Genomic DNA, 72,089 nt, shown 5'->3' on the forward strand with positions numbered 1-72,089 from the left:
GATTAATGAAGAGGGTCAATTGGTTGTTTACAGACACGCTAGAGTGGTCTTTGGAGTTACCTGTAGCCCATTTATGCTAAGTGCAGTAATAGAACTTCATTTAGAAAAAACATTAGACTTGATAGATTCTGGATTGTTAAATTACTCAAGAAAAGTAGTAGAGACACTGTCGAGAAGTTTCTATGTAGATAACTGTATGGCAAGTTTTGATGACTTTTCAGATTTGAATCAATTTGTAGATCAAGCGACTTCTGTAATGAAAGATGCTAGATTCTGTCTTCGGAGTTGGGAGTACACAGAAATTCAGAGTTTCAAAAATGATTCTACCTTGATACCTATCTTAGGTTTAAATTGGAACAAAAATACTGACATGATTGAGTTGAATTATGAAAACTTTGAGTTTAAAGAGCCTGAAATAGTCACAAAGAGATCTATTTTGTCTTTTGCTCACAAGTTGTTTGACCCCATAGGTATAACTTGTCCTGCTACACTCTTGCCTAAGATATTGTTGCAGAAAACGTGGGAAAGTAAAATTGGATGGGATGACAAGGTTTCAGAAGAAATAAAACTTTTGTTTTTAGATTGGGCAAAGCAACTTGAGATTTTTTCAAATTTGAAAATTCCAAGATATTTTGGAAATGAAATCGGAGGGAATATTTCTTGGACAGTTCACTGTTTTTGTGATGCAAGCCAGGACGCTTATGCGGCCGCGGTTTTCCTGAGGGGTGAATCTAATGGACTTGTCACAGTTCAATTAGTTCAAGCGAAGAGTAGAGTTGCACCTGTCAAGAAGATGACCATTCCTCGGCTGGAGTTACTGGCGGCTACCATTGGCGCTCGTCTAACTGACAACGTCTTAAAGAGTTTGGGATTTGAAAATGTCAAAACATTTTATTGGACCGACTCAACCACCGTTTTGTCATGGATTCGTCGAGAAGATTACTGGGGAGTGTTTGTTTGGAACCGAGTAAAAGAAATAAGATCCCTTAGTAACATTGAATCTTGGAATCATGTTCCAGGCCATTTGAATCCGGCTGATTTGCCGTCACGTGGATGTTCTCCTAAGCAGCTAGTGGAGTTGAAATGGTGGGAGGGACCACAATGGCTAAGAAACTCATCAAACTTGTGGCCTAACCAAAACTTCAGTGATGATTGTGATGAGAAAGAAGTAAATTCTGAACTTAGAAAGATTAAATCAACTACAAAGATTATGATGAATTCAAAACCTGAACCAGATTGTTGGTATTACAGATATTTCTCCAGATTTGATAAAATCGTCAGATTGGTAGGCTGGATTTTGAGATTTTGTTCTAACACAAATATGTCTAAACAAAAGATATCAGGAGGATTGTCGGTTGATGAATTGATTAAGGCTCAAAATAAAGTGTTTAAACTTATTCAGAAAGACGCTTTCCATAGTATCAAGGATGAAAAGTTGAGTTCATTGTGTCCGTTTGAAGACATTGATGGCTTATTAAGGTTAAAAACAAAAATCACAGAGAGACCTGATAGTAGAAATTTTAATCTTCCAATCGTATTGCCGAGTAACCATCCTGTTGTTCACAGATACATACAATACAAACATGAAGAAAATTCACACGTTGGAGTCCAAGGATTGTTATCTATTCTCAGAGAAGAAGTTTGGATTATTAGTGGAAGAAGAACTGTAAAATCAGTTATTGACAAATGCGTCAAATGCAAGCGATATTGTGTTAAAAGTTTGGATACTGATCCAGTACCACTTCCTTCGCAACGGGTTCGAGATGCTTCTGTTTTTGAAGTCTGTGGAGTTGACTTAGCTGGACCTGTTTTCCTTCGAGATGGACAAAAAGCTTGGATTACATTATATACATGTGCAGTATACCGTGCCGTGCATTTGGAGTTAGTTACTTCATTATCGACTGAGTCATTCTTGCAAAGTTTGAGAAGATTCATTTCCAGACGGGGTCGACCAACAGTCTTGTTTGCAGACAACGGCACTAACTTCCGAGGGGCTTACAGTGCGTTGAAGCAAATCGATTGGAATAAGATTGTTGAGTACAGCACAATCAAACGTATAAAATGGAAATTCAACCCACCTGCTTCACCATGGTGGGGAGGCTGGTGGGAAAGACTCATAAGACTATTGAAACAGCTTCTTCGCAGAGTCTTAGGAAGAGCTAGTTTGACTTATGAAGAATTTTTGACTGTTTTGTGCAGTTGTGAATCTGTCATAAATAGTAGACCCTTGACTTACATTTCAGAAGACAGCCATGACATGGAAGTTTTGACGCCAGCTATGTTTTTGAATGGTACGAAGGAGTATGGAGTTATTGATTTGGACCAGATCAACTACACAAATTTGTCTCGACGTTGGAACTTTAAATTAAAATTAAAAGAAGATCTTGAAAAAAGATTTAGAAGCGAATATTTAAGTCAATTGGTGATGCATTCGAAGAAGAAGAAATCTCGTCAAGTGCAAGTTGGAGAAATTGTTTTACTTGGAAGCGACAATACCAAACGGATGGACTGGCCTTTGGCGAAGATTGAGAAGATACTTCCTGGAAAAGATGGCAACATACGTCTTGTGGAAATGAAAACATCAAAAGGAACAGTGCTGAGACCCATACAACATGTGTTTCCACTTGAATTGGTCCAGCAGAAAGACAATCAAGATGGTAATGAAACATTCGAAGTGGAAGATGAACAAGTAGCTGAAGGTGTTGATAGTGAACATGATCAACCAGTTTACACACAAAGAGGAAGAAAAATTATACCCCCACAAAGATACCTGAATTAATAATTAATATTTTGACTTTGCAAGTCAAAAGGTGGGAGAATGTTGGATATAGTATTCAAACATTTCATTTAAATAATCTATGGTTTATATTATATTTTGTCTTTTTCCAGCTGCTATGAAAATGAACTTTAATAATTTTGAGACATATGATTTTTGAATGAATTGTTATGTTGTGATTACAGGAATATAGTTTGGTAGCATTTTACTATGATTGAGTAACTTTTCTTTTGTGAATAATTACATTATTTTCTGCCCAGTATCTAGTCTATTTCTCTTTCCATTTTTGACTTTTAACAAATGGAGTGTGGGAACCGGGGGAGGACTAGATAACAGCTGTAAAATATGATACTTGGAGATAAGATCAGGCCATACTAAGTCGTACTTATTAATTAACTTATACCTGGTTATTCAAAAATACGTACCCAATTTATACATGTATACAATATATGTGGATATCAGGGTGAATTTCGCATTGTGTCCATTTATAATTCTTTTTAGACAATTGGTCCATTAAAAAAGTTAATAGGTTTACCAACAGGGTGCAGCACTATTATTTTTTACTTTCTCCCCCTAAACATAGTATATAAAGAAAGTACTGTTTAAATTTATGACAACAGCTAGTTTTTACCAAGCAGAAACAAAAAGCAGTGATACATGGAATGGATGGATTTTTTTAGTTATGTTTATGTAGCCAGTTAATACTAATAGTAAATTAATAAAATTCTATCTACATACAGCAACTCTAGGGATAATAATAATTGTTCTATTTAGCGTTGTAAAGCTGCTTGCCATTTTTTCAAGGAACCAAAATTGTCTCGTTGTCTTTGCGAGGCACGGGTATAGCGGCTAGTTTCTTATATACATACAATTATTTACTTGAAATAGCGTATAAAATACTGATTCAATTCTACTGGATAGCATGTTTTCTTAACTTTTATAAAGAGTTGAATAAAAAAAGTTAAACCATTTTAAAATCTTTTAATGTCTACCTTATTATTTTATATTTATTTTTTGTTATTATATTTTATTTGAATCAATAATTTGTGCATATTGTAATTGTATATTTAAAATATCATGTTCATTATAGATAATTTCTACACAGTTAGCTCTATTATCTGAATTTTAAAGTCTTAAAAGGGACAACCATATTAAAAAATATATACTGTAAACAAATATTAAGTGTTAATGTTTATATTTTCTTCGCATCTAGGACGACGTAAAAAAGTTTACTAACGTATTAGAGCGAAAAAACAGAGTCCTTTCAAGAGGAGGGTGGCCACAATTATGTAAATTTGACCCAAGCATGTTAAATTAGTTTAGGTTGAGTTAAATTAGGGTTGGTAAATTTGCATCACATTCATTTTCTTAGGAAAATCTAATATTGGTGACCCTCTTCTTGCAAATACCTTAGGAATTACACAATAAAGAAAGTCAAATTAAAAACTAAACTATATAAAACTAAAACAGGTAAAACAAGAACTGACCAACAAAGCAAAGCTATGCGACCACAAGAATGCCGAGAACTTCAAGTTTCCTCAGACATTGCAAAGCTCATCTCAAATCTCGAGCATTGTTCACATAAATTGGGAGTTCAAACCAAGAGTGGACTACTTGTTAGCTACAAGTTACACGTTAAGATGCTGAACTAAGTACGAAATAGTTTCATTGTCGGTTAGTGGTCAGACGGTTTATGTAGTAGCACTATTCCTAATGAAAACCCTTAAGTTAGTTGTATCATGATTTAGTTTTTAAAACCCCTGGAGTAAGGACCATGTTTTTGTGAAATACTTTAAATTAGTGTAATATTGATTACATGTCATAAATTGATGAAATAACCTTTGTGTGAGTTGGAATACAAAACTAATTCTAAGGTGCAATTTCGTACGTTGTATGTTTGGATTACTATGAGAAAATAGATATTTCAGTAGTATGATGATTGAAGACGAGAAAATTGAATTAATGGGACAACAAGTTTTGGAGAAAAGGGGTGTAAAAGTTTTATTTACAAGAACTAATTTAAAGCTCGTGTAAATTATATGCTACCTACGTCTTTCTTGAAAGCTTACTCCAAGAAGTTTATTGCAAGACGGGAACTATTCAATAAGCTTATTACTTAGTTGCTTACTTATAACACATTGTATGTATTTTGAATACTACAACGATGTAATTGAGTTAATAAGTGTGTTTCCAAGAATTTCTTTGGTCTAGGTTTACGTTTTGATTTGGATTTTATATACCTATTTGTATAATGAAACCAATTAGATTTATTTATTCATTTCGTTTTGAATTTTTAAGTTATGATAAAGAAATATTTAGCTTTAAACAGTCAATCATTGTTGTATTAAATGTTCAAAAATAGATATTTTAACCAATTGATTTACTTTTGTATAAAATGAAAGAACATATATCTTATTGCAATATTACAGGCTATTTAATGGAAAAATTTGCCCATTTACCTTATTTCTTTTCATAAAAACAGATAATGTATAAAATCTAATTGCTATATATTATTTATTTCAAGTTAATAATGAAAGGTGTTTATAAGACGTTGTTTTGTAAGTACGTTTAAAATGTTATGCCAATAATAACATCTTTAGCCTTTTAACTACCCTTGCTAGATCATTGCTTTTTTCGGTCGGTTTTCTACAAAACTCTTAATCAAGCAAGTGTTTCATTTAATGTATAATGCTATAGACAATGGAAGTCCTATATTATTTTAGTTTGGTTGACTTGCTACCGAACACCATGGTCTAAAGCTTTCTGAGACTTTACTGAAATGATTACCTTTATTGTTTTGTATTGACCATATTCTTAGCTGTTTTTTGTTTTTATTGTATATTTTACACTATACGAAAAAGGTCCAGCAATGTAAATAGATCAATAACATTATACACGTCAAATTCTATATTTATTTATTTTTGATCAGTGAAATACATAAAATACTCGTATACTAGAGCAATTTTAAATTGACTAACGTTGCTCTTATGAACAAAGAACAATTTTATCATATATATTTGGTATTCGTGTCATATTTTTTGTTGACGGCACTGCTTCAGCTAAATATTTGATGAATCTGATAATGGCAATGTAATGATGAAATATGGCTGTAGCACAATTTAATACTGTTTGAGCTGTTGTAAAGCCGAACTTTTGTAAACAGTGTTTAAGTTACCGTCCACAAAAAAATTTAATTTTATGTGTGTTTATACAAGTTGGCTTTGTTAACGTGTTTGCAAGGGATTGAATCACACTCTGGTCTTACACTTTTTAACGTCGGACGACCTTTTGTTAGAAAGTTTCATTAAATTTATAACCCAATGACGGATGGCATTTGGTTCCGGGAACGATCTCGCTTTTAGACGAACCAGCGACCTTCAGATTAAAAGGCGAGATATTAACTGTTACTGAACAAACGTGATTTTAGGTCAAAACTGTTTGAACTTGAATGATTTAGTTTTTCCTGATCGCCCTAGTTTGTCCTAAACTATGTGTTTGAACTAGTTTGTCCTAAACTATGTGTTTGAACTAGTTGGTCCTAAACTATGTGTTTGAACTAGTTTGTCCTAAACTATGTGTTTGAACTAGTTTGTCCTATAATCGTGTTTGTCCGGTAACATAATCTGGCCACCCAGACAACTTACAGTTTGATCTTGTTTACCGCACTAATATCATTTAGTAATTTGGCTAAGGGATTGAGTAGTTAGTGTAAGAGGTTGATCATCAATTTAGCTTTAGCAATTAGAGTTAGGCCTCTCGATAACTCTCTAATGTCAATTATCCTTGTTGGATATACCAGAACAATCGGGTTAAGTTATCGGAAATATTTACTTAACAAAATCTTAAAGACTCATTTATTCTCGATGAGTGGTAACATGTTTTGCAATGTATGTAACTAAGAATTAGTGTTCGATACACGGTTAGAAATGCGGAGGACTACTGTCTTATGACAAGGAGTTTTAAAACATAACAATCCAAGTGAAATACTGCAGTTATCAAAACTAAATAGTACGCACAAATACTGTCGATGTATAAATACACACAGATTTTTAGACGTTTTTGGTCTCTAAACCCTATCCACTGTTTTGAAGGTTACAAATATTGAGGGAAATCGTTTGTTTGTAATCGTAGTTAGCCTAGTAGAACCTTATTCTAATTATTTAGATTTATATGCTAGGGAAAATAAGAGGGCTGACACTTAAATTAAAATGAAATAATGTAAACCAAAATGCATCTCTATTTATTTCCTGTATTGAAAAACAGGAAAAAAATTACAAATTTTGGGTTTCTACCGGTACTTAAAAACCTAATTAAAGTAAAGTAAAATCTATTGATTTCATTGTAACTGAAAAAAAAACACTGTCTTTATAAATTTAAGTTGTAATTTATTACTTCTAAAATGGAAGTTTATTGAATGATATAACGCAGGTAAAATACTCATTGTTTATAATATCTGACGGAAATTTAACCCTACATTCACTTATAAACTCATTCATCACCCGTGCATTTCACATTACTTGATGCGTTTCGCTTTATTTATTATCTTATTTTAGATTTTTTTTATTCAACTACAATTTTGTTGCTACAAACTAAAAACCTCTTCAAGTATCTCATGTATGGCCAAATGTATAGTCAACATTCATACTTTCATATTTTTGTGGCAGGTAGTAAAAGAAATATCTCATAAGTGTGTATATACCAGCCAAAGGTCTTAGTATAACAATAATAAAAAAATTGAATGAATACTGAGTATTCATGAATATTAATATTAATGAATAACGAGTACTTAAATTGATTTGCTACTTGAGAGAAATAATTATTATTTCCACTGACTCATCGGTATTCATTTCAATTGAATTGTATTTGCATTCTTCGTTTGAATTTTTGTGAGGTTTGCATTGTGTAATCCACAAAGAATTATTTTTAATTCAATAAAGTTTATATACCAATAGTCAATTAAAAAAATATATGATTTAGTTTGACTTAGCATTTCAAATAATTTATTTTAACTATTGTTAAAGGTCAATAGTTTTAAGTCGTTTCGGGACAATTTAAATGTGACTAGCAGGGTTATGACAAGTTGGTAGGAGGAAAGGATTATGATGGGATCTCAGAAATTAATTGGATCGTCCTGAGTATAATGTACTACAGCGCATCTCTGTCCAACGGGGCACGTACCGACTGAGAATAGCATCAATTACTAACAGTACTGTAATTAACTGAAATTAATTTGATCAATTAAAAATATTTACATCGTTTGAATAAGAATAATATATTTACTTAGGTGTAGTACAATCTTTAACTTATTATCAAAATAATAGGAATATTCCTACAAAAAAAGATGTTCATTTACCTATCATAGCACTTTGGTTGTTTGGATTTTTCTAAATGGTGAGTGGTAAATTTTGTGCTTAAGTGTTGCCGAGCAATAGTTGGTTTTTTTCGCAAAATGCATATAGCATAGTATAAAATATTATCAAATTAATATTATCAAATATTAATAATAAAATATTATCAAATTTAGATAAACATACAACGATAAATAAGCAAGCTAATCAGGTTACTAATCCTTCATAAGAAAAATGTTGACATTAAACAATGAAAGTTTTTTATAAATTTTCTCCGTCTCCATAAAGCGTATAAGAACGCTTCAATATATTAAAAAAAGTTGTACGGGGTTTTAAATAAAATTTGGGAGATTTTTTTGAAGATCAAGCATAAAAATCTATGTTTAACAAACAAATTTCCTATAAAAATCGTTACCATAGTTCAGTTATGCTGGATCAAGAACACATTCGCATGTAGGTTTACACATTTGTGGAAAATGTTATTTAATTCGGACGACTTTTACTAACTATAACCTTAAGTCTCACGGTAATATCGTAACCTGGAGCTGATTAACTTTTTAGTTTTGGGGCTCCTGTAGGCATCGGGGTTAACGGGGGGCTTAATGGATGAAAATTGGGCTTTACCTTAAAGCTATAGAAATTCGCAATTTATTTCCAAACCATACTGCTGAGCAAACAAATGATTATTTAGTACATTGACGCGTTGTTTTAAAGGATGGTTACGGTTAAAGTAAAAAAAAAATACTTTAAATAAAAAATTCCCTTATTATTCTTCCAAGGAAACTGTTTCAGTTTGATAGTGTACTAAGATATTTTGTTCGATGTTGGAAACGTTTTAATTTCTTTAACAAACTATCAACATTCCACACAAAAACACTGTATATTATCTTTCTTTGGCAGCGAGCCTAACTACTCAGTAACATAATGTTATTTAAATAAGGAATAATTTACATTTTAAAGGAGATATTCTTACATATTTGAATACAATCCGGAGTGCAAAAACTTTCAAAAGGAAACGATGAATCTTGTTAGAAGTTATCCGCATCTCCAAAGTTTGTTCTCTTGCGGTTGTATACGAATAAATTGTACATCAGTTAAACTTCCATAACATTATATTATTGTTTTTAAATAAATGTACGTTATTATAAATATATCCAGTGCGCCACGGTTTACTTAATTACATAAAATAAAATTATGTAATGAATAATCATTGATATAGTAGTGGATTTGAACCTTTAAAGAAAGAAATATTAGTTTATAACTAGCAAGTTTTTTACAGAAATTATTTTTTTTTAAACCAAAACTTGTAATTAATCTATATAAGCTATAAATAAACACTATCTTTAAATTAATAAATAAAAAACAATATAAAAATTAACTGATTTATACAGGGTGGTTTAAAAGTAACTTGAACCCTCCTTGCCTTTTAACTATTTGAAGTATATGATTTGGTTTGTGGCAAACATTTTATTTATGGTGGGCTACAATAATTATGGTCCATTTTAAGCATTTACCCTGAGATATAGTGGGTATAGCTAAAGAATTTCAAATGGGAAGTAAACTCGACTTTCATATTATTTTACAGGGTTTGATTAAATCAAACAATTGGCATAAACAAATTGACCACTAATAGAAAAATAGCATCCTAAAAATGATTCACTCTAAACCTACCTAACCTAAAACGATTACTGATAACAGTGATTATATAATAGGGAACAAACAACAACAATACTGTTTAACACCGTATTGATAGGAGTAATTTTTAGTTGCCATTTTGGTTTTAGTGGTCAAATTGTCATTTCCTCTATGTGAATTGTTTAGTTTTATGAAGGCCTGTAAAATGATACAAAAGTCATCCAAGAATCTACTGGATTCTCCAGGCTAAACTCCCATGAGACTTAAGTTCAGAAAAAAAGAAAAAGAAACACTGTATTATCTTTTATACTATCTTATATTACTTATATTATCTTGTATTACTTTTATTCTTTTTATGCTAATGCAGTTAATTGTCAACTTTATCTCGATAAGATGATATTTGATATAATTAACTGGTTTTAGGCCCAACAAGACAATTATTATTGCATGTTGTTCTCAAGCAACATATTTATGTAAGCAATAAAAGTTATTAAGCATCTATTTTGTTTCTCATCAGTGTCTTTTATGCTTAGAAAAACAATTAAAACATTTTATTTGCATGTTCATGGATTTCATTATTGATAGTTACTTAAGGTACTTAAGGTAATTCACTCAAAAAACCTTGGAATATTTTGAAACAAGTATAGTTTCTAAAACATTTGAAAACAATGCTATTTTTAACCCAGATTATGTTATTCTGAAAGACATTCGGTTATTTTTATTTTTCAATGGATATTGTAAAAGGAATTTGAATCTAGTTTGCTAATAAATAGGTTAAACCTTTTCACGTCATCAATCTTAGTCTTTTCTTCAGGATTCTAGTTTCGAGGTTTGCTGTCCCATTGTAAAATCATGTAATTATTAATTTTTGTTTAAACACAAGTCGTCACAGTTCCACACATACATGAAGTTTCACACGACACATTTACACAAGAGATTTAATATCTTGGCCGGTCAATATACTTAACAAATTCTTGCGATTGAGGTGTTATTCTCAAGCACAAACTAAAATGGTTGTTTAACTAATGCAGTAATTTATATTAGGGCTTCATTCCCTTATCGTTTGATTTATTTCAATAGTTCGCTTTCATAGATCCAGTAAAGTTGACAAATCTTATAACTACTTGATAAAAGTTTGCTCAGACTACTAAGCCGAAGTACAGTATTTGAATTCATTCAAGAATTAATTTAGAATTAATTGAAAGTTAATTAAATAAATTATAATCCATCAATTACCAGATGCAGTAAAATTGCTTAGGAACAGTAATATGTTACTACAGTTTTTAAATCAAGCTTATGACAATTCAACACCATGACCAATTTAATGTATAAAAATGCATGGACCATAAAAACTAATTTTGCTATAATTATATAATAAGACGATGAATATGATCTCACTACACTTCACGAAGATTCATTTTCTCATTCCTCGAAAAAAATGTTCGCATGAGTGTAAATAAGAAACCAACATAGCAAAATAGTATACTCTTTTGAATTAATGCGTTAAAGCAATCCCTGACTATCTTCATCTAAAAAAAAAACATTTAACTTATATGCATTAGCTTTTAGTTTTTGTAACTTTTTGCTGAATTATTTGCTTTAAATTGACTTGGTTGTCCAAAGCAGTAGTAACAAAACAATATACTTCATATTGTGTTTGTAATTAAACATAGGACAAAAACACGTTGCAGAGAAAAAACAAAATTAATAATAAACAGTTTTTATTTTATTTTTGAACTCTTAATCTTCCACAATTCAAACTCCATGTTGACTCAAGAATGTCAAATGCAAAACAAATTTACCTTCTGAAGTGTGAGGAAATCACATGTTAGCAGTTTTGCACTCGACATACACACAATCATACGGTTTTACAACAACCTTCACTATATTTTTAAATAAAGAATTATAGAAATATTTTGGTTTAATGCGTTTTAAGGTTTTAAGCAATAGTTCTGTATTTGGATCTGTTACAAAGACTATAAATCAATTAATTTAAATACATTATATAATTTATTTATGTATGCTTATTAATCAGTATAGGATCAATGACGTTATTAGGTAGTGAATAGTTCAACGCACATTTCAGGAATATGTAAATATTATTTTAATCGATTGAGGAAGTCAGACCTCCTTCCAAAATAGAAAATTAGTGTTTTATAATTATTAGTTACTTTTTTAAAATTCAACTATACCATATTTACCTTCAAAAACAGTGTTGTGCGATTGTGCCATACAGGAAGTTAAAAGTATTAGAAATAGCATTACTTCAAGAAAACTTAGAAACAAAATTTCAGGTACAATTGCTCAAAGTTTTTTTTTTTTATAAGAGTACTAGCTGTAACCCGCGGGCTTTGCCCCGTTTAACTTCTTAATTTTCAAGATTATCTCGTTCGCATGGCTCAATCACGTCCTGGTTGAAGTTTGTTCGCTACGCTCACTCACCTTTAGGTTGGAGCTCGTTCGCTGCGCTCACTTGCCTTCAGGTTAGCTCGTTCGCTACGCTAACTCGCCTCCAGGTTGAAGTTCGTTCGCTACGCTCACTCACCTTTTGGTTGCAAATTAGCTGTTGTCATAAATGTAAAAGAAATAATAGTGCTGCACCCTGTTGGTAATCCTTGTAACTTTAATGCTATTGAACATCATAGAACAGAACCAACTTTTTAAATCGAAACAGCTGTTAAGATTCAATAATTCCATTTCTCATAAGGTTAACATGGGAAACTCCAGAGCCACTGGGGCGGAGCCCGAAAGGATTTTTGAAATAAGAATATGCCTATATGTTAATCGGGAATGTGAGCTATCATCATGCCAAATTTCAGCCAAATCCGACCAGTATTTTTCGAGTTTACTTTTCCCATACACACATACACACATACAGCAACCACCTCTTTTTTATAATAGTATAGATAAGAGCATTTTATACGTAATCAAATAATTCCATATCGATTCCCTTAACTACAAATTGTATTTTCAAATTATATATATTTTTTTTAGTTAAAATGTCCGGAATTTTTACTAACCGGTATAACTTCTAACGTACAAAAATTGAAAAACTTAATAATAAAAAAAAAACTGCATTCTTTGCTGTCATGTAATACAATTATATATTTCAATAATCAGTTAGATTATCAAACTATGTTATTAATTTTATATTTTTGAGACACTACATCGAATTGTAATTTTACGTGGTAAAAAAATTTGAAATGCTAAGTTAAACGAAATCATATCGGTCAAATTGGGAAATCAGTTTTACTTACTTAGTTGATAATCATTGGTGTAAGGGATAATATACAACGCTAACGTCACTAAAAATGCCAAAGAAGAATGAAAAAAAAAATCCAATTGAAATGAGTACCAATGAGTTGGTGGAAAGTCCAATGAGTTGAAGGAACTAATTATAATTTAAAGTAAAAAAAATTGAAAAAAGAATGCATAATGCCAAACGCATGAAGTAATGTCAAATACGAGGGTGAAGAATGAGGTTATAAGTGAATGTAGGGTTGAGTTACCTTCAGAAATAATGAGGTTTTTACCCGCATTATTTCATTGAATAAACTTCCTTTTGAAAGTAATGAATTAAATTTTTTTAACAGACAGGGTTTTCAATAGATTTTACTTTAGTTAAATTAGCTTTTAATTCCACAATAGAAGCGCGGAATTCAGTATATTTTCCTCCTGTTATTTCAATTCAAGAAAGAAATCGATATGTATTTTGGTTATCATAAATTTATTTTATTCTAAGACATAAACCTATTATTTATCTTAACGATAAAATCTATGTCATCGAAATATAATGTTTCATTTGGCTAAATACTATTGAAAAAACGATTTCCTTTAAAATCATTAACATTCACAGCAGGGATGAGAGCTTAACGTCCAACAATATACTTGTATTTTATGTATCGATAGTATTCAGTCGTAGGCTACCATTAATTTTAATTACTGTAATGTTTAACTGGGATTTACATCTTTTAGAATTCCTTGCCATAATATTTCCATAATATTTCCTTGCCATAGAATTTCATAGCCATGTGTGGTCCTTTTCAAATCTTCTAACCAAGTATGAAAAATAGTTTTATATAAACTTTTAGCAAATAAATGCCAGAAAAATAATCATGTACATTTTATCTTCATCAAAATCAAAATATTTTAACTTGGGGTAAAAAAATAAAGATACACTTACGCGTTTAAAAATCATTAATTCAATTAATTCCACAGGCGATTTTACCAGGCCTCAAAATGAAATAAATATAGTTAAGGTATTTTAATACATATCAAATATCATAAAAGTTTTAAATTTTTGTTCTAAAATGTGTAGAATAATTTTTTATACCAGCTTGACTAAGCAGTAAAATCTAATCTGTTCGTGTTTCCTTGTTTAAATGAGCCTGAACAGACTTAAGAGGTAGACTTTCTTACAAAGAGTGGCAAAAGTTTTACACAATGCCAAGAGAGTTGTTGCCTTCTTTAATGGTTGTGATTTTACCTGGTGAATAGCAGACGCTGCGAATAACAAAGTGCAAATCTTCTGTGAGTTTACTTCTTGAGAAACCTTTTTATAAATTATTATATACAAACAAAGTTTTGTCAATAGATTATGTCGTGTAAGACTAGCATAATTTATTAAAATGTTGCATTAGTTTTTATGTCTTCAAAAACCCACATTAGGTTATTACCTAATTTATATCATTCAGTAATACCCAGTAGAATTGTATAAGATCTCTTTTAGATTGAGAATTATACATAATTTTATTTTTGTGTTTAGTATTGATGAGTGAAGAATTATTGGAAATAAATAAATTAGCTGTACATACCACTGCATTTTAAATTTGGTTTGGAATACAAAATATTTTTATGTATGGCTGGTTATTATTTGGGCAAATTGGGTTATTTTACTAATATTTATTGGGAGCTAATTTGAGTACATTATCTATTGTTGAGTCGTGATAGTTATTTTACTCTGTCTTAGTAATGAATTTGTTATAATAACACACGTATTAATTTATATAATATTAGGTCTTACCTTAGAAATCCTAATGTTGTTGATGAACGATATCGATTTCGAACCCAAAGGTTCATCATCATTCGGGATCTAGGTCGAGTATTTACTGAAGATGAAACTTCGGGGCTGAAACCAATATCGTTGAATTGATAACATTAGGATTGCTAAGGTAAGACATAATATTATATCAGTTGTATGTAAGCAATCCATGGACCAAAATTATTAAAATTTATTAACATAGATGGTTTAATATAATTATAAGTTTATGTATGGTTCATGTCTCAAGTGTTAAAGATAATTTTCTAAAATTCTTATGTATGTGAACTTACACAAGATAGTACATAGGTACACATAAGTAACACATAAGTAATACATTTAACTATTCACAGAACTGTTACCCTGGCGAAGTTCCTCTCCAGTTACAAGTTCTTGATGTTTCAAATATTCCCAAGATACTGGTGAGGCAACTTTCATACAAAACTCTATTTGACTTCTGTTTTATGTTATAACTGAGGATACAACGATTCGAATATTGTGTTCGTCTTGTTTTAAATGGAATAATTTTTCAATCAGATACAGTAACATTTAGTGAGATTAATTTATAAACGCGCTATATGTAATGCATTTTATTATGTAAAACTAGCCTGTACACGAAGTCTACTGAAATTTTAAGGATAGTATTCAAAATAATAAGATTATCGGCTTAACCGTAAGGATTATATTCATATCATATCAGAATCTTTTTACTAGAATCAATTCACTATTAGTTACAATGTGTTTTGCACATATAAAAAAATAAAAAATATCAAAATAAGTTGTTTACAATCAATTTAAGCTTTATGAATGATTTTGGAAAATGGTTAAAATATGTAATTTGTGTAAAAAAGTGAGTTAAGGAACGTAACATGTCTTGAATAAGAACTTCTCATAAACAAAAGTTTTTTTTTAACCTCAAGTATTTTGAAAAACATACTGAATTGTAATTGGACGAAATTATATTTTATTCAGCAAATTTTGAAACTTAATTAACAAATATTACCATACTACCATTTGAAATGGAGACGTCAACTATGTGCGTATTCGAATCCAAATATGACTGAAGGATCCGTGCGGATTGGAGTGTGTTACCTTGTGTAGCTTTATAAACATGTATAGATAAAAACATGTGAAATACGAAGTACCATTATCATATAAACTAAAAGAACAATTATAGATTAACTATAAACAACAGTCTGTATAACACTTTTTAGTGAATAGTCAGTAGATAAGTTGTTAGCTGTTACCACTGACATTGCTGTATTAACAGCTAACTATAGTAGAAGTTAGAATGAAGGAAGATGTATAACAGTCCAACTATTAGTTATGAATTCAACAACACTACAAAGCTAAAAACAGGTTAAACATGTACTGACCTACAACTGACGGACACAAAAACTGACCTACTAAGCAAGAGTAGTGTCCCCAAGTATGCCGAGAAACTTCAAGTTTCGCCAGCCTTTGCAACAATCACCTTTAGTCTCTTGTTCACTTAAGTTCGTTGGTCAAACCAAAAGTGCTTGAAATTCTATTTTACAGTTTCTAATTAGATGAAGAACAAGATTCAATCAGTTTGGTTGTAGAGGGAGGAATGTTTTATAAAGTAAAATCAACTGGTTAATATTATAATTTCAGATATCTTCTGGAAACATGTTACCAGTGTTATCACATTTAACTTATATGAGTGGTCACGTTGAATCCATGTTAGGTTTATGAACACTGTTAGGTATGTAACTGAATCAATGCTATCTTTCGTGTACTGTATTTTGAAAATCAAATATAGGAGTTGGTTACTCAGAAAATAAAAGCAATAAAAATTCTGAGGATTAATTACTTTTTGGGGTGATTTATAACTTTCTTATACACCTTTTAGAAACTTAAATATGATAACCATCTGATTTGTTAACGATATTAATTACTTAGAAAGAAGAATATGCTATTCTTAATCTATTTTAGGAATGCCTACGTAATTCAATAACATAATATACATGCACATTTAAGTCTATAGACGAGAGTTTTATAATGTTACCTTTCAAAATTGTTTACAGATATTTTTGTACCAATAATACTATATACATAATGAAATTGTTTTCTTTATAACTCTTTGAACCATATTAACATGGGCAATTTGTGCATTCTGTCTATGTTTATTACCAGGAGTAAGAGAATGTTATTAACAATGCAAACAAACTCTTGGTTCCGTTATTTGTTTTGACTATAAAATGTATGTATATGTAAAGAGTCGTTAGCACACTCAGGAAAAAGTGCCCAATGTAAACATGTACTTTGATAGTGGGAAGGTTTAAATTTTTATTTTATTACTACTGTTTGTATGCATAGTATAATTTATGATAATGTCTACTAAATTTATTCTGATTAGTATATAAATTGTTCAACAAAAAAATACAAACACCAATAAAAAATAAATGTATATTTTATATATTCGTATATTATATATTTATATATTGACTTAAGGCTAAAATTAATCGGAAGAAGACCAAAATACCGCATGATTAATAGAACAATTAATCTTAAGATTCAATTAATAAAACTAATCCATATTTAAACTATAATTCAGTTTATTACTAAGTTGATTATTAATACAAATTTCTTTGACCGTTAAAAACATAATAAATACCCTGAGCTCATTATATTCTGAATGATATTTTGCATGATTGAATACATGACAATCCATATCAAGTGTTAAATTATGAAAACAAACCTTATTTTAATCTTAATTAAGTTCATTACTACGAGTTGATTTTAATTAAAATTGCATTTAGTGTTAACACAGTAAATCCTTGACTCGTATTAATTACCTAATATTTTAGCTATATTTAAACATAAACCACGTAAAATTAAAATGAAATCCAAAGCATTTCATACTTTTATTGATTTATAATTTGAAATAGCAAATTTTTTCAGCATGATAAAAACGTTAAGAAACTTAATTTTAAGACTTTTTGATTCAGGCTTCTCCCTCTACGAAATCAATATTGTACTTGCCCATATTATAATTATGTATATGTATATTTCATGTAGCATTGTTGCAAATGTTAGTCAAGTAATGATAATCAGAGATTATGTCATCAATCCTGAACTAAAGCGAACTAAAACTAGTTTGACGAGACAAAGTTCATCATGGCGAATGATATTGCATTGCTTGTATCACATCTTTCATGCTATACCAAACAACAAGACCGTAATTATAGTTATTTATTTTGTGAGATTCTGTAAAAAGGGCGTCGTATAATGATAGAATTACATTTTATCAACTTTTACGACATTGAACCGATGAATAATTTTTCTAAGTTATTAGTAGTTAAAGTTTCATGTTGGTAAATTATTTAGTTTTTACTAATATCTGGTTGTGTAAAGGAATAAATTGACAATTTTACTATAATACCAAAGATCCTTAATTAATGTTTCTACTAGGCCTACTTTAAACAAACATAGTGCTCGTGAATGTTATTTCTCGAATAAGGATATATGAGATATGATTCTTTGCCTTGCAATGCCATTGTGAATGATAATAGAAAATGTAACAGTATGCTTCTTGCTGCTATCTATTACTAATCTATATAAAGATATTTAATTTATTTTAACCAATCTAGAACACAAATTCTATTACCACTTTAATAAAAACAATTATATATCTTAAAACAACAATTTGAGCAGAACAGTAGCGGTCCACAAAGAAATGTATTGCAAAGCTATTCACGTTGGTTTACTTAATAAAATAAAACATTGTGCATAAGGTGAACTCTGGCTTTGAGAACTTAACTGAAAGATAAACTTCATATCCTCATAGAAATTACAGTTCTTAAAACTAAGCAATCCTTCTAATCCTTTTCGTCATCTTTTTAATGCTTTTAAAATCAATTTGAGCCTTTCCATTTTAATTGGATTTCATGAAATTGTAAAAGTAAATTAATTATTCGATAACAAATTTGTCCTTTATTTTAGCTGCAAAGAGATAGGAAATGTAGAATGTATAACTCATTTAAAGAAAATTCTTGTAAGGGAAAAATAGGATTAATATTAATGAATGTCGTTCGTAACATGTAATTTATATGGCTTGAAAATCAATCGAATCGAAATTGTGGGTAATCTTAGAGAAGGAGTTTATTGGCTTTCAATCACCTCGACCCTTAATGCTTCTTATCTCTCCCTCAGGGAGTAACTCGCTGTAAGCATTTTCTAGATTGTGATTGATCTTTTCAATTTAATTATTAAACCAAATTTTTTTGGGACGTTAGATTTGCAAGAGGTTAAATATACAGCTAACATAAGTTTGATAAAAATTATTATAGAAACATTGTGAATTTAAAACTATACTAAAGCGATTGATTCTTATTCTATTTTTATTAAAATAATGTTTACAATAATGAGCAAATAAACTGTTAGGCCTATATCTAATTGACTTATGATTTAATAATATAAGCTTTAATTCAACTATATGAAACTCGTAAAAGTTAAGAATGGAAGTGTTGTGTTTTTTTTTTACAATTTTTGTTTTATTTAATAAATCATTTTATCCATAAATGTTCTCCTGGGATTATTTATCATAAATGCATTAGAATCTTACACTTGTATTGTGTTGGTAAATTATAATATTTTTTTTCTAAATTTTGTCGAGCAAGGCTTCCTAATTATAAAATTAATTTACTTAATTAAATAAATGAAAATAAAAACTTAAAATGCATACGATTGTACGGTTTAAATGTCCTTATTATCACTATTACCTTTATACGGTATAAAAACAAGTCAGGAGTTAGCCTTTGAGAAAAAAAATGGGGTTTATGTGCCTTAGGATATTGCAGGTTTTTATTTCTTTGTAAAACAACCCATATAATTACAAACTGTAAAAAAAACAGGTCAACAAACCTTTTTGTAGCTTATTCTTATCCTGAAAGGCATTCTTGACAAGTATTTATTTTATAAATAGTTCACTTACAATTTCGTAAGTAACGGCAACATTGGGTAATTTTCTTTAAATAATAGATTTGTGTAAAAAGATATCAGTAGCACTGACTAAGTATATACAACATTTAACTTTCAATGAGTGACCTATACTAGAGGAAATGTTTTCATGTAGATGCATTTATCCTTGTTTGGCAACCTATTTTTTATTCTAATAAAAATAGTAAAACAACGAATGATAAAAAACTATCGTTTTCAAATACAGGCTCCATTATTTATCTTCGGTCTCTCAATTACTGATACAATTTTACAAATGTCGAAGTTAGAAATTAACACAAAAGATGGTTTTTTACAATGAAAGATGGAAAATGCTAAATAAATGGAACAAAAACAAATAAAACGAAAGCAAACAATGATATGTTTATGCGAGTGTTTTGGAGTTAGTGTCTCTCCTTGTTACGACAAAAGTATAGATATAAACTATTTCACTCAAAATACGCAAGGCCTGAAAGTAAACAAAAAATAGTTGTATGTGTGTATGTAAGACTTAACGCAAACTAACGTATTCTCTTATTCACTTATTAACTTATTTTAACTTATTCATGAATTAAAGAAACAAACTATGATACGCAAATCATAATTGAAAAAAGAACATCTAGGTATTGATAACTTATATTTGTGCACTTTTAACTATGGAATTAGGAAACAATTCATCAAAACTTCCATCGGTGACAATCCTCGAAACAATACAAGTTTAGTACAGAAACCTTTAAATCTAGATAATATTTATAACAGGTAAATCTAGATTGATTCTTTTCTAAGTCCTCTCATCTCCTTAAAACTTCAGCTTTTGTTTCCCGGTTAGTGTCAGTTTCATATTAAAACTTGAAACAAGAATTAGCTATTCAAATTTACTGTAGTGTACAAAATACGTATCCTTACTTAGAATTAATCTAGGAAAGATTCAAAAGGGAAGTACTTAAACTTGAATAACTTTGTTTCATTACTTTTAATACTGAGTAGTATATATTATCTTGTCTAGACTTTTTCATTTGAAAAATTAACAAAATGTTAAACTTTTAAATGACTAAACATGTAATATATACACGTCAATAAAATTTCAGTTCAATATTGATGGAAGTAATTATAGACTATAACTTTGAATCAAAAAAGGTTATTCCTAACACTGTTACAGATGTGTTTTGTGTTTATAGGAATATTTTGCGGCGGTAGATAACAATTTTAAAGGGCGATAAAAATTGGACAATGTAAAAAACCACAAAAACACGCAACTCCAATTGTGGATAATATCAAACGTTTCCAAATTATAATGAACAAACCGGTAATGTAACCGACCATCTGGTCGGGATTATTTTATGTCAATCGCCGTCTGTTTCGGTCTTATGTTCAATATTTTAGCTTCAAACTGAATTACACTGTCCAGTAAATTAAGTAAAGAATACACTCTGGTCATTGGGCCATACTGCATTTGGACACTAGTTTCTTTACTGAACAAATATTATTGTTGTATTTTACTGAAATTTGTATTGGAAAGTTAAATGTTTGAATACGTATTTTTAATATAATGTACGTGCATTTTTTATTTTCTAGATGGTTTGTGGTCTCAAACATTCATGTAGTATTTTTCCAAACTTTTGTTCTTGAGGTATTGATTATTGAAATGGCATTCCAAGATATCGGTATATGAGGTATACAACAAATGGTATACGCGTATCATAAATTACAATACAAAATATATTCTAGGTAACATTAAAAAATATATAGATTGATACGTAAGATTTAAAAATACTGATATGAAAGCATTTTTGTGTAGCGGCTATCAAATCAGTTGTACTGCATTTGTTTTTGGTTTTTTACAAACAAATACAGTAGTACAAAACTCAAGATAACTTTTGTACGATCAAATGAGCAAAATGATTTACAGTAGCAAAAGGAAAGAAGTACGTAAGACGAAATATACAAGAAAGGCAACAACGTCTTTTTGTTTACTCGGAATGAAATTCTTCTCAGCTTTGTTATTGTCGAAATTTACTTTCCGGCAAATTCTTCTTTCCGCAAAAACATACCTCCACTACTATTTTTGTACTGTGCTGTATTCGTTGAACGATCTAAGTTTTCTTGTGATGCAACTTACTTTGATTTTTGACAACTTCTGCAAGTTATTTTTATAACTTTGCCTTCTATTTGTAGTCACTTAGTATATTTTTTTCTTCTACACAAGTAGTTCTTATCACATGCCACTTTTTTTCTTGGAGACTACTTCGGTGTTTTAAACCAAATATATAAAATTAAAGATATTTAATTTACTGATACTTAAATTATCTTTCAATTTAAATTAAAATAATTCTATATTTCGATAAAGTAATACATTTACTAGAGTGGCTGATTTGATATACTTTATTTAAAAATTGTGTGATAAAGTTAAGGAGAAGTCAAATATTACCAGAAGAATACTATCCCTTATTTTGTCGGCAGATTTTTATTTATATCAAAAGGTTAAATGTAACAGAATGAAGGTACGACAGAGGCAGGGAAAGGCATAAATAAAAAAAAATTGAATATTCAGTAGGAAAACGTTCTGGTTATTCTCAGGCTTAGGAAATAAATTTTACTATCCTTTATGTACTTTAATACCTTAATCTAAAATTGCGACCATACTAATGTAGGTATTTTAAGCCAAGTATGAATGGAGATGAGTGTAGGGTGAGTGGCTCTTGTAGTATTTTAGTGACTAAGGCCAACGTTTTTCCTTAGTCACAGTAAATCTTCTTAAGAATCAGTATTAACAGGTATAAGAACATGTCATGTAACATGATTTATTTGTTAACACCTACTACACATGATCCCAAAGATTACCCATACAAACTCTTTGGAACATTAATTTTTGTTTTCAAGCTCTGAAATAGTCATAACAGTAAAAAGACAAAGCCATAACGGTAGCTAGTTTTTTGAAAAGCGAAGTCTGATTTCCGGACACGGAAAGTAAGTAGTAAAAAAATGTAATTTCACTAGTGTAGTAGTAATGTATTTACTTGTTGTGTACTTTTTCGTTAACTACTGGTGAAAATTATATCTTTTATGCTTGATATTTATGGCAATCACTTTTCCGGAAGTTTATTTTGGAAGTATTTTGGTTTAGTTTTATTTTGGAAGTATAATTTCTTGTGAATTTTAATTTTTATTTTCAATATTTCTTTGCCAACATTTTACAGAATAACCTGACTCATGCTGAATTTGAAAGCAAAAATGTATTTAGTGGTTGTAAAAATGTGTTACATTAATTATTTTTATTAATTTACTTTCTTTTTGTAGGTTGATTCTAGTATTTATTTCTCATATCAAATATTATAAGAAATCAATTCACAAATCTTTTAGGCCGATTTAGAGATGATAAACGCAACAACAAACCGCTTTAAATATATTATTAGTAAAATATAATTTTATCTATTCGTACAAAATTGTATACGTTTGTAGAGACTTAAATATATTGGTAATAAATTGTGAGGTTATTAAATTAGCTATCAACAGTCAATTTTCGTGTTTATTTAAAATACTACAATACTACCTGTTTTTTTATATCTTGTATATTATTTTTTAAATGCCCTAACAACTATCAAATGCTTTTTGATTTACCATCCAAGGCATTAAAATTGTTAAAAAATGTAAATAATACCAATAGCATTACAATATTTAAGTTAAAAACCATAATCACGAAAATGTTTGGCTTACATGAAACGATTTAATGGGAGGCTTTGAAGGTAGCATAGAGAGAGGAAAAGTGACATAAATCATAACCTAACGAATATTCAGCAGCAAAACGTTCTGGTTATGGACGTGGAGGCTGATCCCTTATATCCTTCAAACAAATTCCTACTAAAACAATTAATTAATCGAGTTAATAATTTCATGTGCTTTAATTTTACTTCTACTATTAATACAATACCAGTAAAAAAATACAACACGTTTTATTGCATTTTAGCAATTTTTGGGTCATGCAATTGTATCTTATAATTGTAATATATTCATAATAATCTGAAACAAAAACACTACACATAAACTTAAAAAAATATGCATCGGCTTTTAATAAAAAAATGTGTCGACGGCTTGAATTTATGGGTGTAATGCCTTATTAGTGGTTGCTAATGTGTGGGATAAATATCAAAACCCCGTGAAATTAAGTCTAAGTGAGTGTAGACTTAGTGTCCAGACAACAATTATAACGTTCTTAAATACTCTCCGTAGTCACAAAGCAATGAAGTTTCTTAGATAAATAATTCCAGAGATAGTAGCACCATATATAAGAAATTTTTTTTTTTACAATTAATGTGCATAGCACTACCTGTATAAAGCTTTCCACAGTAACATTGGAAAATATTTGTAAACCAGCAAAATTATATTGACAAACATTACTTTTATTATTGCATTTGAACAAACTTTACGAAGCTACTTCCATCGATTACATTAATTTGTCGAAGTAATTAAATCTTCAAAGCTAGGGAAATATCGGTTTTCAATTAACAAGACTTTTGCTTAAAGTGTCAATTTAAGTTTCAATTCCACTGCTACTCTTTTTACATCCTTTATTAAGTAAAATATATATCTTGTCAATGTGATAAATTGTTAATTGTTGTTTTATTTATTTGATACCTACTGAATTTTATTTTTGAATTATAATCTATAATAATTTATTTAATACTATTTAATAAAAAAATTGTGTTTACACTAATTAGACAAATATATTAACAATTGAAAATGTATTATGTATTAGCGTTTTACTGTAATGACGTGGTAATTGAAATAAAAGAAGCGCGATATATGTAAATATACAAATTAATTTTTCATTCATACATATTATTCAAATTTTCAAAAATAATAGATAAATCAACACATGATTTAGCAACAATAAATCAGAGGCAGCTCAGCACCGATAAGCCGCATCATCGGATTTGGGTTCTGAACAATATGCAGCTTACTATGCACATTTATTTCACGCAAACATTTTTCTGTAGATGGATTTTTTTATTACTTTTTAAGTTTTTTGTTTGATGATGAATATTGGGATATTAAGTGGCCAATTCTGATTTAACAATTAAAAGCACTCACCTAATCGGTTTCCCAGATTTTAAATTAAATATTGTTTTGTACTATCCCTTTCCCACAACACATACTGAATATTATGTATTAAGTAATAATTATTTATAGTAAAGCCATTTCTTAACACCCACTCAACGACATATAACCAAACATTTTCAATAGGTCAATCTTAAGGACTTACATTAACTAACAATTTTAATTAGATGAATATGTGTTAAGAAAAGAGATTTAATAGTTGAAAATAGTACTTTTAGATTTCTGATTCACAATGTTTACCAAGAACCAAATAAATACCTCATAACAATTTAATTTGTCGTCTGTTTTAAAATTTCACTAAATCATAAATAAATAACTATCATGGGTTGAAATGCCCAATTTTTATTCCCTGTATTAACTGCCAAACTATCTTAAGAGAGAGAGAGAGAGAGAGAGAGAGAGAGAGAGAGAGAGAGAGAGAGAGAGAGAGAGAGAGAGAGAGAGAGAGAGAGAGAGAGAGAGAAAATTCTTTATTTATTACACACTGTTTTGCAGCAATAAATACAAAAAATAAAAATATCACATGGGTCACAATGACCTGTGCGTGATAGAGTCCTTAGCTGTCTGCTGTCAAAATAAAAGTTCTTCACACTTCACAATACACATAAAAAAAAAGAACTAACAATAACTTGGTAAAATAACACTATACAATTAATACTATAACAGTTATAAAATAGCCTAAAAAACCATATGCAACGTGCAATCAATAACAAGGGGTGCACATTGTTTGCAATACATCCGATTCGATCTGATAAGAGAAATCAGTTACACAATTGAGCCGTATTGTTACACTGCAAATGCATTATTCGTGCAACCTCGGCATGGTTAAATCTTCTTTTTAGCAATTTTCACGAAATAGGGCTTCTAATATATTAAGTAGTAAATAAAACAACAGAGCACCAAAGTCGTTTCTTGGCTTTGAGATTAAATTCCTCTAATTGTATTATTTTTTAAATTTTGTTTACAAGGATATTCTAGTCAAAACTTATTGTATTTTTTAAATATGTTTTACTAAAGTTTATCGTAAAATTGTATTTTTCTTGGTAACTGATATGTTATTTTAATACCTTTATTCATAATAACTGTATCTCATTTACATCAAACATTCAAAAATAAGTAGATTACTATGGAGTTATTAGAAAGCCGAGAGTTCCACCCTCAGAAATGTCCAATATTACAAAACCTTCATTCCTATCTGCATCATATTTCAATGCCTATACAACTACTATTATGGATTTCTTACAAAAAAAATCCAAGGGTCAAAGGGAATTAATACAAAAAAAAACTCTTTTGTTCAAATCTAAGTCAGGTCATAACTTTAGTTGGTTATACAATCGATATTATAAACATAATGCAGATAAATATCGGTTAAGGCAAAATGTTAACTTACAATTATTCAAAATAGGGTTGACAAAAAACTGGAAGTTACTCGATATTTCACGGAGCACGAATCAAGTAAAAATGTAACCTCAATAAACTACACACCTATAAACAATTCTCATATATATGGCAAGCCAGTGAGGTTGGTTACGAAATTGTTTGGACGTTGAAACATTACTCAAACTGTCAAAGCTTGAAAAAGGTTATACCCTATTTATTTGATGTTTCCATGTAACAGACAGACGAGCAGCAGTGACAGCATTGTTTTTATGTGTTTTTTTCTTGTTAAAAAGATTAAACAAATATATTTTATTGTACAAAATACGTTTAAAAGATAGTGTGCTATTTTCATACAATGAGTCAAAATTACCTAATTGATTATTTTTATTAAATCATGAGACAACAAAGTACTAAATAAATAAATTAATTACTGTTTGGAATTATTGTAGGAATATACATTTTCAAGACCATTCCTTTACATTTTAGCCAACTATGTGTGTCTATAAAATATCTACATGTTTAAACAAAACTATTGTCTTTGTACAAGATACCCTTGTATACATTATACGAGAGCACTCGATGTGCACTTAAATTTGAGAAGCTTGTCAACTTCAGTAATAAGTTAACCTATAAAGCAACATCACTCAAGAACAATATAGCTCAACAACCTAAACAACATCGTATATCTAAAACAGGTCAATCACGTACTAACCAGTACTAGCCCACAAAGAAAGCACTTGTGTCCACAAGTATGCTGAGAACCTTAGGTTTCTTCAGACATTGTAATAGTCAGGTTAAATTCCTTGTTTGAAAAAAATAATTGGTTGTTTGTGCTTGGTCTTCTTGTTGGCTGCAACTTGCTTACTAAGATGATGGCCATTATTCGGACACTACAATTTCAGAGTCAGATTTTGGTGTGATGGGAGTGATAATTACTAATAAATCTAAATTTCATAGTTACATAGTTTTTAAAAATCGTTTCGAAATGTATTCTAGGTTTAGGCCTACAAATTTTAAATTTTAGCAAATTTATTATATAGAGAATATGTTATTTATTACCTTAGGTCTCATGGTAAGACCTGGGCCCAAGGCCGATTTACTTTTCTAATTTGAAGACAAAAACACCATACGTTCAAATTCATATATTTCCGTTGGCGTGATAACTCAAGCAAAGATCATCTGATTTTGAAAACATTTTAAACAATCGTGTAAACCTATGTTTGTCCGTACGTGCTCGTGGTTTTTTTAGATAATTTGTTTTCCTTTTTGACCATAACACTTTTGACCATTAAAACAACAGTATCCAATAATCAATGAGAAAGCCACAAACTGAAGTTTCGCACTTTATTTCCAACCCTTTTTGTAGACCTTAAAAATTGTGTATATTGAACTGTTGTTGATATACAATAACCGGTCAACATACGATATTTTATTTACAATAAACACTTTTTTTGTGGCCAAGAGTATAAACAGTATTCAAAACTTCTGTAAATTGTATATGCCTTTGTTATTCTTATAGAAAATGAGTAAAATGTTCTAACTAGCTTGTTTATGTATATTCAAAACAGATTTAGAAAAATTTCTTATTTTGTTCTAAGCTATACCATTTTAATAAAACACATTCTATTACTTTCCTAGTAAAAAGAAAATATATGTACTCGTTACACTAATGTCATTTAAATAGAAAGTAAGTAAAACATTTTGAATTAGATATTATAGTAGGCCTACAAATATAATTAGGCAAATTGAAACCCGTTTATCTTCCATGTGTATTTTCTTGTAAGAAATCAATACAACGCAGTAAAATATAAAGCGTGTTGTATTTAATGGTACTTATAACGTAATTAGGATTTAGGAAGGAAACGAGAGAATTGCAATTTCCGAGAATTAATTACTCCGTCAAAGAACTTATGTCTTCACAGCTTTCGGAAATGAAACTACAAAGATCTTTTGTTACGTAAAAGATTTGTCACCAAGACGATGAAAATACTCTTTGAATTAAATTACTTTGTAAAGAGAAAATATACAATAATTCCCTTAATATGCCATCCGACAAGGCTAATACAATTTAATCTTGATAACCAATGTAATAAACTAATCTTATATTATATAGCTGTAGAAGGCATTAATTATAAACACGAAAATATTACAAGTTATTTATAAAATATTGAAAGATATGCTTTAGTAATATTGACGCAATGTGAAAAAAATATTGACACTTAAGTTTCAAAAGCGTTCTTTATTAAATATATATTGCTTAGCTACTGTAATATTTAATCTTTAATTGTGCTTAAGATACACTTTCAAAAATTAGGTTTGAAGCGTAATTCGTAAATAATTACAACTAGATATGGTATTTTCTTAAACAGAAGAAAATGTTATGAACAATGTTTAGTCAAATAACAAGAAGAAATGTTTTTCATTATGGAAAGAATATGAGAAAACAGGGTTTCTCGTCTGGTTCTGAGTAAAAGGCAGCCTGAGGTTGTAGAACATAATTCATTTTTCTGTAAAATAATATTTCATAAGTCAAATAAAATATGGTTTCCGCAGTATGGGAGGTATTTTTTTGTAACTGAATTGGCTCAGTAAGTATAGTTATCATGTAGTTTATTTTATTTTACTTAATATTTTTCTGTTATGTTTTTTTTTATATTTTCTATAATCATGAGCAGATATTTTATCCACATATTATTACATATTTACCATCTGACCATCTTTTGGTTATGTTTACATGTAGGCCTACGGTAAACAACCGGACTCATTTTGAAATGCAGTTATCTAAATAACTGTTTAAACATCATATCGAACTATTTAAACAGAATATAAATTAAGAAAAAACAAGATAAAAATAAGACTCTTTAGGTAGTAAAGGGTTAACTCAGAATGATTTCTATATGAGTGACCTAAAGATTTTTTTTTTTATTTTTCTACACGGAATTCAGACTATCAAAGGTGTACAAGAACTTTATTTCCTATGAAATCAGGAAACCTATTTTATGTTGAAATGTATAGCATTGATACCAGAATTTAATTTCGCATACATAACACCGATTTAAACAGCAAATAAGATGTTAGTCGAGAAAAATAACTAAATACTTTTAGAAATCTTGTTTTTAGTTTGTAAATTAATAAATATAATGTAAGAAGAGCTCCGGTTCAGCAAATCTAATTATGGCGACAGTTACAGTTTACAGGTGAAATTACATTTCACAAGAGAATGTAATAGAATGGTATCCAGTTTATACTTTACACCTCAGAGCCGAATTATAACTTTTAAAAAGTGCATTAAAGTTAATTTTTTTTTATTAAATCTGAATATTCCAAGTTTTTAACAAGTGAATAAATTCAGAATTACAATAAAAAGACTCACGTTTGGCTTATGTCAATGATGTTTACAAACATATTGTTTCGTGAGTGGGCCTTTACTTAAGAGTCCTTGGAGCCTAGACTTTATACCTTATAAAACAATTAAAGGACTACAAAGAAAATGTCTAAATTCACAAGATACTAGATATTTAAATAACTATCACGCTTGTGTTTGAAAACATATTTTTGAACGGTAAAAAACTCTTCAGTAGATGTTTGAAAATAAAAAAATTATTATTGCTCTTATAGTGGGCAAATCCGAGATGACCGTTAGCTTCCTTGGACTCCCTTGGTGAACAGTTCGAATTTACAAGGAACATTTTTAATCCCACAGTATGATAGATATTTAAATTAAAATCACTTTGGTGTCCGAACAAATATTTGTGGGAGATAAATAACTCTTTGGCAGTTACTTGAAATTATCCAAGATGGCCGCTAGCCTCCAAATAAAACTACGTATAATGAACTATAAACTCATGGATGAAAAAAATATCAGTCCTCGCAAAATCGCTATATTTGAAAATCACTGTAAAATCTATACCATCAAATACTGTATAAATTACGAAACTGATTACCAAAACTTATAATGTGTTCAAAGAGTTGATCAAAGCAAACCAGTACAAATATTCTCGTGGAATCTATTGAGCTAAAACTAAACTGATATAAAAAACAACGTTCCTTATTTCTTATAAACACATAAAAAATACTTATAAACATACTTTTGTTAGAGTTTGAGACTCGAAAAAGATAAAGGTAACTAATACATGAGAAAAGATAAGCTTTTAAAATCATGGAAAATCTTTCTACAATCCCTCTTCCTGCGTCCCGGTGGTAGGTAGATATATGTTATCTATATAATAATACTAAAACGAAATGGTTTTGCTATATATTTTTTAAGTAATCTTCAACAAAAATAACATAATTATTTATACTGTACACCTATGTTTTACCTTGTACAAATAGGCCTGGCTTCTAAAGTCAACAGTTTTCAGTGCTTTTAACAAATCATTTAAAGGAAACAGATCAAAGAGTTTAAATACACTTTTAGGAGTCTCTTCAAAGAGTCAAGTTGTTCTTGGCAGTATAATTAGTGAAAGGTGAAAATATAACGATTATTTTATACTTAGGATTCAATAAATATAAAACGTTTACATTTTTATATGAGTATACATTTTTCAACTTTTATCTTCTACTGATACTCCCGTAGTTGAATCGGTTTGACCTTCGTTAAGGTAATAATATTACATTGGCACCTCAAATAATCAAAAATAAAAATAAATAAATAAAGTTTATAAAATTAAATAAAGTAAATCTAAATAAAATCCACAGAATAATTATTTAGCCTAATAGTTTGTATTTGTCACAACATTGAATTTCCATCTAAAACAATCCCTAAGAATACCAATAACAATTTCGAAATATAATTTAGGGAAGAAACAACATATTTGTCAGTTTTATCATACACAATAGGCAGACAATTATTTTGTCTATTCCACTATACAATTTAAATAGTTTTTCTAAAATTAATTACCCTTGAACAACTAAAACCTATCTTTCAACCTTCAAGCAACTTTGTTTGCCAATAGAGAAACTTTCTAAATAATTCATACAAATTATCATACATGTCCTAAAAAATCTCTAGCTAGTATAAATAAATCTTCTATAGATTTCAATGACAACTTTTCACTGTAATTTTACTTTAGACGAACCTTTCAATGATGTAAAAAGGACGTGTATTCACAGAATCACTTAGTTATAGCTTTTTTAGAGGGAATACTCGGAAACAATTGAATTACAAACTAGTAATTACACAAAATGACATTATCGGTTTCACGAACTTTACAAACAGTCGTTAACTACAGCGGTATCAGTGGTTCTGTCGCTTGAGTTTAGACATTTCCGATCAAGCCTATTCATTAAGGACGTGTTTGATATCAAAGTAACATCACCGCTCAAAACATAATTTTGTAAATTTATAAAATAGGTTGGGTAACATAAGAACAAATTAATACTTAATTACTTAATTAGTACTTATTCTGAAACGTGGCAAAAGTGGAAAGGACAACTACAAAATTGTGTTCTGATTGTTCGGAAATTAATTATAGCAAGATTTAAAAGGCTTAGATTACCTGTTTCGTAAATATTGATCCTTGTGTAAATAAACTAACTACAGCTGTTTCGTGCTACTAAGAATTTGCCCTCTTAGCAGCAAGAAACAGCTCAACAGCTGTAGTAATTTAACTAGGTAGTTATTGGTTATAGTATTAATGGACAAACGGAACATTAAGATATGATAACCAACTTATAATTCGACAATAATAGGTTTTTTACATACTTCCGTCAAATAGTCCAATGATTAATATTGCTCCTCAGCTTACATGTTTCGTTGCGAAAACAGCATTTCCAATGCTTGCAACTTGTCAAAACACATTTAAAACACAGACGTCACGAACACAAAAAACATTAAAATGGTACGAATGTTTAATGTATAATGTTTTATGTGTTCGTGTCGTCCGTGTTTTAAATGTGTTTTGACGAGTTGCAAGCTTTGGAAATGCTGTCTTCGCAACGAAACATGTAAGCTGAAGAGCAATATTAATCGTTGGACTATTTGACGGAAGTATGTAAACAACCTATTATTGTCGGACAATATAGTCCAGGGGCCAGAAACGTGAATTTTGAACTTGTTTATGTATATCGACTACTAACTAAACCTCCTAGGCATCCTAGAAGGAGGTACGTACTGTAAAAGACGTTCGGTGATTTAAATCAGGTTTCACTAAAATAAAGCTTTAAATGCGGCTAAAAATACTAAGAAAATATTTTATTTTAATTAAGTAAACTACAGTATTACCTATTGAAAAGAAAAAAATCTTAAAGTGATTTTTGAGTCTAGTTAGTATAATAACGTCATAAACCCAGCAAAGACAACCTGTAACACCATTTTCTCCTGGGTAATGGAGTTTGACAAGCGTCTAAGTGAGAGAAAGTGTTCATTACTTAGGAGCCTTTACCAGAGTTTGGTTCTCGCACGGGATGTGGATATCGAAAAAAAGCTATAACTATAACTATTACGGAGACTTTCTTCTCGTAAAAAATACATCAAGTTAAAAATACTACCTCACACACGTCAACGATGAAAAATAACGAAGAAAGTTTATATTTTTTTACTTTTAGTGTATTTATTTTAGGATATTTATGTAAAATGTACTATATTATTAACCGATTAAACTGGTGCCAACAACAGTTAAATGAGGTTACAAAACAATTAAAATATAAAAACTATTGAATCTTGGACGGTTGTGTGTACAAGGTTATGGTGTTTGATAACAGTTGTAGCCAACTAAACAAACACAGATGAGAGTGTACATAGTTACTGTTGGAATTCAATCACAATGTGTTAGCTGTTGACACTATTGTATAGCTGACAGCTGTGTACATTGATTGTGTATGTCAAGTGTTCGTGCAAGATAAGCCTACGTATAGTGTAAATATAATTACTTGCACACTTATCGTCAAAAAAGAAATTGAGAATCAAACATTTATGTTTAACGTGTTTTTTTGCTTTAAAAACACGAAATGATTAAACGAGTAGTTTTTAAACATGCTTTATGTAATGGTGATAGTATAACCACATTGTTGACTGGTTTATATTGGGTATTTAGCATTTAGGAACATTTTGGTCTCGTTAAGTAGAAAATACGAATAGTAAAGATTAAGTATTTCTCTAAATATTATAAAAAAATAGTCCAATGGCTAAAACAACATTTGAATTTAAATTTACGGAAGAAATTTATCTTATATTGAACAAAATAGAATGTAAGTTGCATTATATTCAACCACAAGCTTTTGGAAGTATCATTTTGGATCAGAATTGTGGTAAAAATGATAAACACGACGGTATCATCTTTCAACGTTCTTACAAAAAAGATACAAAAAGAGTTTCTCTCGAAATTCAAGATTTATTCTCTGTTTTGCTATTATTTTAATTATTATTATTTCTTAGTATTTATAGTTAATAATTTTTTATTGCAATAGATTGGAAAAAACATAATTCACTATTTTTACATAGGTCATATATGCAAACCGTATCTGATTATATCCACACATCGGTTATATAATTTATTTTAGAAACAATTTGCATAAGAGGAAAATATATCTCAAATACAAATAATAGTAATATCGAAGTATTTGACTTAAAATCGTCAAACGGGTTTAATTTAAAACTAATTTGTTTCGTTATAATTATAAATTAGGCCTATACATTGCATCTGTCATGCATTTTCTTTAACGTACTTCACCTAATCTTTAGTAAACATAATAAGACGCGAAAAAAAGGAATTGAACACCATTTCAATAAATGATGTTTTAGTAGAGTTTTACTATTGACAATTGGTGAAACAACACAAGTTGTATTGAATGAACTGAACACGGTTAATAAACTTTCACTGAATAGAGAAGTACTTATTTTGAAGCAGCAGTCTTTCATCACTGTGTAATATAAACACTGGGTGATATTTTGTTATGCGTTCAGCGTCGCCAGCTAAGCTTTCAGAGTTTTATCCCCTAACTTTTCTCATCACAAAATCCGATCGTACTGTCATCTAAAGTTGAAATTTCTCTGGACCACATGAGTATAATATATCATCCATTTATCAAAGTGTGTAGTATATGGACGGTATAGTATGTATTAAATATGGTGTTTCTAATAATAGTCTCGTTGAATTATGAAATACTATTGATGTGAGGGGAATCAGTACATAAAAATGGTAGCTTTTATTTTGTTTTATTTTATCGATTGAAATTGTAGTCAATGTTTGTGCAGTTTGTACTTGGTTAATACAAGTGAACCTCTTGTAAAAAAAATTACCCTGGTTTACTTTAAGAGGGTTTTTAACTAGGCCATCTGTCTACAAAGTAATGTATGGGTTATTAAGATACTAATCTAATGCTGATATTTCTTTTTCTTTTAACCAAGATGTACCTAAGACAGGTATGGAAAAATCTGTTAAACAGATTTATACGAAATCGCAATTGTTATGAAAAAACAAATGCATATCATAAATGTGTAACTACTTAAAAATTTAAAATGAAAATAATATGCTTGTCACTGTACCAAATTAAAGATAAATAGTCCAATCTCTAATCAGCTATCCCATCATGAACCCAATAAAAAATAAACCTTTTTTTAATTGTTGAATAGTTATTAAGTTGCTCCAGTTGCCGGCTTAATAACTGTTAAATATTTAAAAATAGGTTTTTTTTTTAATTGGACTATATTTATATAGTAACCAATCTACGCCTGCTAAACCAGAAGAAATTAACTATTGAATAGAAATAGCTTTAACAATATTAATAATAAGTTTTTGTAAACAACCCTTTTATCTTATTAATCGTTATTACGAGTATATATAAAATATATAATGTACGTACTCACCCTTTTTATTTATCCCCTGAACATGCATTACCATGTTGGAAAACTCTAAAAGTTATGAATTAACATCAAAAAGCAAATGCACTCAAAAGTAATGAACATTACGAATACTATGTTTTTATTTAATTTGGCCGCTCAAACGTGGCATGTAGTTTGCAACAAAGTTATTGCCTTTAAACTGTGACAACTGCAGTCCCCTCTCTTAATGACAAACTCGCTACAAACAAGCAGTTCTGAAACGCCCCGAGTACTCTAGTCTGGCCTCGAGTTACTGACACAGTCTTCTGAGTATTCGGATCTAAGTTCAGACATGTGTGACAGACTATTTTACTGTTTCAGATAATCAAACAGATCTAAAATTTCCGCGTTGTTAACCTTAATTTATTTACTTTTAAGGTGCAATTTACTTTAGTATAAAACATGAATGAGTAATAAAAAGGTTGTAACAACTGCAATACAATTACGCCAAAACAAATTAACACAATTGTACAAAGATTTACAGATACTTTGAACAATTAATTTAGGTTTGGAATAACATTTATATTAATATTTGTTAAAATTAATATTGCTGTTTTAGATTGATTGTTAAAAACTACACATAAATTATTTCGTTTAACAGTTACTGTTCCTCTTGTTTGTATCTACTAAAGTGTAAGTAGCATATTCATGTCTGGTTTTACCTCAACTTCATACATTTCTGTGCCAGCCAAAAACATTAATCAGAACCATCAATGTTTTCCAGTTGCATTTGCATAAATTTAATCAGCATTCGAATAGCTTGGTTTTATAAAAAAAATGTCAGTTTCTGCTTTCTCTATTTCATCCTTAAACATTTTTAATGACTTCAAGACCTTTTTGTTGCACGAAAATTATATTTTTGCTGTGGTAACTAACTCTGTACATCGTATTTGTGTGGCTTTATTTAAGAAAATTCATTTCTATGCTAAAATAAATTTTACTTTAATAAATACAATGTTAAAATAAAATAGTTTCTCCTATTATTGTTACAGTAAGAGTTAAATACTACCTAAATTTAATTACACCAGTTTCTCATAAATGTTATAAAAGTTATTTCTGTAAACTATACTATACCAAAGGTCAAATATACTTTGGCTTCTTTTTTTTTCTAAAATTTAAAACCCGTTGTGTTTATTTTTTGATCTAAGGTATCAAGAAACTTTCAAATACATTTGTGTGATCTATACGTATAGTTTAATTCCACTTGCTTGCTTCTTATAATAAGGTTTAGTGAGAAATCACGGAAAAAAATAAAAAATCAATTAAGGTACATGGTCTTGATTGTCGTTAAAAATTACCAAAAACTTATCCATTCTTTGGGATCAATTTAATGTAATCTTTATAACATTTAATTTTAATAAAGGCTGAACATATTTTAGCCCAATTTACCAATGTTGTTTCGTCAAATGTTTAGATGGCTTAGACGTAACCAATTTCAATTTGTAATAATTCCTATATAATTTTAAAGTAACTCAAAGTTTTTAAATTTTAACATTAGCTTTATGGGTTGCCTTTATAAGTTAGATAATTGTAGCTAAAATACTCAAATGCTATTGGAAGGAGGAATCAAGTCCACGACGTAGGAAGCTGTGAATGAAGTAGTAAATGCTGGGAATGCGGAGTGTGGAAACCGTTTGTATCAGTTACATTAATGCAACTGCAATACTAAAATGTTATGGAGTGGGAGGGAAACAGGTTAACTGTGTAGGAAATTGTGAATGAAGTAGTAAATGCTGGCAATGCGGAGTGTGGAAATCGTTTGCAGCAAGTTACATTAATGCATCTGCAATACTAAAATGGTATGGGAAGGAAGGGAAAAAGGTCTACGACATAGTAACTTGTGAAGTAGTAAAGGCTAGCATTGCAGAGTGTGGGAACATTTGTATTTTGTACTATATCCATAAAAATCTCTTCATTTATTGCTTTATTAAAACCCATGAAAAATGATTACTCCACTCAAGTGGCTTTCATTGCTATGAAAGCAATCATAGTATATAGATAGTCCTATTTTGTTACTTAATAGCACCAGCGCATTAAAAAAAGTCTTGACCAGAGAGAAGTTTTATGAAATTTTATGTACAATTTTATTTTCATCAGTAGGAATTAATAAAACGTGTTTTTTTACAAAGTGAAATTGAATTTCAACTTAATCAGCCTAATTTAAATCAGTTTATATACTTTTAATTAATACCACAGTGTTGTAGTTCCTGATTCCAATGAAGAATGCTATTTTAGTTAAAAGTGGATGCAAAATCAAAGGCGGAAAATGGAAAAAACGTTTTTATGATTCGAAACAATTTATTTTTTCACTTCATTTAATAAAGGATTATAAAGATTATGGTTTTCCATATAGAGAATAATTTTTATGAAATGGTGACCAGACCAAACAGTGACTAATTATAATTGTAATTTGGGTTGCGTAAAAAAACGCTTATAAGTGTTACCAACATCGTACAAACATATCGATGGTATAATGTAGTACACTAAGACAATCATAATAGATCAAATGATTGAATTACTTACCAAAAAGCTGCTTGTTTGCAGTAGCAACTATAAAAACAATTTGGAAGTAACTTTGAAAGGTTATTTTTCCATGAAAAGAATTTACATTTTCTAGCTTAGTTTCCTTAAAACGTGTGCAATGTGACGGAAAATATGATTGTCCATCACATGGGCAAAATTGTCTTTTCAACCCTCGATCCTTTACATGATAGTTTAACTCGGGTCGGAGAGACTCTAATTACGCCCTAGTGATGAAATGTTATACTACTGAAGCTCACCTGTAACAGCATAACTAAATTCATATCAAAGTGGCAAAATAATTTAGGAATTTCAGAACCAATGGCATTGTAGTGTTATAACTAACCTTATCCTTAGCATTTTAATTCGCATATGGAAGATTTTTTTCAAAATGAAACAAAAAATTTATAATTTTATAAGGTTAAATTAAACGACAATATTGAGAAAATATTTATTTAAATAACTCTTTTATATCCAATACATAGATTAGTGCAAATAGCCCTTGACATAACTCCATAGCTTGAATGTAAGCAAGTATAGCAATTCAAAGATAACTAAGACATTAAAACCGTTGAAAACTGCAACAATACCAATATAATATGCCATGAACTTAGTCGGCTGTTGGTACTCACTCGAATCTTGGAGTCGTAGAATTTAGTTCGCTTAAAGTTGAAGTATTAATTTTGGTGAAGCATATTATATGGGTTTTCTCCCAAAATATCTTCTTCGAAATCATAAGTCAAAGAGTTGCAATCTGGCAAACAACCGCAGTCACATATCGAATGAAGGCATTTCTTCAATCAAACATTTACAGAAGAGTTGTGTCTACGCAAGTAATGAGGGATACAGTTACAGTGGGATCTGAGTGTACAATTTGCAAGACATTCTGTCTCACATTTCACTTGACTGTAATGTTTAAACATTGACAATGACTTGTCATGCGTAAAGTAACACCCTCTAACAGATGGATCATACTGCTCAAGGCCGCTTTCTGAAGTAACAATGTTGGGAATTATAGATATACTTTTTACGGTAATGTTGTCTTTTGTGATATGGTTTCTAATGGTGAAGGGGATTTCTAGTGGGTTGTGAATAACAATGTAGCTTTGTATTTTGTCATTATTTAGGCAGGGCTCTGCTCTTTTATTGGTTATTGTGTAATTCCTTCCACTGTTATATACAAAAAACTAATATCAGACCTATATGCCGGCGTCGTATCAAAGTTTCCTCTGAAATATATCATATTGTCCAAAGTCAAGTGTTTTCCTAGGTAATCAAGCCCAGGGGAAGAATAGTGGTTGATCGTGAAATAAGTAACAACATTTTCTTTGTAAATATCCTCGTGGTGGAGACCATGAATAGTAAAACACAAACCTAAGGGCGATAAGAAATTTTGGCATTCGTTTCTGTCGCATCCTGACTTAGCAAAACCAGCACCTTTATAATATACTGTATGCCAACATCATTGAATTAAAAAATATGTCCGAGGTAAGTTGAAAAATGGTCGTGTCTAATAGACCATCCCATCCTCAATGTTTTATTTGCCACAAACTTCCGACATATCATAAAAGAAACAGCCAGATTCATCGTCTCATCAAAGCTACATTCTTCATTGAAACTACATTCATCATTGTAGTCACAAAGTAAACATCTTCCCAGAATCCCTGAGTAGTTGTAGTTGTTGTTAAGAGTTGGTGGGTAGCAAACCGTTATCGCGGGGAATGGAACTTCGTTGACATAAGTTACGTTGGTCAAAAATACTTTTAAAGCTGGCGAGCTTTGCCAATTGTCGTACTCGATCTTGATGAGAGACAAACCTGTTAATAAAGCAAGTACATGAACAAACAACCATAAGCAAGTATGAAACCAAGATTGGTTCTTCCCTACAACAAACTTCATGCCTGGTAGACTCAATGACTGAATCAAATCTTGAAAGTATGTGTGTGGAAAACAGTCTGTATCATAAAGTAGACTGGGACGGGTGGCGTCGTCCTGTAATCCAGCTACTAGGAGGTCACGAATTGTGGATATTTATAGGGATGCACTGTGGATGCGATGCTCACTGGTGTGGATTAACGTCCGCACTAGTGAGTACTACGACTATCCGCAGTACTATCCTGATAATTAGACCAATTCGTAAATTACAAGGAAAAATGTGGTTCGGATTCCACTATAAACTGTAGGTCCCTTAGTTGCCATTAGCTGTATGGGCTATTAATTAACAGCTGTGTCTAAGGAACATGTCGGCCTTAGTCACTAACAAGACTACAAGATCGCGCCACTCATCCTACACTCATCCTTCACTCATATTTGGGTTAAAATACGCACATAGTGGCGTCCCCATCTTAAATAATTGATAATTGATTACACTCGGGTTTAGAAACCTTAATAGTTTGCTCATCATCTTTAGATTCAACTTGCCTTGTAGGTTTAGGTTCAGCAGGGTTGTGCGACTGCATTGGTTTCAAGCTTGACCAAAATCTTTTCATGTCATCTTCTTGTTGAATCATTCATCTCATTATCTCCTCATTAAATGTTTTTTGACCTTTGTTTACTTCGGATAATGTTACAATGTCTATCTTAAGAAAGTAGGGATATTCAACTACAAAATATTGAATCTCAAATTTAACATATAAACGTCGTTCTAAGCAGAAAACTTGTTACATTTGGCTAGGATGGATGCACTATATCCTTCTAGTCCATAAAAGGTTTTTTGATTAAAACCACACCTGTTTTAATTGTCGGGTGTATGCTGTGTACGTTCAAGCCAATTGCATTACATTACATGTCTATCGCGTGTTTAATAACAAACTAAATTAAAAGTGACTTCCATAAAATATATCAATTACTTATTAACGTTGATGTTATTAGCTATTTTTACAATTCCAAACAATAATAATTTTATTTATAAAGAAACATCCTTTACACTAAATATAAATATATGTCCCAAGAGAAGAATCCTATTTCAACAAGTCGATGCAATCAATTTCTTTGAAATTTAAACTAATTTAATATTAAATCAAACCCAATAGGTGAATGTCTTGTAAGTCAACAGTATAACAAGGGTTATTAGAGGTATTTTTTTTTGTTTTTTTCATGTAAGAAAATTTGTAATCAGTTGAAATTAGAAAGCTTAACAATTTTTTTTTCAAACGATGAGTTATTGAAATCAATTGAATTTTACCATTAAAGTTTAAAGTTTAAAATATTATATTTTGATATAATAAATTAAGTATTAAACTCGCCACTAAACTCATAATAAACTTTACTACATTCTGATACAGTTTACAGATTAATTTAATTTGGTTTCATTATTATATTTCAAGATTATATATTTCAAGATTCTTTTATTAATTCCAAAAACTTAAAAAGCCATCAGATTATTTACATAATCTTATATTTAATATATCCAATCACACTAATATTCATAAAAAAACACACAAACTACATATTTAGTAACTTTAATCAGCCCAATTAACACTAATTCATATAATTTTAATCAACACAGTGTTATAGTTCCCAATTCCAATGAACAATCCTATTTGAAGTAAAAGTGGTTGCAAAACAAAAGACGAAAAACGGAAATGCGTTTGCATAGGATTTCCCACCAAATTATTTCCACATATCATTGTAAGAAAGATTATAAAAGTTATGGTTTTTCATGAAGTGAAAATATTGTGTAAGGATTGGTGGAGTGAGACTGTGTCTAATTAGTGTCAATGAATACACAAAAAAATATAGTTTGTGTATTCATTGTTAGTGTTTCACAACCCTCAACGTGAGATTCATTCAACAATTCCGTAGGCTCTGTGGTGTAGGTTGAATATACTACTTATGAAAGTAAATTAACGTATTTATTGAAGCATTTAAGTTTTTTAAGCAATACTAGGTTACGAAGAGTAAAATAATAAGAGTTCGGTACTATTCGTACCGATTACTGGGACTGGAATTCCACCAATCGCTATTAAATTCAGTGGCATTGTCGTGTTTGTTTGTGTAGTTCAAATAATTTACGACCAAAAAAGTAAGAATGAAAATAATTTATTAGAAGAGTTAAAAAGTGTACATTCCTCTAGAAAATCAATGATAAAAATAATAATAATGTGTTGCTAAGACAACTTTATTAGTTTACTAGTTACTAGTCTTTACTAGTTTAAAAGCCTACTTCAAGCTGCAGGGTACGAAAAAGGGTCTGTTTCTTAGCTTACTGTCACTAAGAGCTTACCTATGTTAGTGATAACGATACTTAAACCAATACCAAACAGTCTATAAAATGCATTTTAGTAAGTGATGATTAACATTAAGAATATTTAACACAAAAACTATATAAAGTATTATACATTAGTTTACAAATTTCGTTTCAATCAGACCAAATTCTGACTACATGCTGTGTTTAAGATAAATATAATAACTTCGTTGTAAAAAGGTAAAGAGTATAATATATGCACCATAATAATAGAACATGTTAATTTCTAAACATAAAAAATTTGAAACATATGTATATTTATTATAAAGTTAAGATGTTCAAAATAAACAGCTTCACTGATAATATTCTTCTTCCACTAATCACTATGGGTTGTAGATATTTTGATATTATACAAGTATATAATATTGAAAATATCTTTACTTTTCACACTCATTCTTAAAAATATTCGTTTCAATTTACAATTCGTGTGAAACAAAGGAAAAAGCTCTTCGAAAAATACTGTTGCATAGCAGAAAAATACTGAAAAGTACGCATGTACTTTGACAGAGAAGATATTGAAGAAATTACTAACAGCTTGGAAAATCAATGTCTTTTCTCTATAGCTCAAACGTTTGCGTGTGTCTATATTAGATTTTACTTTGATAAAATATTATAATGTATTTACTCTCTCCAATCTATAATTGAGTTTCATTTGTTTTTTCTGTCTCTACTCTCTTCAATGTGACGCAATCGTAAAGCTACAATTAAAACAAAATAAGCCTCACAATCGGATATTTGGACAGTTGGACATATTGGACATTACTGTCGCCATTAAATAAAAAGACTATTTTAGCTTATTCAAATTTAATTTAAACCCTACGAACTGTTAGAAAAAATATCGGAAAGTGTCAATTTAGTTAAAGATAAACAGTAATTTTATTTATAAACTCATGGAAGTGTTATTATTAATATTACATGTGACTTCAATTCATTTAGATGACTTTATTTTACTTTCAGTTGTTACAATTTTACATATTACAGGATTCATTGTTATTTACATCTTTTTGCTGTAATGGTAACTAGTTGTTGATTAGTCTCAAGTCAGTACGTGCCGCCCTGGACAAAGATGAACAGAGATAAGTAGTACATTATGTTCAGAACGATCCAATTAATTTAAGAGATCCCATCATAATCCCTTACACCTACCTTGTGTTCGCACTAACCTTGTTCAGCAGGGAAATAGAATACGGTAAAAAACCGTTACTAGCAGAATATAGTGCCAAAAATTTGAACTCTAACTGACAACCGAGTAGAAATTGACAGCTGTTCAGATCACTTTATTATTATTGTAAGAAAAAAAAATTATCCTTGCTAACATAATTTAAATTTGTGTAGTATAGTGTAAACAAATTGTGTTATTCTTGTTTTACAAAAACATTACTGCTCTTCCCCTTTAAACACAAGGGATTAAAACAAGTTTCCAGATTTAATCAACTTATGGTAATGAACTGAATCACAATTCAAATTAGTTTTCCCTTAATCAATTACCCTTCGTGCGAAGAGTGTATTTAATTGTGCGGAATATTGGTTAAATAAAGATTACTCACAGTATTTTGATTATAATATATTTTTTTTAAGAGGTTGGCGGCCTCTACTATTAATTTCTAATCGATTTCAAGGCAGAATCATAAAATGTGGTTTCATAAAACATAATATACGTCAATTTATTTTAGTTTATCAATTTATATAGCAGTGGTTAATTAAATATAAGGTACACACCTTTCTTCGTAAATATCGTTAAATTAACTTTACAAACCAGTACCTTATCATTATAAAGTGTATAATTAACCAACTTATCAACCCATTTTGTTTTTAAAAATAATTTGGCACAGAATATTTGTAGTTATATGCTTTAGTCATCAAATTAAACACTATATTTCCTAACAGAATACCATTTTTATATAAAATATTGACCGATACAATTTTGTTATCCTGAATTATTATTTTTGTTATCTATTTGTTAATTATAATAATATTTACGAATTAGATAAACATTCGTGTTATTGCTCAACGAAATACTGAAATTACTGTAAAATGCTCTCTATTTCATTTAATAAAACAAATTTATTTAAATCAAAACACCCTTATCTATACTTAAACCAAAGATAACTTTTCATATATCAAGTCTGGAAAGCTTTATTGATAATATACCGTGTCAAAAAAATAATGGAACAGATTTACCAAGCAAGAATTGTAGAAAAGTCAAATATGGCTAATTTTAAAGCTGGTATCTGTTAGTTTGGTTTAGTGCCCTTTAATAGTAATCAGCTGTTTCATTGTTGTTAGCAATTTATCATTTTTTAATCATACTTTTGCAATATGGAGGTGCAGTTGAAAGCACAGTGAATTGAATTGTTTATAGAGACAGCATTGTGGTGTTATTTTTTGTCTGGGGGTTTGTGAAAGATCAAGTGAATCCCTCGCCAATCTCAAACATAGATGAACTTAAAGCAAAGATAAGGGAAGGCTTTGGAAACATATCTAATGAAATGTGCCACAATGTGTGGTCAGGGCTGGAGCACAAACTTGACCTTTTTTTGGCCAAAAAACGAAGAATATGTAGAGGTTGAGCGGTTAAACCATTGCATGGAAAAGTTATGAGGTTAAGGAAAATATTTTATATATATATTGATAATTCTTTATCTTTAATAGTTAAGTGTTTACAACAGTTTACTTTTGATCCATTCTTTTTTGGAAACCCGTTATTGTTAACATAACAATATTATATCAGGAAATTTCTAATGGATTTCTAGTGCTTTCTAAGACTAGGGTTTCTAATGGAATTTTGACACAATATACTTTGTCAACTTGTTAAGTTCTAGAAAGCACCACGAACACCCTCAGACAGCAAAACTGCCAAAATCTGTTTGAAATCTAGTTCAGTATCTTAACGAGCAACTTGCAACAAACAAGATGTCCAAGAGCTATCGGTTTGAACTCCCAATCTCTGTAAACTTCTACGACTTGAGGCAAGTTTTGCAATTTCTGGGGATACTTGGCGTTTTTGACCTACTTGTGGACACATGTGGTTTTAACAGTACGTATTTGACCTGCTTTTAGCTTTACAGTATCAGTAAAGGAAACCTTAATGTCATTTAATGTGATTTTTTACTTTCTTAAGAAGTTTAAAATAATATATATTCTGCCCTAAAAGCATAGATGAAGTAATATAGTAATATGAAGGTATAGCAGTAATACTTCATCTATGCTTAAAGTTTGTTAATCAAGCAAATAAACATTTTGTTTTATAACTAAATAAAAATAAAAATACACTCTTAACGAATTGAATTGTATTCTATTTTGTGTAATTATTTACTTAACAACTTATAAAAAGGATTTTAAACAAACTTAGTCAACGATTATCATCTGTATGGTTAGTTTAAACAACAAATGCACTTTTTTTGTCAGCATTTAAGCTTTAAAACATCCCTTTATGCATCCGCTTTCGCGTAATCAATGTAAAAGCCAACCATTGTTTGGCCATCTTTTTGTTCTTGATATTTAGCTTTTTTTACTCATATTTAATGTTTGAGTAGTGAAAAAAGAAAACTTAACCCCTCACGGTGTTGAATAAGGCTAGCTAGCTCATCGTAATTCAAATAAATATTTCTCTGTATAGTAAAGTAATATTTTGAGTAGAAATTACCTGAAGTTCAATTAATGTTTTGTTCATAAATAAATGAATGTTTTATGTGTTGATATTTAAATCCTTTGTCAAATACTTAACAACTACTAAACAATTAACTGACTTAGCTAAAAACAAAGCGATAACTATCTTTCCTGTGCTTATTGAAATAAAGAGTTAGTTTAGCCTATTAAGTATAAATCAGTATCAATAACGAAGATTATAAAAAAAATCTAGTTAAAACGCTCGGAAAGCACTTCGGACCGTTGTATTTGGTATGATACTTCACTGTATAACATACCTCTTGTTGTAACCCAAAACAGAGCAAGATGTTCTAACAGATAATTTTTTAAGGTGATACTAAACAGAATAAAACAGCAGTATCAAGTGAAAGGTTTTGATGTGTAAATTTTACAAGGGAGTGGTTCTCAAAATGTTTTTAAAATTATTGATGAAATATTATTTTGTCAAAAGATGCAACTTTTAACAATAATTAAAATTTGTCTCTGGGGATTTCTGGAATTTGAAAAGTATTATGAAACTCTAAAACATTTTTGCAAGTTATAAAATTGGTATATAGTTTCTATTTCAAACTGTAAGTAAGGTTAACTCCCAAAAAAAGGAAATTGAAGACTTTCCGACAATGCTGAACTTTTTATAAATGACATAATTCATAGACAAACCATAGTTACTAGAAATAACAGTCTTCTGCAAATGCCTTGTGGCTGTATATTCTTTGGAAAACTATTTTAAATTGAAAAAGTTCACCCAATATATAATTCCAAGATTTCTGAATACTATTTAGAATATTAATGAAAATAAATATTTGATAAAATTATAAATAATTTCACTTTAAAAAACCAATTAACATTCGGAAGAGTTATACATAAAGTGGAAAAAGGTCCAGCCTCTAAGGCAAAAAGAGAACAAACTGCCACTGAATATGCATCGGATTTTGATTTACGACGATTTCTCTCATAGTAGCAACTGCATTGTTGTCGATGAAAATTTCCATCTTAGGTTAAACACTTTTCTATTCAATTTCGTCCCAATTGTATGTTTTTTTTTTAATTTGGTCATATCAATATAAAACATGTTTTGGTTGTTTCTTAAAAATAGTGAATCAATATTTTAAAACAAGCGTTTTAAAGCTAAAGCTAAATCTCTTTGCTTTAAATAATAACCTCTATAATCAACAGAGAAAAAAGGTTGTGCTTTTTGCAATAAAATGTATTTTGGTTTATAGACTTTTACGAGTTGAAATAAATTATTTTGATGAAAACGCATCAATTTGCTAGCTTCAATTTACGATAAGCTTTAATCTTTAAACACCTGACTATTTTTAACGATCAGATAGACGATTATGTTTGTCGAAATAGCCAAACAAACTCTGTCACTCACTGAAATTAATGACTTGCCCCAGATTCAATTTATAACTATGCATCTCATTAATATGTAGATTTATCCATCGTAAATGCCATTCTAAAATTCCATTTAAATTTACATATAAATCGTCGTTTTAGAGCTCTGAACAATTAAAAAATAATTGATTTTTTAACATGTTTACTTTGTAAACAGTAAACTTGATAGGGGCTATTGTAATGTATAAAAACGGTTTTTGAGATGGCCCATGTACTTTTGTGAATCTCATATTTTTTTGGACATTCGATATCAATACTTTGCAAAATGATTAGTTACTTAATTTAAATAAAAAAGGTGATTCATGTTTAACAGAGCATTGACTAAAAATTTAAACTTTATTTTCTTCTTTTATTAATAATATTTACTAGTAATATAAATGTTCATTCTAAGTATTTACGTTTTCTAAGTATTTGCTTTCATTTGAAAGCTCACTGTCTTCTTACTTTGTGAATCCTATATTTTAGATGACAAAGATTTAATTTACTCTGTTTTAAATACCAGATTGTTGAAACATTAACAAAACATAACCAAGACAAACAAATTGCCTTTAAATAAACTGTTGTATAATAATAATTCTGTTAAAAAGATACAAAAATAGCTCAGTCAATATGTGTAAAATAAAGTTATCTTTTTATATCTAGTTGACTTACTTTTAAAAAGGCACATAAATATTGTATACCAATGCGATTTAAATCGTTCAACAGGTTAAAATTGTCTCTAAAATTTTTATCAAATTACATTCTCAGTAAGTTAGTAAAAATATTTATTTTATTCATTCCTTTGGTTTAGCTCCTTAAAACTATTGTTTTGAAACATGCTATCAAACCTTTTAGAAGGCGTGACCTTATTTATTTTACGATAACATATTTTTTCTCCGAATGAACCAAGAATATATTAAGACTCTAATTTTGTGAAAAATTTAGAAAATCACACGAATAAAAAGTAATAAAACCAATACATTTGATAACTATAAGGATAGACATGAAGTACAGGTAAATATACATAAAATTACTACTACAGTAGAAAGTAAACAATAAAGAAGTTAGAATTAAAACTTAATAATCGTATTTTCTTATTTGATAACACTAGTCTTATAACTTTAAATCCGTGAGACTTGATGGTTCTCCAAAGTTTTCTAATTTGGTTTCGGCTTACAATCAGGATTACCATGTTCTGCATAACCATTATTTGTTTTGAATTGGAAATTAATGAAAAAAACAAAGTCAGCACTAAGCTCCACCACTTCCATCAAATCTCATACATATTTAGAGATTACACATTCTCAGCTCATGTTTAGGCTTGAAAAACTATTTCCATCTATGATTGACATAATAAATGCAATACAAAAAAATTGCGTTGATTAATGTTTTATAACGATATGTGTAAATACATATAAAAACATGTTAAAAAGCGCAATGGTCGAGATGCGTTCATTGTTGTAAAAAGAGTTAAGTAGAAAAAAATATTTCTTGGAAAAAAAATCAAATATCGTTTCTCATTATGCAAGTAATTTAATAAATAAACCTGAGTGGGCCTTATCTTTCGAACGTTGGATAAGCCAAACAGCTGTATATTTTACATTTCTATTTAATTTAATAGCCTATGAACTAAGGTTTCTATAGTTTCTGAAAGGTGTTATTATTTACCCTTCCCTTTTAGAATAATGTTTATAACGAAAATACTACTTGCAAAATAACTTAATTTGTTCAAAACAAGTATATTTAAAAAACTATTCTTTTTTCTAAGTAGGCTATATTTGTTAAAAGAAGTGTTTAAGATATAACAATTGATAATGATGTATTATTTATTCTTTTACAAGAGAATATTTTATAATTGAATCTGAAGCGATAGTGAGAACCGCTCCCTTGACAAAGTCATTCTCCATTAACATGTCCTCGCTGTGGCAACTACTCCCTCGATACTTGTAAGATAATTTATGTTTTATGTTACCTTGAACTTGACATAAAAAAATACCATGTGAAGTGAAACCTAAGCAGTAAGTTTTTGAGAAATGTAAGCTTTAACCATTGTTGTTTTATTAAATTGGGTAAAACCGTAAAATATAAATATAAAAAAAATTGGAAAACAATAATATGCAAAATTATGAAAGATTTACTACACCCTTTGAGTGCATTGCTCTTGAAAAAAGATATCGATAAATGCGATAACTACAAAATATTAATAAATGCACAACTGTCGAATACAAAATCACGTCAGATTTTTAGTGGAGGTGGTTTAAAAATTAATTACTTGACGTGAACATGCAACGTCAATAGATGCGTTAATGTGGAAAAATGGAGAATCGAGTGTAAAAAAACAAATAAATTGTAAATATGTGGTTTCCCTGGACAATAATTAAAATACCTAGCTCAATAAAATAAAAGGGCAAACTGAGTTATTAAACTCAACACATTTAGTTAAACCAACTAAAGAAGACATAGATTAGACTACTATTATTTATAACAACACATTTAACAATTAACAATTTAACCATCTGGTATTCATCAATAAAGTATAACATTAAAAAACAGACACGTGGCAAATATTAAATTGCACTCAACATAAATAAATACAATTTTATCATTTTTTTTTTTTATAAATTGAATTTGATATTTTCAAAAGTTGGTTTGTTTACTGTTTTACTATAGTTCATAACTTTCACTATAGATGTAGATAGCAATTTCATTATACGTGTTGTAAAAAGACTTAGCGTTGTAAAGTCCATTAAATCTAAAATTGTAACCATACAATAAATGTAAATACTTTTCTATGGTAATACTTCCGATTTTCTTTAGATTTTGTAACATTTTTAAGCTTGCTAGAAACAATTTTCAGATAGTGATAGTGAAATGTCTGTTGGAATATGTTTTATTGGAATAGGTTCAGTAGTGTATTTAAAGTAAACGATGGGCTATAATTGCATAACATTTTGCCCGATATTGATTATAGACTTACAAATTTCAGGCAGCAATATTGTTCGTCAGGTACACAAATCTCACTCTAAATTGTTGTATTAAAACAGGAAGATTCTAAAAAGAATAACAACGACTAATACTTGAAGGATGCAGAAACAAAATCATTCTTTATGTTAGTAAGAAATGGTGTATTATCTTTTCGATAATAAAATAGTATTGAATGATATAACGTTTCAGTTGTAATGGGTTACTCATTGATTATGTTCACATTTTACGCTGATAACAGAGAAAAAGGTACGGTATAGTCTTCAAGAAAGTTAATCTAAATGGGTATATTCAGGCAAATCTTTAAATAATCTTTGCGTTGTTCGATATGTATTGCTTACTTTAAGAACTTTAAAGCATTTATAATTTTGCCTTTGTAAACTGCATATGCAGTTTAGTAGTGTTTGCAAAATCCTAAGAGGATTGTTATATGGATACGATTAAAGGTATGTATTATACCTTAGTTTCACTTCAATCATACTACTTTGTTATGTCCTTCATGCAAGGGGTTTTCTAAACGGATTTATTTATTATTGCAGTTTAATGACTTAGTTGCGTTTTGTAACAGGTGTAGTTGTAAATTACCAGCTGGCTAATAGTTTGGCTTATGTTTACGTTTTGGGTATTTTGTTAAAATGTTGAATAATTAGAGAGTTTGATTTGCGGATTTAAGAGGAGAAAAGAATCTTTGTGTTTTGTAACGTTGTTTTTGTAACTCCTGTTAACACTGTGGTGCATAATGTCCTACCTCTCAATATGGACAGTTATATATAACTTATTTATTGTTGAATATATTTTTGTATTTTTAGTTTGCCAGTAATATACATTTCATGAAAACTTAAAATGTTCGCTAATATAAAAAAATATATTTAAAAGCCAACACAACATTTAGATTTTATGAATTGGACCTAAAAGCAACTTTTGGGATCTAAGAGTAATTATAGCCACCACAAGTAGTGGTTATTAAAAATTGTTGTCTATGACATACAATACAACATAATAATGACAAGGTGAAACTGAAAAGTGTACTGTACAGGTTTCAAAGAATTGTTGTAACAGTTTATAAAAAACGCAATTTCTATTTAGTAGGGTGAAATGTTTTAGAAAGTACAAATTGAATTTTACACAACAGTGCTTGTTGGTTGTGAGTTGTTACAATTTAATATATTTATCAGAACAAGTTTCAAAGCTTCTTTGTCCTCAAAGTTCGAATGAATAATTTGATTTCGAAACTATAATTTTACTTTATCTCTATTTCTATGTTTAATCCTTGTTTCAATATCTCTCTTTAATTTGAAGCAACGTTACAATTTTAATCGATTTTATATTGAATCAATGACTCAATCATTTTATTAATTTAAGTGTTTTTAAACGCAGATATTTAAAAATGCAAAACTTTATACAAAACAAGCCGCCATTTAAAATAATCTAATTCTAATGCCTCTAAAATGTTTGTATTCAATATGGATTTACGATTATGTATAATAAAATGTATTTTTGTAATTGGTAATTGTGAAATTGGAACTTTTGAACCTTATATGTTAAACACATTGGGTAAAAAAAATTATTTTTTAAGCTAGTCCGTGCGGTTGCTTTAGTGGGAAAAGGTTGTATTTTATCATTGTAGGATGAACGGTTTGACTGCTATCAATACTGAACGTATTACGAGATTCACTCTGAATAAGAAATCTAGGCCTTAAATATCTTTGTATACCTTTTAGACCTTCTTAAGTAACATATAATCAAAACCACACGTTTACTAAGCCATTTTTTTGGGAATAGACATTATATTGAAGTGAATTTAAAATAAAAGTTTATATGGAAAGAAATAAAAATTTTAAAAGTATTCTAAATAAAAAGGTGAACGGCTCTCGATAATTCAGTCTTGAAAATGAATTTCCGTTAATTTAATGATCAAAGGCGTGATAATTTAATAGAAAACTTGTATACAATCAGTTCATTCATAAAATGGAAAATTTATTTAAGGGCAGGGGCTTGTTGTTGCTGACATAGTTTATTCCCCCACCTCTAGCCAAAGCTAAAGTATAAACTACTGAAACTTAAAAAAAACTTTATTTTTATTTTACGTAAATGATACATACATATATTATTATTTATTAAAAGATATACGTTTACACGTCCATCAACAAAACATAGAAGGCTTAAAACAGGCATGATGACATACGCATTTTATATGTAGATCATATAATAAATTATTAAATTGTTACTTCCTTTCCATTGGTACACTAGAGGTCGTCTAGTGCTAAAAAACCCGGCCAAAAATATCTTATGTGCGGACTTCTCTATTTCAAACCCACGCTGTAAGTAAAACATGTGATTTTATTTCTTCCATTTGTTTAGATTTTCTGTTTATATCGTTGTTATTTCGTCACCAGCATGGCAACGGATAAGGGCAATGTTATTTTCGTAAAGATTTTCACTAATTATTTTTGCTTTTTTCAGCTTATTTAATTTTTATAAAGGTTTTCTGCACGTATACAGGAAAATATCTTTTTAACGGTATGCGGATATTTTTTCGGAGATATATAGGATATAACCCCTAATATTGTAAAATTAAAACTGTTTTGGCTAAAAGCCGCTTGTATTTATAAATATTTGAACTATCGTCATAGGGATAAATGTGGTAAACTAAGTTATTATTTCAGATAACAATTGTCCTCTTTCAAAGACGTTGCCCAACGATTAGGAATATTATTCAAAACTATGTTAAGAGAGCTTCAGCCCACTACAAAATATTACAGATATCTAAGAAAGCTAAGTATATAATCTATTTACTACAGGTAAAAGACGTTAATCATGTCGAACCATGGAAATTGCATTTGACGGGTAACTATGCGGAACTAATGAATCAATTGATTTCCCTTGGGACTATTGGCAGTTAATGAAGCAAATACAGGAGTATATGGAACTGAGCAATAAAGAAAATATTGAAGCATGTCTTTCAATATTCCAACACTTTTTACAAGACAATAATGTTTAAAGGTGTACATGTTAGTTTAGTGAATCTTCCTCTATTACTTGTTAGACCTAAGTAGTGGTGAACCCACAATATGACCTCACTTTCGGCGTTTTAGAGGCACTTTTAGGACACTTTTTATAGGGGAAAAATGGAAGAGCTTTTTTTGACCACTTTTTTAAAGACCCAGCTCTCGACCTATACACCCCTATATAAATTTTCTACTTTTTTAATACTGAAAAACACGTCTGGAATATGGCTCATTTTTTTGGCCACCCGGCTCTCGGCACGCGAACTCGGGCGCGCTCCTGGTCGCGGGTGTGCTCTAGGAATGCTCTCGACCCATGGCGTGCTCCCGGTCGCGGGCGTGCTCTTGGCATGCTCTTGACCCATGGCGTGCTCCATGCTATGGTCGGGCTCCTGCCCCATGCTCCCGCTCCTGACTCTAATGAATGACTGAGTGTAACCCAATGACCCCAATCAAAACTAATTGTTAATTTTCTCTGCCTGTCTGGCGCCAGTCTGTCTGGGGCAGGTTTTTTTGACAATTTTTGGGTATAAAAGGGGGAGATTCTATCGTATCCTCACTCACTTGGACCACCTCGCCCACCTGGACTACCTCGCCCGCCTGGACCACCTCGCCCGCCTGGACCACCTCACCCGCCTGGACCACCTCACCCGCCTGGACCACCTCACCCGCCTGGACTACCTCGCCCGCCTGGACTACCTTGCCCGCCTGGACCACCTCGCCCGCCTGGACCACCTCACCGGCCTGGACTACCTCACCCGCCTGGACCACCTCGCCCGCCTGGACCACCTCACCCGCCTGGACTACCTCGCCCGCCTGGACCACCTCACCCGCCTGGACTACCTCGCCCGCCTGGACTACCTCGCCCGCCTGGACTACCTCGCCCGCCTGGACCACCTCGCCCGCCTGGACCACCTCACCCGCCTGGACTACCTCGCCCGCCTGGACTACCTCACCCGCCTGGACCACCTCACCCGCCTGGACCACCTCGCCCGCCTGGACCACCTCACCCGCCTGGACTACCTCACCCGCCTGGACCACCTCGCCCGCCTGGACCACCTCGCCCGCCTGGACTACCTCGCCCGCCTGGACTACCTCGCCCGCCTGGACTACCTCGCCCGCCTGGACTACCTCGCCCGCCTGGACTACCTCGCCCGCCTGGACTACCTCGCCCGCCTGGACTACCTCGCCCGCCTGGACTACCTCGCCCGCCTGGACTACCTCGCCCGCCTGGACTACCTCGCCCGCCTGGACTACCTCGCCCGCCTGGACTACCTTGCCCGCCTGGACCACCTCACCCGCCTGGACCACCTCGCCCGCCTGGACCACCTCACCCGCCTGGACCACCTCACCCGCCTGGACTACCTCACCCGCCTGGACCACCTCACCCGCCTGGACCACCTCACCCGCCTGGACTACCTCGCCCGCCTGGACTACCTCGCCCGCCTGGACTTCCTCGCCCGCCTGGACCACCTCGCCCGCCTGGACTACCTCGCCCGCCTGGACCACCTCGCCCGCCTGGACTACCTCGCCCGCCTGGACCACCTCACCCGCCTGGACCACTTTGCTCATCACCTGAATCTTCTTGTTTTAACATGTAAGCTAGACTAGTGTAGGCCTAATATATTGTCGCATGTCAGGTCATGGGATCAATTGGTTGTGACCAATTGATGCTTGTACTCATACTATGTATTTCTTTTAGTTTGAAGTTTAGTTTCTTTTAGTTCTTTAAGTTGAATTTAGTTTTGATTTAGAAAATTATAATTGCCAAATCTAATTGTGTGAAATAATTTTGAATATTAAAATATAAAATTCAGATTCAAAATTATTATTTTTATGAATTGAAATTTTTAAAATGTAATTTCTACTATATATAGAAGATGTCAACCTAGTTTTTTTAGTTACATTTCAATTGTATGCTGCTTCTCTATCCAAAAAAGCAACCTTATTTTGTTATTACTATTTTTAAGTGAGTCAAAAGTGTACAAGTTATTTTTTTAAAACTTAGCCGAATCTCAATCACTGGGGACTTTGAGTCAAAAGTGTACAAGTTATTTTTTTAAAACTTAGCCGAATCTCAATCACTGGGGACTTTGAGTCAAAAGTGTACAAGTTATTTTTTTAAAACTTAGTCGAATCTCAATCACTGGGGACTTTGAGTCAAAAGTGTACAAGTTATTTTTTTAAAACTTAGCCGAATCTCAATCACTGGGGACTTTGAGTCAAAAGTGTACAAGTTATTTTTTTAAAACTTAGTCGAATCTCAATCACTGGGGACTTTGAGTCAAAAGTGTACAAGTTATTTTTTTAAAACTTAGTCGAATCTCAATCACTGGGGACTTTGAGTCAAAAGTGTACAAGTTATTTTTTTAAAACTTAGCCGAATCTCAATCACTGGGGACTTTGAGTCAAAAGTGTACAAGTTATTTTTTTAAAACTTAGTCGAATCTCAATCACTGGGGACTTTGAGTCAAAAGTGTACAAGTTATTTTTTTAAAACTTAGCCGAATCTCAATCTCTATATAATTTTTTCATAGGTAGTCTTCTCTATATAACTAACACTAACTCTGTATAAATGTAGACTCAGCATTCTGCTAAAAAGAGTTTTTATTTAAGATTTAGAATTTAGTTTTGATTTAGAAAATTTTAATTGCCAAATATTATTGTATAAAATTGTTTTGAATATTAAAATTTAGAATTATGATTTGAATTATTACTTCTCATTAATTTAAATTGTAAAAATGTAATTTCTACTATATAGAAGATGCCAACCTATTTTTTAATTTCATATATAAAAATGAAGACCACATGTCAACATTGTTTTGCATCGCTCTCCAAAAAAAGCAACCTTATTCGCCACTACAAGGTAATACATAAAATGAAGGTGAAACTGTGCAAAGTTTGTGATTTAATCTGTGATAGTAACATAGCTCTAAAATCTCATATATTACAAACTCATAAGACTTGTAATTTCTGTAAAAGAAATGTTGTTGGTCATTTTAAAAGACACATCAATTCTTGTAACAAATGTCCATATACAATGATTAAATTTGTCGGTGAATCGATTAAAACTGAACTTAAAAGTACTCTTCAGTCTTGTCCTCTACCGATAAAATGGACTTTAGTAAGGAGAATCAAATTTATAAAATATACAATAGATCAAAACGGAAAATTAGTTAATGAGAAAGAATGTATTGCAGATTTTAGAAGCCTTACTATCCTAACCATTGAGAAGAGAGATTTAAAGCATCAAATTGAAAATGCTCTTTTAAAGATTGATACTTCCATGCACAAATACCAAGCCGAAGGTAGTGGATGGATATATGACTATACTAAATATTGGCAGTTGCACGTTTACAAGTATAAGCCCCTAACTCCAAAGTCATATATCCCCACACCAAAAAGTATTAAATTGACAAAAGCAGTTTTAAATATAAAGAATACTGATAATAAATGCTTCCTTTGGTCAATTTTAGCAGCTTTACATCCAAGGAACTCCGATGAACATGCTGAAAGGGTATCGAAATATGCACCCTATGAAAATCAGTTAAATATGACAAACATAAAGTATCCTGTTAAAATATCTGATATAGATAAATTTGAAAGACAAAATAATATAAGTGTTAATGTATTTGGAGTGGAAGACCAAAAATTTATATATCCATTAAGAAGAACCAAACTGAATAGTAATGCTCACATAGATCTATTATTATTACAACAAGGTCGTAAATCACATTACTGTTTAATTCGTGATTTTGATAGGTTAATGCTACGGTCTACAAAATATGACCATAAGAAGTATTTTTGTAGGTTTTGTTTACAACATTTTTACACTAATGATAAATTGGAGCGTCATATAACATATTGTAAAAACTTTGATGCCCAACGAGTGGAAATGTCTAAACAAGCTACATTACAATTTAAAAATTATAAATATCAACTTAAAGCCCCATTTGTAATTTATGCTGATTTTGAGTGCTTTATAAACTCAAACAAGCATATTCCATCGGGTTTTGCATTTGTTGTAGTAAAAGATTCAAAGATTATTTCTGAAGAGTTATATAGTGGCGAAAATGTTATGGACGTGTTTTTCAAAAGGTTATTTGAGACTTATGACTTCATTAAAAGTCAAATGGCGATATATATTCCCCTTGTAATGACTCCTGAGCAAGAGGCATCTTTCCAAAACTCAACACATTGTCACATTTGTGAAAAGCCCCTATATTTTGATAGGGTACGGGAACATTGTCATTCAAATGGCCAATACCGTGGAGCTTCCCACAATGATTGCAATTTAAACTATAAAGTAACAAAGAAAATACCAGTATTCTTCCATAACTTGAAAAATTACGATGGACATTTAATAATGCAACACTTGGGAAAATATAATCGTAAATTAAATTGCATAGCCAAAGATATGGAAAAGTACATTTCATTCTCTGTTGATGATTTAGTATTTTTAGATTCCTATAACTTTCTGTCCCTTCCATTATACAAATTAGCTTCCAATTTAAATACATTTAGATTTATAGACAATCCACTACTACAACGCAAAGGTGTATTTCCCTATGAATATATGACAGGACCAGATAAGTTTGCAGAGTCTCTACCTCCAATTGAAAAATTTTACAGTACTTTAACTAAAGAACATATCTCTCCCATCGAATATGAACATGCTAAAAATGTCTGGACCCATTTTAATATAGACAATTTACAAGAATATCATGATTTATATCTTAAAACAGATGTATTGCTACTGGCTGATGTCTTTGAGACATTTAGAGACCTGTGTTTAAAAGATTATAAACTTGACCCCGTACATATGTATTCACTTCCAGGACTAACATGGGAAGCCTGTCTTAGAATGACTGGTATAAAATTACAATTATTTCAAGATATTGACATGCATTTGTTCATAGAAAGTGCAATCAGAGGAGGAGTCAGTATGATTTCTACACGTTACGCTAAAGCCAATAATAGATATATGGGCAAACATTATGATCCCAATCAAGAAAGTGTGTATTTAATATATTTAGATTGTAACTCGCTATACTCCACAGCTATGTGTGAGACACTACCCGTGGATGGATTTTGTTGGACGAATGAGATAGACTACAAATACAATCAAAATGATGAGTTTGGATACATTTTAGAAGTTGATTTAAAATATGATAAAAGCTTACATGATTTACATAATGACTATCCATTAGCACCTGAGAAAATGAATGGCAAATTAATACCTAATTTAAATGACAAAACTAAATATATTTTACATTATAAAGCATTACAAAAATATGAAGAATTGGGTTTGATTGTTACAAAATACCATAGAATTTTAAAATTTAGACAGTCTAAATGGCTTGCGCCCTATATTAATTTTAATATTGAAAAACGCAAATGTGCTAAAACTGATTTCGAAAAAGACTTTTACAAATTGTTAAATAATAGTCTCTTTGGTCGAACAATTATGAATCAACGAAGGTTTCGCGACATATATCTCAAGGATGAGTCACTATTAACAAAATATGTCAACAATCCAAGGTTTGATTGTAGCAAAAAGTTTGATAACAATTTACATGCTATACATTTAAATAAATTAGTTGTAAAGTTTAATAAGCCGATATATTTGGGAATGACCATTTTGGATATCAGTAAAGTAATAATGTATGATTTTCACTATAATTATATGTCAAAATTTAAGAACAAAAGATTTCTAATGACAGATACAGATTCTTTAATGTATTCTATAGTTACAGAGGACTTTTACAAGGAAATAGAATGTGACTTGCACTATTTTGATACCTCTGGATATAGTAAAGACCATTTCTTATACTCTGATAAATATAAAAAAGTCACTGGCAAGTTTAAAGACGAATTAGATGGTCATATTATGTATGAATATTGTGGTTTAAGACCAAAGTTATATTCTTATATTCCTCTAAAATGGTTATATGAAGAAGACAAACAAGCTTTAGAGGTAAAGAAAGCTAAAGGAGCTGATGGTGCTACAGTTAAACATCTCCTTAGACATCAACATTATTTGAACTGTCTTGCCACTGGGCAAGATTACTATGAGAATGTGACAAGAATTAAATCTACAAATCATCATCTTCAAACCTTAACTATGAATAAGAAAGTACTATCGTTTGACGATAACAAGAGGTTTATTCTGGAAGATGGTATCAATACTCTTGCACTTGGTCATTATAAAATTGATCAAACATAAATCTATATTTGCCATTATTCTTTAACCTTTCTTTGTCTATTACAAAAAAGCCATATTTAGTTTTATCCCAACATTGATGACAGAGATTTCTAAATTGGTTAAATGAAAAATCATTACCAACATGATTGTTATATACATGTTTTAAATTCAAATCATCTTGTTTAAATAATATTAGGAAATTTACATTATCACGTAAATGTTTGTGTACTTTGCTGTAAGATTGACACAAGTAAAAACTGTTAATATTTTTATGTCGACCCATTGAAAAAAATTGTGTAATATTTGGACTATTTATGTCATCAAATACAACAACTGACTGTGATTTTATATCATTTGGTGTGATTTCACAGTCAGTAAACGTGTGTAATTTCACTTCGTCACACAAACTAAATATTTCAATTATTTTTTTATATTTTTCTTGTTCTAAAGATTTTGATATTAAATATAGGTTTGTAAATTTTAATCCTTCCTTTCTTACAATTAAATTATAAATTAGAACCGTTTTCCCACTTCCACTGGGACCACAAATAACACATCGAATATTGGTAGGAAAAAGACCCAACTTCTTTGGTATATTTTCCTTAGTATGTACTATTTTAAATTTGTGTTTTTGTTGAATAAAAGACATTTTTTATATAATAAAAATGGTAAAAAATAATAAGAAAACATGTAAAAAGGGCAAAGGTTTATTCCTAAAGCCTTATAGGGGTCGAGGGTTATTGAATACTCTTATAAATAACCTTCCATTTCCACTTCACATACCATCATATCGGTACTGTGGACCTGGAACGAATATACGTGAGAATTTAGCTAAAAATGTACCTCCAAAAAATAAACTAGACTCTTATTGTAAAGAGCATGACATATTCTACATGAATAATCCCGATACCGCTGCTCGGAACAAAGCAGACATGAGATTAGCAGACTTAGCTTGGACTAGAGTAACGGCCAAGGATGCAAATCTTGCTGAAAGAGCAGCTGCTTATGCCGTGACAAATTTGATGAAGGCAAAAGCAAAGATGGGAATGGTATTAAAATTTAATAAAAAATATGGACAACTACCAGCTGTTAGAGGCCGCAAAAGACGTGCCTCACTTCAGGGGGGTGTACCTAAAAAACGAGCTAAAAAATCTAACACCAAGAGTAAAAGAGTGCGGAATAGTTAATTTAGACAGTTCATCTGGCACACATTGGACAGCTTATCGTAAAAATAAAGATATTGTAATTTATTTTGACCCATTTGGAATCCAACCTCCAAAAGAAGTAATTAAATATTTTGAGGGATATAAAATATTCTATACAACCGATCAATTACAAGATTTAAATAGTTCTATTTGTGGAATTTTATGTTTATCATTCATAAAAAATATTTCTTTATAAAAATGGATTCATTTACCATAACATTTTCGGGTACAGAGCCAGAGCTAAAGTCAGTGTTCTTTCCTCCCATTGAATTAAATGATGATTATGTAATTGGATTAGTAGATTTTCAAAGTTATAATTCTATATTTAATGTTAAAAAACCACTAAATACTTTAACATATTACAAAGTAGAGAAAATAACATTACCAAAGGGAGAGATCTTAGTTGATGATTTAAACCAATTATTAAATGGTAAACTTAAAGTTATAATAGATAAAAATGGAGAAGCATTAATTAATACTAAATCCAAACTTTTATTTAAAGGGCTTATTCCAAAATTAAATCAACTTAAAGGCAACAAATTAACCATTGGAGAAGGTGATGATGTTTTCTATTATGACCACAATGCTCCAGTTACAATAGAAATTTCTGAAGGAACATATGAGGTGGTTGAGCTTGCAAAGGAAATTCAAAAGCAAATTCCAAACTTTTTCCTTACAGCTAATAATAAAACTATGAAAGCGACATTACTTTCTAGCCATGTGTTTGATTTTACAAAACCATGTTTAGGGTCTGTTTTATTGGGATTTAAAGGTGTTTCTACTCCTGGTGTTCAGTTTGAATCTACAAATAAAATAAACATTAATAATGTAAATGTGATTAGAGTAAAATGTAACATTGCAAACGGGTCCTATTTAAATGGAAACAAATCACACACCATACATAGCTTTTATCCAGAAGCTCCTCCTGGCTACAAAATTATTGAAGTTCCAAGAAATATTATATATTTTCCTGTAAATAAGAGAAGTTTAGATGTTGTCAGTATTACATTTGCCGATCAGCATGACAAGGCAATTGACTTTAACGGAGAAGAAACTACAATTACTTGTCATATAAAAAAGATATGAGAATTTATAAGAATTTATCTATAAGTGTACAAAATGCTAGGTTCCTAAAGTCAATAGGACTAAAGTTAAAATTTTCTATTAATAAAAATGGAAGATTTTCTAGACGTTACAGGGAAATCCCAATTCGACGATAGTGTGGTTAAAATTACAAATCACTCCTATGTTCCCCATAACACTTTGGCAATAAATAATTCTGATGAAATTCGAATATGTATTAATAATCAAGATTTGCTAACCCTCCCATGTAGGAGTTATCTGTATATTAAGGGAGAAATTGAAAATCATGATAAAGGTCATTTTATAAATAATGCATTTGCATTCTTATTTGATGAAATTAGATATGAAGTCGCAGGTAAAGAAATAGACATTGTAAGAAACCCAGGAATTTCTAGTCTTATGAAAATATTGAGCTCTTACAATAAAACAACTAAATTGTCAAATGTGGCATTTGATTCTGACACGAATTTAAAAGAGTTCCATAAAGGTGGCAAGTTTAGTACTTGTTTGCCATTAGAACTGTTAATGGGTGTATTTGAGGATTTTAATAAGGTATTAGTAAATGTCAAACAAGAATTGGTGTTAAAAAGATCCAAAAATGATTTGAATTGTATATTAACAACCACTAGTGCTCCAGCCAGTGGTACTGCTGATATGATTCCTAAAATTACACTTAACTCAATTCAATGGGTGATGCCACATGTAATACCATCAGATGGGGAGAAGTTACAATTACAAAAGATGTTACTGCAAAATAAAAATTTGCAAATTGCATTTAGAAGCTTAGAGTTGCATGAACTTCCATCATATCCCAATACTACAAGACATACATGGTCAGTAAAGACATCTTCAAGTTTGGAGAAGCCTAGGTATATTATATTTGGTTTCCAAACAGCTAGGGATAATAGTGCACGAAAAAGAACTGATGAATTTGATCACTGTAAGTTAAAAAATCTCAAAGTATTTCTAAACTCTGAATATTATCCTTATAGTGATTTAAATCTCGACTTTGAAAATGGAGATGTCTCTAAAGCTTATGAGATGTTTATGAGGTTTAGAGAGACTTACTATAATACTATCCCAGATCCTATGATTAGTAGGGCTGAGTTTATGAAGAAATATCCACTAATTGTAATAGACTGTTCTAGACAGAACGAAACAGTGAAGGAAGGAATTGTTGATATTAAATTAGAGATTGAAACTGCAGAAAATGTACCAGCAAATACATCTGCATATTGTTTGATTATACATGATAAAGTGTTTGAGTACAATCCTTTGTCAAATGAGATAAATAAAATGTAAATAAAAGATGAAAAACATTCAACAAGAATTGGTTGACTCTGCAAATCAAATACGAGAGAAATATAGAGCTTTAAAACGTGGCAAGTTTCTAGAGGCTGAAGAGAGGTTTCAAACATTCCAACCTTTAATAGAGCCATTACAAGAATTAAAAAAAATCGCCAAAACAGAGAGGCCTCGAATGGAGATTCTCCCAATGACTCCATCTAGAATACCAATAATACCAAGATTGCAACCATTACAACAATCTACTCCACAGAAATTAGATTTTGGTCTTTTAGCATCAGACTATTTAGGAAATTACCTCAGTAAAAGTGGTATGACAGACACTACATATGGTATTAGACGAGAAGCAAATAAATTTTTTATTGGAAATAAGGAAGTTGACATTGCCAATGATGATGTTACAATTGCAAATAAAACCTACAAGGGGACAAAAGGTTTGTGGCAATTGTTAACTTTAAAAGAACCTGAGGATTATACTCCGGCTGATTTGCAAAATTATAAAGAAATTTTGGAAGCTACAAATGGACATTTAAAGAGTTACAAAGATGGTGCACCAATTTCAAGTAATAGACATACTAAATATCTTAATATAATTAAACCTCTTTTTAAATCTGTTGGTGAAGGTTTGAGACAAGTGACTGGTAATAAAATAGACTATATTTATTGGGATGATCCTAATGAGCTTGTAGATAGGTTAAGACTTCTTTGGCTAAGTCGCCAAGCCGGTAACTCAGGAGTGGATAATGAAATAGATTCCATTATTGAGGAATTGAGAGAAAGTGGAATTATTTATTAAATAAAAATATGTTTATAGATAAATTTTATCGTTTATATTATCCATATAATAAGCCTGCAGAACCTAGGGCTAGTAGTGAACCTACTTTAAATTTACAAGACGATAGTTGGAATGGTTTAAACCGTAAAATTGGTAATGTTAAAGATGGGGAGTTTGTAGATGATGTATCAACTTTGGGACAGACATTAACTAGAAAAGGTGATGTCTTCTTACAAGGTAAAACTAAATATGAGTTTTTAGAATCTAAGAATAAAAATTGGAATGCTAAAAAACAGAAAATTACTAATGTGGAAAAGGGTGAAAGTTTAGATGATGTGCCCACTTTACAACAGACTTTAATACGAAAAAAAGATGGTACATTTGTACAAGACGATAATAATTATGAATTTTTAGAATCAGAGAATGGTGTTTGGAATGCTAAGAAACAGAAAATTACTAATGTGGAAAAGGGTGAAAGTTTAAATGATGTGCCCACTTTACAACAGACTTTAATACGAAAAGAAGATGGTAAATTTGTACAAGACGATAGTAATTATGAATTTTTAGAATCAGAGAATGGTGTTTGGAATGCTAAGAAACAGAAACTTAGCAATTTGATGGAAGGTACAGATAGTAAAGATGCTGTGAATGTTTCACAAGTTCCAAAAATGGAAGTAGGCTATTGGAATTTTAATAATAAAAGGTTAGTACGTGTTAAACCTGCCATTGATGACACTGACTGTGTTACAAAAGAACAGACTATAACTTATAATAAAAAACTATATTGTTGGGATGCCAAAAATCAATTTATAAGAAATCTACCAGAGGGGAAACATTCGGATGATATTTGTCTAATGTCACAAGCTATGCGTTATGATGGATCAAAATTTGTATATGGAGAAAAAATTTTTAATTTGATGGAATATAATCCTGATTTATTAGTTGCTGACCCCACATCTTTGAGTGGATTTAAGTATATAGATAATAGACCATATATACCAGAAAACTATGTATTTAAAAGAATGGAAGATAATCTATTGATTGGGGCTAATGGTGATGTATTTAGAGTTACAGGAAAGGATGATGTTATAAAAAATGAATGAAATTGCATACGAACTTCATAAACCTGCAAGAAAGAATTTCATTAGAAGGTCTTTCAAAGTATTGGGTATAAACGAAACCATACAAATAGATTTAATTGATATGCAAAACTATGCTAGAGAAAATTCTGGCAATAAATATATTTTAACTTTAATAGATACATTTTCTAAAAAAGCTTATGCTGCTCCACTAAAGAATAAGACAGGGTTAGTGGTTACAGAAGCCATTAAAACCATTCTACCAAAGGGGGTTAAAAACATTCAATCTGACAATGGAAAAGAATTTTTTAATCAATATTTTAGCAAACTAATGAAAAAATTAAATATTAATCACTATCACACATTTTCTACAACTAAGGCTGCAATTGTAGAGAGGTTCCAGAGAACTTTAAAGAATTGGCTATATAGGGAATTTAGTGCTCAGGGGAGTTATAAATGGTTGGATTTACTTCCAAAGTTAATTCGAAAATATAATAATAAGGTGCATAGATCTATAGGAATGAAGCCTAACCAAGTGAATGTTAAGAATAGTAAATATGTGCATGAGAAGTTGACTTCTAAAGTAGTGCAAGTTAAAAAGCCAAGATATAAGGTAGGTGATAGCGTAAGGATTTCCAAGTATAAACATGTTTTTAGTAAAGGTTATACTCCAAATTGGACAGGGGAACTATTTACAATAGCAGAAGTTAAGAATACAAAGCCTGTAACTTATATCTTGAAAGATGAAAATGGCAATATAATCAGGGGAGGCTTCTATACAGAGGAGTTGTTAAAGACCAAGTATAAGGACATGTATTTGGTAGAGAAGATAATTAGGAGAAAGGGTGATTCGTTGTATGTCAAATGGCTTGGGTTTCCAAGTAGCCAGAACTCATGGATTTCCACTAAGGATGTCCAAGGGAGCACATCATAAGCTGGGAGCGCGCCCGAGTTCGCGTGCCGAGAGCCGGGTGGCCAAAAAAATGAGCCATATTCCAGACGTGTTTTTCAGTATTAAAAAAGTAGAAAATTTATATAGGGGTGTATAGGTCGAGAGCTGGGTCTTTAAAAAAGTGGTCAAAAAAAGCTCTTCCATTTTTTTCTCATTTTTCCCCTATAAAAAGTGTCCTAAAAGTGCCTCTAAAACGCCGAAAGTGAGGTCATATTGTGGGTTCACCACTACTGACCTATATTATTGATTCAGTGATTTATATTTGTTTGTCCGTTATTACGTTCTATAGAATGTCTTCAAGGTTTTACAGCTGAAGTTTCGACCACTGTTTCACAGCATAACATGAGAGAGTAGGCCTATTATTTCTTTGGAGAAATAGCGATTGCAGTTAATTGAAAACATGTTAACCAATAATAATCGGTTGAAAAACGTTCTCAATTTTCTTAATTTGCGAATATGCAACAAGTTTTATATAGCTTAACCACAAAAATTGCTTGTCAATAACCAAAATCTTACCTGAATGTTTTATTCCTAAAGATTATTCACGTTAAACTATTATTTTTATAAAACTTTTGTAAATTTTTTCGAAATTTTAAAAATATTTGATTTGTTATTAATTAGCATTGTAAGAACCAAACGTATAAAAAAAGGTCAAAGGTCTGGATGTTACAATTACGGATTTACATTTTAAAAGTAAGTATTTTTATAAACATGAGTTAATGTAAAAAAATACACACAGTTATACAGTATTAAGAAAATATTTTATGAAACAAAAGGTTTACTTTTATGGCATGATTTAATGATTTTCGCTGACTACTGAACATATTATGGCGTCTTTAAAAGGCTGAGGCAGAAATGTCAGATAGCTCCATTTCCTTCGTGTTCCTGAATGTAAATGTGAGGTTATGAATGTTGGAGACGTAATGTAAATGTTGTTGGAGTAGGGAACCACTTGTTTAGATTATAAACAATGATTATATTCTACTTTACTGTGTACGATCAAGTAGGCTATGTAACATAAGCTATAAAACTAATTTAGTATTGATTTTTTTGTTAGGGAACTATTTTAAATGGTAAGGAAAACACTGGAGTCAATATTTATTTTGTTGTAAATTTGTAATATATTTTTAATTTTAAAACGTGTAAATACTAGATAAAACCTCTACCTTTTAAGTATATTTGTAAATTAAAAACTTAAAGTTTTGTCTTTTAAATTTCTCAGTTTAATTTTTATATAAGAGACTATTTCGTAATTCAATCCAAAAGGATGGTGAGAGCTGCTCCCTTGACAAAGTCATGCTCCATTAACATGTTTTCTCAGTGACAACTAATCCCTTGATACTTCTTGTGAGATAACTCCTGTTTTTGTTTTACCCTGAACTTGGAACCGTAGAAAACCAAGTAGTAAACTCTAACTGTAAGAGAGTGCGCCAGTAATTGTTAAATCTATCTTAATTATTAAGAGAGAAACATTGAGTTGACGTGAGTGCACTCAAACGTCACCAATACAAAACATGTATCTACTATTTTTAGTTAATAGCTTTGATCACACTACGTTTGAAGAAGTTGAAATACAAAGGAAAAATAAACGACTAAGCATTTAATCATCGAAATATTTTCTTCGTTTCTGTAGACATTAACTAACCAATTCTAAAATAAATAACCACTGAGGGATGAAGTGCGCACTTAGTATTCGCAACATTACCTGGCAATATTTCCCAAGAGAAATTAACCTATTCCATTAACGACGCATTGCCACACTCAAAATACAATTATCACGGCTCGGCTTTTAATCTCATTCATCAAAGGTAAAACATTTTAATTTTTTTTAACTTTTTTTCGTTTTTTAACTGGATTTGTACAAAATATTTCAAAGTAACAGAAACATGATTTTTGTTTCACTAATATTTAGTCTAGTGTTATTATCTTAAGAAATAATTTTAAGTACTTTTGCTTACGTTTGGCGTCTAATTTTTAATAAACCCATCTGTTTATTTTAGTGCTTTTTTATTGCTGTTAGTTTTATACTATCGTCTATTAAGTTAAGTCTACAATTAAACTAACGATCCAAATACCCAAGAATAGTAGGGATATGTATTATTCACACCTAGATTAAGAAAATATAAAGTGTAAAATAAATTGTTTATGTATACCACCTATTATGAGATAAATCTATCGCATAACACACACAATGTTTAAATTATTTGTATATATATTACAGAGAACCATTTTTTAGTCTCTGAGATATTCAATAAAATATGAGAGCCATTGGTCCAACTGTTACCACCCCTGTCCTCCAAATCAGATGCTCAAATAGGTGTAACATTTTACCGAACATTATGTGGACTGTACTGAACAACTTGGAGTCAAAAGTATGCTTTCACGATGTATCCGGGTTATAGCTCTGATTTCTCCGAAACATTGAAGGAGTTTGTATAGTGTAAAGATTATTTTAAATACACTATTATTTATATAAATTAACATAAAAGAATTATATAAACATTTACTTTAAAAATCCTACCCTTAAAAATGTTATCAATAACTCTATTAGCTTGTGCCCAAAGGGTTATATCATGTGCAAAAAATAAAATACTTATTTATTATATAAATACAAGTATTTACTTAAAATAGCGTATAGAATACTGATCCAATTTTACGAGATATCATGATTCCTTAACTTTTATAAAGAGTTCAAAAAGTTACATTATTTTAAAATCGTTTAATGTAATCTTTTATCAATTAATAATTAGTGCATTATAATAATAATTTAATTGTATTTAAAATGTTATTCTAATTAAAAATATATTTCTACGTGATTAGCTATATTATATTAATTTCAAAGTCTAAAAAGGTGCACAACAGCAACCAAAGTAATGAAATTATAGACTGTAAGAAAATACCAATTGTCCATTTTCTTCACATCTAGGATGCTGTGAAACGGTTTACCAACGTACTATGACGGAAGAAATGAGTCCTTTCAAGAGGAAGGTGGCCACAATTATGTAAATTTGACCCAAGCATGTTAAATTAGTTTAGGTTAAGTTAAATTAGGGTTGGTAAGTTTGCATCAAATTCATTATCTTAGGAAAATTTAATATTTGTGACACTCATTTTGCAAATACCTTAGAAATCACACAATAAAGAAAGTCAAATTAAAAACTAAATGTTATAAAACTAAAACAGGTAAAACAAGAACTGACCAACAAAGCAAAGCTATGCGACCACAAGAATGCCGAGAACTTCAAGTTTCCTCAGACATTGCAAAGCTCATCTCAAGTCTCGAGCATTGTTCACATAAATTGGGAGTTCAAACCAAGAGTGGACTACTTGTTAGCTGCAAGTTACACGTTAAGATGCTGAACTAAGTACAAAATAGTTTCCTTGTCGGTTAGTTGTCAGACGGTTTATGTAGTAACTCTAGTCCTAATGAAAACCCTTAAGTTAGTTGTATCATGATTTAGTTTTTAAAAAACCCTGGAGGAAGGACCATGTTTTTGTGAAATACTTTAAATTAGTGTAATATTGATTACATGTCATAAATTGATGAAATAACCTTTGTGGGAGTAGGAATACAAAATGAATTGTATTGTGCAATTACGTAAGTTGTATGTTTGGATTACCATGGGAAAATGGTGTTACAGTAGTATGATGTATAGTATGTACAAAAAAACTTAAAGATTTAATTTATGGAACTAGAAGTTATAAAGAAGAGGTGTGCAAGAGTTTCATTTACAAGAATTAATTTAATGCTCGTGTAAATTATATGCTACCTACGTCTTTCTTGAAAGCTTACTCCAAAAAGTTAATTGCAAGAAGGGAACTATTCAAAGAGCTTATTACTCAGTTGCTTACTTATAACACATTGTATGTATTTTGAATACTGCAACGATGTAATAACTCAAGTTAATGAGTTTTTTTCAAAGAATTTCTTCGGTTTAGGTTTACGTTTTGATTTGGATTTGATTTACCTATTTGTATAATGAAACCAATTAGATTTATTTATTAATTTCGTATAACATTTTTAAGTCACGGTAAAGAAAATATTTATCTTTCAACAGTCAATCATTGTTGTATTAAATGTTCAAAAATAAATATTTTAACCAATGGATTTAATTTTGTATAAAATAAAAGAACATATTTATTTGTTAGAAAAGTTTTCCCATTTATCTCATTTCTTTTCATAAAAAACGATAATATATAGATCTATTCGCTATATATTATTATTTAATTCAAGTTACTGAAGGGTTTAATTCATAAGAAGTTGTTTTGTAAATATATTTAAAATGTAATGTCAACAATAAAATCTAATCTTTGGCCTTTTTACTGCACTTACATTGCTTTTTTTCGTTCGGTGTTCTTCAAAAACTCTAAAATGTGTATTAACTCTTAATCAAGCAAGTGTTCTCATTTAATGTATAACGCCAAAGACAACAGATGCCATTATTATAAGATGATTGATTCGCTACCGAATACCTTGGTCTAAGTCTCTCTGGAGACCATACTGAAATTATTACCTTTATTGTTTTGTGTTTACCATATTCTTAGCTGCTTTTTGCTTTTATTGTATATTTTACACCATACGAAAATAGTACAGCAATATAATTAGATTGGTAAGATTATACACCTCAAATTCTATATTTATTTATTTTAGATAAGTGAAATACTTAAGATAATCGTATACTAGAGCAATTTGAAATTCACTAACCTTGCTCTAATAAACAACAACCAGTTTTATCATTTATGAGGTATTCGTGTTATATTTTTTGACGGCACTGCTTCAGCTAAATATTTGATGAATCTGATAATGGCAATGTAATGCCGAAATATGGCTGTAGCGGAATTTAGTACTGTTTGAGCTGCTGACGAAAGTAAAGCCGAACTTTTGTGAACAGTGTTTAAGTTACCATCTACAAAAAACTGTTCAATTTTATTTGTGTTTTTACAACTTTGGCTTTGTTAACGTGTTTGCAAGGGATTGAATCACACTCTGGTCATTAAATTCAGAAAGTGTCATTAAATTTATAACCCAACGACGAATGGCATTTGGTTCCGGGAACGATCTCGCTTTTAGACGAACCAGCGACCTTCAGGCGAGATATTAACTGTTACTGAACAAACGCGATTTTTAGGTCAAACTAGTTTAAACTAGAATGATCTAGTTTTTCCTGATCGCCCTAGTTTGTCCTAAACTATGTGTTTGAACTAGTTTGTCCTAAACTATGTGTTTTAACTACTTTGTCCTATAATCACGTTTGTCCGGTAACATAATCACTGGCCACCCAGACAACTCACAGTTTGATCTTGTTTACCGCACTAATATCATTTAGTAATTTGGCTAAGGGATTGAGTAGTTAGTGTAAGATGTTGATCATCAATTTAGCTTTAGCAATTAGAGTTAGGCCTCTCGATAACTTTGTTGAGTCAATTATCCTTGTTGGATATACCAAAACAATCGGGTTAAGTTATTGAAAATATTTACTTAAAAAAATCTTAAAGACTCATTTATTCTCGATGAGTGGTAAGATGTTTTGCAATGTATGTAACTAAGAATTAGTGTTCGATACACGGTTAGAATTGTGGAGGTCATATGACAAGGAATTCTAAAACTTAAAAATCCCAGTGAAATACTGTTAACAAAACTAAATAGTACGCACAATTACTGTCGATGTATATAAACACACAGATTTTTAGACGTTTTCGGTCTATAAACCCTAACCACTGTTGTGAAGGTTCAAAATTTTCAGGGAAATCGTTTGTTTGTGATGGTATTTAGCCTCGTAGAACATTATATTCTAATCATTTGGATTTTATTGTTAGGGAAAATAGGAGGGCTGACACTTAAATTAAAATGAATTTATGTAAACCAAAATGCATCTCTATTTATTTCCTACATTGAAAACGGGAAAAAATTCCAAATTTTGGGTTTCTACCGGTACATAAAAACCTAATTAAAGTAAAGTAAAATCTATTGATTTCATTGTAACTGGAAAAACACTGTCTTTATAAATTTAAGTTGTAATTTATTAATAGTAAAATGGAAGTTTATTGAATGATATAACGCAGGTAAAATACCTCATTGTTTATAATATCTGACGGCAACTTAACTCTACATTCACTTATAAACTCATTCATCACCCGTGTATTTCACATTACTTGATGCGTTTCGCTTTATATTTATTATCTTTTTAGATGCATTTTTTTTTTAATTTAATCATAATTTTATAGTATAAACTAAATACCTTTACAAGTACCTTATGTTTGTTGTGTATATATTCATACTTTCATATTTTTGTGGCAGGTAGTAAAAGAAATATCTCATAAGTGTGTATATACCAGCCAAAGATGTTAGTATAACAAAAATAAAAATATATAATGAATACTGAGTATTCATGAATATTAATGAACAACGAGTACTTATATTGATTTGCCACTTTACACAAATAATTCTTATTTCCACTCGGTATTCATTTCAATTGGTTTAAATTTGCATTCTTCATTGTAGTTTTTTGTGAGGTTTGCATTGTGTATTTCACAAAATATCATTTTTAATTCGGTAAAGTTGATACACCAATAGTCAACTAAAAAATCTATGAGATTTAGTTTGACTTAGCATTACGTTTAATTTACGTTTTTAT

The sequence above is a fragment of the Macrosteles quadrilineatus genome, unplaced genomic scaffold, assembly GCF_028750875.1.
Source record: "Macrosteles quadrilineatus isolate MER2022 unplaced genomic scaffold, UCM_ALF_1.0 Scaffold_1__1_contigs__length_201487025, whole genome shotgun sequence".
Taxonomy (NCBI): Eukaryota; Metazoa; Arthropoda; class Insecta; order Hemiptera; family Cicadellidae; genus Macrosteles; species Macrosteles quadrilineatus.